Genomic DNA, 60,948 nt, shown 5'->3' with positions numbered 1-60,948 from the left:
GAGCGTTTTTTCAGCTTAGGAATGATAGAGGAAATAGAGGAAGAGGAGGGACATGTGATGGAGAAGAGTAGAAAGTAAAAGATAATAACAAGAAAATACTGTTTTTGTTTTCATTATTGGTTGTGTCATAGTGATGGGTAATCTAGAAAGGTACAGAGTTTTTGGTTGTGGGGTGGGGAGGAGGTACTGGTGCCCACTGAGCTTTGCATATTTCGGACAGTGCGGTGGAGGGTGTGGGAGGAGGAGAACAAAACGCAGATAGGGGACTGGCGTTGTTAATGATTTCCAGTACTCACCAAAAGGACTGAAGAGCAGAGCAGACAAGCGCATAGCTAGAAGCTGCAATTAAATGAATCGAGTTGTCAGCGGATAGGGGTGGCAACACTGCTCTCACATCCAACAGAACATGCTCACCCCAAAAACACACGAAACTAGGCTTTTTCCATCCGGCTTTACAATATGCATCCTATCCTCCTCTGGCTGATAAGCGCCTCTGTAATCGACAACTCTGCTCACTTGAAACTGTCAGCATGCCTCCTGAATAACATCGATGCTCACCACTCAACGCCCCTTGTGCGTTGGTTTGCCACTAGTTTTCATTTTGTTGATGATCATTTGTTGTCACATGACGTCGTAGCAACCAAGTCATGTGATTATGTAGCATCTGATATCACAGAATGCATGTATGAACGTGGCAAATCGTGATAATAGAAATAATCGTCGGAATGGTGTGAAGAGATTATCAGAGTTACAATTTTTAGTTATAGATTTCAGTGTTGCAGAGTTTTCATAGATTATAGTTGCAGATTCATATAATATTATCAAAGATGATCAGATTGACTATCCACATATAATAATAATACTGAGGGTGATGCCCACATAAGCTCCTAGGCTTGTGCGTGGGTAATAAGTGAGAGGGATGATGATGAGATATGACTACTTTTAGGTAGTCGGGACCGACGAGTTATCGTGTCCTCCGAATGACGGCCGGAGATCTATGTGATTGTGCTGTGGTCAAAAACTTTTGCCCGGGTCGAGATTCGAACTCGGGTTTTCTTGATTATTAGACCGGCGCGGCGTGTTATCATTTACTCCAACGAGCCACCCACTTTATATGGGTACACCTTCATACCTACATCTTTTGACACCTATTATCTTCAAAATTTCCCTGGTTAGAAACTAAATTCCAATATTTTTGATTCGAGGATATTGGAATATTAAGAAGTTCATCAGAAGTCAAAATTATTATAACGTTCCTTCCAAAATTTGAACAATATTCATTACAGTGAGGAAATATTATTCAGTAATTTAATTACAGTGAGATCCAAATTATAATGGTAGTGGAGAGGGATCGGAGAACAGTGTTGACAAGTCTCTGCTTTGCCACTGTCTTCCACAGAGGGTAGCTCATACTAGTAGGCCTATATCTGATATAAATTATCGGTTCATTCTTGTTTAAAATAACGAATAGTAGATATAAAAGGGGGAGTCTGGTGCACAAGTGCACCAGACTCCCCCTTTACCTCAAGGTCATCCAGGTTAACCACCCTAACCTCAAGGTCATCCAGGTCAACCACCTTAACCTCAAGGTCATCCGGGTCAACCAACTTAACCTCAAGGTCATCCAGGTCAACCACCTTAACCTCAAGGTCATCCAGGTCAACCACCTTAACCTCAAGGTCAAAATAACGACAAAATTATTTTGTTGGTTATATTATAAATTCACATTGTTAAGGAATGATCTGGAAACGTTGCAGAGGTGGGAAAGGCGCTATCTGCCTTGTCGAATGGAAGACAAGGTTAGCAACACAACTATGAATGAAATACTGCAATATAACGTGGACCTCACTATAAAACCATTCATTATGTGTTTCTAGACTCTCGAGTTCCGAATAAGGAAAACACTTCAGTGCTTATGTTTTAGTGCTTTTTAGTTCAATAACTTTTTCATTTGATGTATAAAATAGAAAAAGTGAGTTCATTTTGATGTCATCTATGTATGTTGCTTTGTTATATTATTTTTATTAATTATTATTATTAATTCATACAAAAAGTACATCATAAAAATTATAGGGAGAGAAAAAATAAGGTAGCCTTGTGCTATTCCTCTCCCAAATTTATAAAAGGTTACACATAGTCCTAAATACGTTAAGTCTTGTAGTTGTTCACTTCACAAAATTTCCACAATGTAAATTTTCAAATTTAGATGTTATAAAACAATAGATTCCATGACAAAAAGTGCTATACATGAATTTCCTCTTTGAAGGCTCTGCAATCTCAATTGAAACGTTAGTACCTGATAAAATAGCTATTTATGTATTAAGAGCGTAATGCGTGACTTCATCGCTCGCGCAAAACAGTTATCACGCGTCGCGTGATAATTTTGCAAGAGCGATAAAGAAGCATTACGCGCAAATTACATATAAAATTTTTTCTATAACTGCCCAAACCTGTTAAATTACTTATATCGGCGGAGTTAATAATGATTAGTCTTCACTGATATCCATCATGGCTGCATAGTGCAGAACCGGTACAATTTATTAACAACTTTTTAGGTTAAGATCTGACCTACTTTTGGCGAGCTGCTTACCATCAGCTGATTAGCGAGCGTAAAGAAAATCTACTGCGCATGCTCAGATGGTTAGCGAGCGAAAAAGTAAATTCTCCTCAGAAATAAGCTGTTTTACGAGGAGAATTGAGTATGTAAATTTTTTTCCTCCACCTACTGTCAAAAGTACTTACTTTACTCCCTGAAACATGATACTAAAGTGTCACTTTTTCGCTCTCGGTACTAAAAAACAGAAAAACTCCCTAGGGAGTAAAAGTGACTCCATTTAAATAACATGGGAAGCATCTCTATTTTAAAAACGTACATTTGGAATAGGTCAGAAGGTCTAAGCTCAGATGAGGAAGCATATAGAGTAGTCGTTAAACCAACTAAATTCAATACCTCAACCAGACATTTGATCGATTTATAAAATTCATGTTTGTATGCTGAAATTATTATTACAAACTTCATATCACTATAATAAAAAAAATGTATATATTTTTTTTTTATTCCATGTTATTCAAAATATCAGCCAACGAATATTACTTATTAACTAATCAAATTTGAAACGGGAACTTCATCATAGCTGTAGTTTTGGCTGTCATTGTTGTTACAACTTTAGCCGACAGATAGTGCTGTCGGAGGAGAACTGTGATTACAAGCCAGCTGTTTCTGTTTACTTTTTAGATTATGTTGTAACACATTGTTTGGTCACATACGTTTTTAAAAATTATTTTATTAGCAGTTTTTATAAAAATGTAGGTGGAGGAAAAATGTTTTGTATATCACGAGTGAAAAATGTTTTTTCTCCCTCAGGAAAATTGTTGCCCTCGGCTTCGCCTCGGGCTTCAAACTTTTCCCTCAGGGAGAAAAAACAGCACTTTTCACTCTAGATATACAAATAACTATTTACGCGCAGTTGAAGGAAAATAAATATATACATTGAATGATAGATTTTCCTAATTGGTACCGGTATTGAATATTTTGTTAATGATTCATAATTCAAAATTGTTGAAAAACGATTTAGCAACGTTGCGGTGCTAGAAAAGGATAGCACTACCTGCTTTGTCGAATGATAGACGAGGCTGCAGTAATGTTGATCAAATACTTTGTAGTTTGCCATTGTAACGTGGACCTCACTGTAGACAATCATGTAGGCCTACATTGAAAGCAATTGATTTCCCACTGAAATTCTAATTTGAATTTGAATGCCACTGTTATATAGGCTATTAGTATCTGATAAATGCCTCCCTAATAGAGAAATGTGGTAGATATTTATTATGCTATAAATACAATAATATGTGGGATAGGATATGCTTAATTCCTATTATGTATACATTTGCCCATCACTAGAACTGTGGGCGTGAGTTCCGGGTATCGTAGTTAAATAGGGTGGGGGGTCTATATGACCTCCCCTAAGTGGTTATCTAGCTCGTTTGAAGTCGGAAATGTAGGGGAAATACCCCGCTACCAGTAACCATCATGAGCACAAAAGTGACCGACGTTGCCATTATGATAAGATAATTTAAAATTGATACCAGCATGATTGAAGTGCATGAATGACGCCTTCCCGAATATAATTATGGGCTCCATTATTGACTGCTAATTTAATCTTATGCGGTTTCGTAACTAACTAATGTACCCTGAAAATGAGGATTGTTTATCTGTCATTTTCCATAAATCCAACTTTATTCGAACTTTCTTTCTTATTTGTTAGTTCTATGTTTCTTTCATTTTTATTCTGGCAAATCCGTTAGGCTAGGAGGCTGCATGTTAGTGGGTACGTGTGCAAACAAGCATACTTAATTATTAGCCTTTAAACTACTGCGACACCATACCTATATAATAAGAGAGACTTAGCCTACATGTGTTTGTTCGTTTGTTCGTGTGTTCGTTTGTTCGCATCAAAACATGTCAACTTGTGGATTGCATACCGGAAAAACGGAAATGACTTAGATCTCCTAATTTTGAACATAGATTCTAAAAATATCAATCTCGTGTATCTGGAAGCCCAAATTTAAATTTTCCTTCTGCATAGGATTTCATAAAAAAAATCACCAAATCATATGGTCGGAATTAAAAAATTTTATTATATTAAAGAACTGGATTATACACGTATACAGGTGTAAAGTAGTATAGAAAATTATGTTTGACGCATCATCACGTCTGAACTACTGGACTGATTAACTTGAAATTTTGCATATAGATTCTTGCTTAACCGAGGATGGTTATAAACCTATTTTAAATTCTTCAATATTTGATTACATCAAGTTTTCAGTTTGTCAAGTTTTCAATTACGGTATTTATTTTATAAGGAAGCAGCAGAACATTTCTCTTAAAAGGGAAATTAGAAGATAGGTATGATTGGGGATCCTTTTCAAATGATAACAACAGGTTTTCCGTCGCACCCAAATTTTTTCCGCCATTTTGAATACAACTTCTTTTTTCAATTGAAAGGTGGTCATATGATACATGATTCCGATACAGGATTTCCAGAGAAAAGGTATGGTGAAAACCGCACATCGATATCTCAAACCTTTCAAAATTTATTCTCATTCATTCCCTTTATTATAGTACTAGCAAGAACCCGTGCTTCGCAAGGATCTATTTTAAAACTTGACAAAATGAAAACTTGATGTAATGAAATTTTGAAGAATTGAGAATAGGCCTATAACCATCCTTGGTTATTTAATAATCTATAAGCAAAATTTCAAGTTAATTAGTCCAGTAGTTCAGACGTGATGATGCGTCAAACATAATTTTCCTATCCCGTACGTGCATAAGCCAGCTCTTTACTTTATATAATTATTATAGATATAGTTAATGACTGCAAGAGATAGGACTGTGGAACAGAATAGTGGTGAAACTATGATAGCGCCAGAAGTGTCTCAAACACAATAGTACATAATACATGAACTTTTTGAAAGTGATTTGAAAAAATGTTAAAACAAAAAACTGAATCCTTATCATTCTACCTTCATTTAGAGAGGCTTTTGTTTGAGCCGAATGGAAATCTATTTATAAAAAAATGAATGTCTGTTTGTGTGTTTGTTTGTTCCCTGTAGACTTGAAAACTACTTGACATAACGGCATGAAACTTTGGGAATATGTTGTGGGATGGTTTCTGAACAGAAATTTTAATAGGGGGGCTAATAATAATTATTTATTAATCCATTTTACAGACATATGTTTTCGAAATTTTCGGCCGAGCGGCTACTGAAGAACGAAAAGATGATCATGATTCAAGATCATACTGTGATAATATGATTTAGCATCTAAAGTTACCAGCTGTAATAAACATATCACCCTGTGATAAATTATTGTGTACTGGTATTAAAACGGTAGTTTGGAGTTGAAGTGTAGTTGATTGGTACCAGCTGTTGATAATGGTTCCTTAGAAGACCTATACAAATAATTATCACTCCCCTATCATTGAGAAACTGGAAAATGTTGAACAAAATTATCACCTAATGAAAGAGAGTATATATATAAATATAAATATATATATATATATATATATATATATATATATATATATATATATTATATATATATATATTGTATAGTATATATGTATAGTATTCATATTGCATTCATTAATTACTGAAGAATGAAAGAATAATTTACATTTTTTTGAATTTAGCTTAGCTTATATTCATCCTAAAATGGAAAGAATAATTATGGAATTCTGTGTGATTCATCGTACATCGCATATTTCCTGGACCATATATCGACAATCTACAGCTATGAAAACATTGAATATTTTTCTTTGTAACACTGATATCACCTTTTTTTTAATTGAAAACTTTACTGATAGATATTACTACCAATTGATTGAGAAGAATAATATGTTTTCGGAATAATGAATGCTGCATGACTAAGCACATAGGAAGTCCGTATTGAGATGAACATGTTGATTGTCAGATAAATTTCATGATTCACCAAATAAAGTCAAGTGTAACATGATATACATTGGCGGTGCGAAGTTCGCTGGGTAAGCTAGTTGTAAATTAAGCTTTATTATTAATAGACAACGCTGAAAAAGACAGGCTCAATCACCAGGAATACTATAAATCTGTAGAACGTTTACCACGTAAAACACGTGGTAAGCTCGCGCTCTCAATCAACGCAAAATCAATTCGATCAGCTAATTGATGAAATTGTTTTAACCTTTCCAATGATTACAACATATGTTAGAATATCATGTGTCAATTATCTCAGTTCCATAATGGAGTTCACCTTACCATAAGCTTACTTAATAGGATCCTTTTTCATCCTTTGAAACCCTTAGAGGCAAAATATCTCAAAATCCGTTCTTAGTGCGCGTCTAGCATGTTTGAAGAATATTTGTGCAAAGTTATAAGCCTGTAGGGCAATTAGTTTGAGCTGTAGTGTGATTTTACATCAAAATTTTCGAAAAGTGTCCTCTCCTAAACCTCCCTGGGCTCCTGATTGGAATTTTTCTGCATAGATCTGATTTTTTTCGTACCTGAACGAAAAAGTTCCTCATGACTTTGCTGTGCAATGAACGGTTGAAAAGTGAAAATTTTGGGGGCCCAGCTCCCTCAGGAGGGGGGCAGATTTCTGAAAATCCTTTTGTAGTGGATGTTTTGAGGCTACAATAAACAATTGTGCGAAATTTCAAGTTTTTAGGCTTAGTAGTTTGGGCTGCTGTGTGATTTCAGTTTGTCGGGGCTTAGCCTTTTAGATATAGGTAGAAGATGAGAAAGAAGAGAAAGAAGAAGAAGAAGAAGAAAAAGAAGAAGAAGAAGAAGAAGAAGAAGAAGAAGAAGAAGAGAAGAAGAAGAAGAAGAAGAAGAAGAGAAGAAGAAGAAGAAGAAGAGAAGAAGAAGAAGAAGAAGAAGAAGAAGAAAAAGAAAAAGAAGAAGAAAAAGAAGAAGAAGATAGATTATTATGTTGCTTTGGCCTGTGATCTGTACAAATGTCCTGTAACAACTAAAGGTGCGTCCACACATGCCGAACCGAAACTCGAACCACGCAGCAAACCGTGCATTCCTCCGAACATCTTGCCTTTCAACGAACATGAGCATATGTTTCATAATGTTAAAAATCAGCTGTCAATCATTCGCCGTACCGTACTCCGAACCATTCGCCGTGCCGCTTGTTCTAACTGCTCGCCTCACCTCACTCCGAACGCTGAACTTTTCAGCCAATCAGAGCCCTCGATTACAATTCGCCGTGCAGCTCGCTCCACAATATTTTGGCTATCCATCACAAGTGGAAAACATGCGAACATGAATACAACATGGGCAATTTTTTATTTGATTAAATTCATGTTTTGAAGAATTCATTGTTACGAATGATAAATTAATAGGAGCTTACAAATATTTTCTAATTCAAATAAAATAACTTCTGGAAAAATGATGATTGGATAAATACCAATATTGAATTATTTTTGTCCAAGAACTCAGTACATCGACAATTCATTCAACTAATTCTGTATTGATGAAATTATAATCATTTTCTCTATTGATAATCAATTTCATCAACTAACTGAAAAAAGTACTTCAATTTCCATGAATTTATTAATAGATCTATATAAATCTAAAGTGTAGGTCATATCTAAATTCACAAAGAGTTCGATTCTTGTTGGCAAGATAGATGTTATTCAATGCAGAAATCATTGTTATTTTACTAAAAGATAGGATAAAATGAATAGTTCTCTTCCAGGGGGAGTTTTGACAACCAACAAAACTAATTTTTCATTTGAAGAAATAATATCAAAAAGGTGCATAGGACCTTACTTTTTTGTTCAGCTTGCCAAAATACCCCTCATTTCAATATTAAAATTTTCGACTGACTGTACAGTGAGTCAATCATTCTATCAAGGCTTGAATAATTTTGAAATTTTAATTAAATAAAAATGGTAGAGAATAATTATCATGTAGATATCAAAACCTTTATTTAAATACATATTAACTGCATGCGTTTTCATATTGCCGATACAGCATTGATGAAACTGTAGACGTTTATTTAGCAGTCTCAAAAAACTGTTCTAGCTGAAAAATTAATAATACATGCCACGTGTAGGCTTATACATTCCATCAGGAAAACGAAGTTCAAAACTATGGTTCTCCTGAACATATATGTTTTTGAGATAATTTCTTTGATGCAGCTGTTTCACATTAACCATTACAAATTATACAGAGTTTGTGAAAATAAAAATATTTATTGATTACCAAAACAATACTATTATTATATCAATGATAATAATTAATTATTAAAACAATACTTTTATTATATCAATAATAATAATAATATTATTAAACATATTATCAATTATCAGACCAATATTATTGAGGTTGAGTGGAATCAGGTAGAAAGCAATAATAGAACAGATGTTCTTTTTTGAATTTCTATCATATTATTTTGTTATTTCCAATGATTGCAACATATGTTAGAATATCACATGTCAATAAATAAATATTATCTCACATATGGCACTCACCTTACCATGTTCATAACCTTACTTAAGCTTACTTAATAGGATCCTTTTTCATCCTTTTTTTTTAAGATTACGTCCTAAAGACTCCAGTCATGGAGTATAAGACAAGTCATGTTATTACATAATAATTCTAACACTAAGTAGTTCAACCTAGTTTAGGTTTGAAAGGAATTCTTGTACACTATAAAAAGCTCTATCAACTAAATATTTTTTAATTTGTTTTTTGAAAATCTTCAAATCATCATTACTTTTCAAGATTTGAGGTAGCTTGTTATAAAATTTCCTACCAATATAATCTGGTTTTTGTTCAAATAACCTACTATTGTGACCCATTATATGATAATCTGCTCTGTTTCGCGTATTATACTCATGAACATCTGAATTCTGGATCACACCACTCGTTTTCACATGCATTACAACTTCATATACATACAAAGATGGCACAGTTAATAGACCAAGCTTTTTAAATAAAGGCCTACAAGAGTCTAACCTATTCACTTTCTCTATACATCTGAGTGCCTTCTTTTGAATCTTAAACACCCTGTCCATATTTTGTTGAGATGAATTACCCCATACTAAAATAGCATACCTAATATGAGATAGTATAAGTCCATGGTAAGCAGTTAACAGTAGTTTTTTATCATTCAGCCTAGCAAGCTGCCGCAGGACAAATACCCCAGATGATATCTTATTACATATCCTCTCAATGTAAGGATGCCATGTTAATTTCCTGTCCAATAAAATTCCCAAGAATGCTACTTTCTCTCTTGGTCTAATTCATTTTCCTCTACAAACACATTTATTTCTCTATCCTCTACTGAATTATATTTACTTTTGAATTGTAGGAATTGACATTTCTTACTATTTATTGTTAATTGCCTTTGCTTCAAGAATTGGACAATTGACTGTACTCCAGTAAAAGCATTTATTTCTAGACTATCTAATAAATAATTGTTAAAGATAAGCGATGTGTCATCAGCAAACAACAGAGCTCTGTGATCTTTTAACTCTTTTGGTAATTGGTTCACATACAACAGAAACAGTAAGGGACCCAGAATTGAGCCTTGAGGTACTCCAGCCTGGACCTCCAGTTTTTGAGATTTAATTTTTACTATTTCATTCCCATCCACCTTGGTAAGCTCAACACACTGGTTTCTACCTATGAGATATGATTCAAACCATTTTAGTTCTATACCATTCACACCTACAGTTTTTAGTATTTCCAATAATAAACCCTTAGAGGCAAAATATCTCAAAATATCTTTGAAACCCTTAGAGGCAAAATATCTCAAAACCCGTTCTTAGTGCGCGTCTAGCATGTTTGAAGAATATTTTTGCAAAGTTTCAAGTCTGTAGGACAATTAGTTTAAGCGGTAGTGTGATTTTACATCAAAATTTTCGAAAAATGCCGTCTCCTGGACCCCCCTGTGCTCCTGATCGAAATTTTTCTGCATAGATCTAATGTTTTTTTGTAGCTGAACAAAAAAGTTCCTTATGACTTTGCTGTGCAATGAGCGGTTAAAAAGTACAAAATTTTGGGGGGGCCCCAGCTCCCTCAGGGGGGCAAATTTCTGAAAATCCTTTCTTAGTGGATGTTTTCAGGCTACCATAAACAATCGCGCAAAATCTCAAGTTTTTAGGCTCAGTAGTTTGGGCTGTGGTGTGATTTCAGTCTGTAGGGGCTTAGCCTTTTATAAGTATAGAGATAGAAGATGATAATAAATGAATAATTATATCCATTTATCTATCATCTTCTATATACTATAATATCTTCTAATACTATAATAGAGGAAAGAACTGGCTTAAAGACGTATACACACGTGTAGAGGATAGGGAAATTATGTTTGACGCATCATCACGTCTGAACTACTGGACTGATTTACTTGAAATGCTGCTTATAAATTCTTAATGAACCGAGGATTCTTATAGGCCTATTTTCAATTCTTCTGGATTTCATTACGTCAAGTTTTAAAATAGACCCTTGCGAAGCACGGGTTACCTGCTTGTTTATATATATATATATATATATTACATTTGAGTGTTTCGCGGATGGATATATTATATGTAAAAGAATTAACCGGGTACATCCGTTTGTTTTGACTTACTTGAGTCTGACGTTTCGTCGCCATCGCAGACGACATCTTCTGAGGGTGGCGTCGAGATCCACACTGAGTCCTAGGTATTCTTTCTGGGTCGAAGAGCATATCTCCTACCCCCTCCCTCCACTTGCTTGTGCTGGCGCTGTTGGGTGAGTGAAATTCCAGGAAAGTTGTCTTGTTTTGGTGACAATGGTGCTGTAGCGGGTTTCATTGTACCAGGTACTGGGCGTTTGGTATTCAAAATTAACTTCCATAAGGGAGACACGTTGAGGCTGTCGTCTCTTTTATTTAGAGAGCCTTGCTTTTCGATTTCCAACGCCTCTCTCACAATCCTGATTTGAAAATCTCGAATGCTGGCTATTTGTTTGGAATTCACGAAATTTATTGTATGACCAGTATTTTTCACATGGTTATATAGGGCTGAGGTTGATTGTTGATTTTTTATGCTTAATTTATGTTCATCTATTCTAGCAGAGATTCTCCTATTTGTTTGGCCTACATATTGCTTGTCACAGTTCAGGCAGGGGATACTGTAGACTCCTTGGTTTTCTAGCTCCAGTCTGTTGATGGGTTTTTTTAAGATTTGGGAATGAGTAGGTGGGGTTTGAATAATGGTTTGATTTTGTGGGTTTTTAATACTCTTCCAATTCTGTCTGTGGTGCCCTTGATGTATGGGAGGAGTACTGTTTTTTCAAAATATTCTTCTTTTTCTTGTTGATTCCCTTTTTTAAGTGGAGACAGATTTTTTACTATTGATTTTTGAATGATTGTAGTTGGGTAGCCATTGGATTTGAGAATGTTAGTCACTGTCTTTATTTCTTCTTCTCTCCTTTTTTCATTGGTGAGATGAAAAGATCTGAAGATTAAGCTGTTTATAACTGAGGAGGATTGAGCCGGGTGGTGATGTGATTGGAAATGTAAGTACCTGTTAGTGTGGGTGGGCTTTCTGTATACTGAATAGTTCAAACTTCCATCGGTTTGTCTCATCAATAGAACGTCTAAAAAGGGTAAAGATGACTCTTTTTCTATTTCTAGTGTGAATTGGATTTTGGGGTGTATTTCATTTAGCTGCTGTAGAAATTCCAATAGTTTTTCTTCACCATGAGGCCAAATTATGAAAATATCATCAACATATCTTTTCCAGATGCTCGGTTTGAAAAAAGCTTTGTTCAAGGCGTCTTCTTCAAAATGTGTCATGAAAAGGTTTGCTATGGCTGGAGAGAGAGATGATCCCATTGGTGCTCCTTCAATTTGCCTGTAATATTGATTTTTGTGTATGAAATATGTGTTTTTCAAGCAGTGGCTAGTCAACTCTACTGTTGATCTAGAGAAGTGTTTGTTCTGTTTCATGATGGAGAGGGCTTCGTCGACTGGGATGTTGGGGTATAGAGAGATAACGTCCAAGCTGGCTAGTATATCCCCCGAGTTGAGAGTTATATTTTCCACCTGGCTGATAAAATCGTATGAATTCTTCACATAGGACTGGGATTTTTCTATTATGGGCTGGATAAGGCCGGCTAAGTATCTTTCTAATTTTTGAGTGGGAGAGTGGGAAAACACACCCGACCGATCGTCAGTGCAATTAACTCTCCCACTCAAAAATTAGAAAGATACTTAGCCGGCCTTATCCAGCCCATAATAGAAAAATCCCAGTCCTATGTGAAGAATTCATACGATTTTATCAGCCAGGTGGAAAATATAACTCTCAACTCGGGGGATATACTAGCCAGCTTGGACGTTATCTCTCTATACCCCAACATCCCAGTCGACGAAGCCCTCTCCATCATGAAACAGAACAAACACTTCTCTAGATCAACAGTAGAGTTGACTAGCCACTGCTTGAAAAACACATATTTCATACACAAAAATCAATATTACAGGCAAATTGAAGGAGCACCAATGGGATCATCTCTCTCTCTCCAGCCATAGCAAACCTTTTCATGACACATTTTGAAGAAGAAGCCTTGAACAAAGCTTTTTTCAAACCGAGCATCTGGAAAAGATATGTTGATGATATTTTCATAATTTGGCCTCATGGTGAAGAAAAACTATTGGAATTTCTACAGCAGCTAAATGAAATACACCCCAAAATCCAATTCACACTAGAAATAGAAAAAGAGTCATCTTTACCCTTTTTAGACGTTCTATTGATGAGACAAACCGATGGAAGTTTGAACTATTCAGTATACAGAAAGCCCACCCACACTAACAGGTACTTACATTTCCAATCACATCACCACCCGGCTCAATCCTCCTCAGTTATAAACAGCTTAATCTTCAGATCTCTTCATCTCACCAATGAAAAAAGGAGAGAAGAAGAAATAAAGACAGTGACTAACATTCTCAAATCCAATGGCTACCCAACTACAATCATTCAAAAATCAATAGTAAAAAATCTGTCTCCACTTAAAAAAGGGAATCAACAAGAAAAAGAAGAATATTTTGAAAAAACAGTACTCCTCCCATACATCAAGGGCACCACAGACAGAATTGGAAGAGTATTAAAAACCCACAAAATCAAACCATTATTCAAACCCCACCTACTCATTTCCAAATCTTAAAAAAACCCATCAACAGACTGGAGCTAGAAAACCAAGGAGTCTACAGTATCCCCTGCCTGAACTGTGACAAGCAATATGTAGGCCAAACAAATAGGAGAATCTCTGCTAGAATAGATGAACATAAATTAAGCATAAAAAATCAACAATCAACCTCAGCCCTATATAACCATGTGAAAAATACTGGTCATACAATAAATTTCGTGAATTCCAAACAAATAGCCAGCATTCGAGATTTTCAAGTCAGGATTGTGAGAGAGGCGTTGGAAATCGAAAAGCAAGGCTCTCTAAATAAAAGAGACGACAGCCTCAACGTGTCTCCCTTATGGAAGTTAATTTTGAATACCAAACGCCCAGTACCTGGTACAATGAAACCCGCTACAGCACCATTGTCACCAAAACAAGACAACTTTCCTGGAATTTCACTCACCCAACAGCGCCAGCACAAGCAAGTGGAGGGAGGGGGTAGGAGATATGCTCTTCGACCCAGAAAGAATACCTAGGACTCAGTGTGGATCTCGACGCCACCCTCAGAAGATGTCGTCTGCGATGGCGACGAAACGTCAGACTCAAGTAAGTCAAAACAAACGGATGTACCCGGTTAATTCTTTTACATATAATATATATATATATATAATATATATATATATATAATATATATATATATATATATATATATATATATATATATAAGATATATCCGGGACCGTCATTCTTTATACTAGAGCCTACACTGTGTGCGGTGTGCACCCTTGGGTAATACGAGGCCCAGGAAAGAGCTATAAGCTGGTTATTTCTTGATAGAGATCCCACCTCAGTGTCCTCAGAAGGAGGGCTACTTTGTTACGAATAAAGTTTTTTGTTCAATTTTGTTTTGATCAAACTGTCACTCTGAAGTATGGAATCACTCCATACTGGAAATCAATTCCTTCTACATGTATTGGTTCTTCTTCTTGACAGTCCTATTATATATCTTCCCATATATTGACTTGCATTTTCAATTTCTACAGTTGAAATTGAAAAAAATTGAACTTGGAATTCATCTGCGAAAAGATAATTACTTGGAAACACGATGAATAATAAAATAAACTGTATAAACAATTCTGGAGTAGCTCTGCTCTTTGATAAAAGCTGATCAAGGTAATCAACTTTGGGCAATATTACTGTCAACGTTTCCTATTTGCATACAATGATACAGTATTGTATGGTTATTAATAAGTGTATTTAGTTTAAATTATAACTTATCTTACATAGAGAATAGAGTACTCTCCTTCTCTTTCTTTCTCAATCCGGTCGTGTTTTGATGGGAAGGATAATATATCATTCTCAGAGTCGACAATTATTTGTTGAGACACCGCCGACTTATGTAGTCAGAGAAAGAGGAAGAAATTAGATTAGATTAAATTAGATTTTTTTATTTATGTATGTTACAATATTTACTGGTTTATACACTAATTCAAATTAAATGACGGTAATGCTAGTTATTCAACGAATTATACAAATAAAAAATTAATCAATGAGAATGAAGATTAAATGCAATTAGAATAACGATAGTATAAACTTGTAATGTAACTTCATAAATCGGCGGTGTTTCAACAAATAATTGTCGATTCTCTAAGGAAGGATATAAAATGATATCCTTCCCATCAACACACGACCGGGTTGTGATGGAATAGAGCTGTTGGGAGTATTATAACATGTGAATATGTGATTTGAATCTTAGAAATGGGATGAATGGATAAGATGGATGATATTAGAATGAGTAATAGAGAATACAATATTGCATTAATGATTCAAAATATATAAATGGAACAAACGTTGAATATGTTTCATACATGAATATGTATTATGTAAGATGGATGAATGAATGGAATGAAGAATGGAAAGGAAGGGAGATTAGAAATATTTGTCATGCAACATCTAGGGTTGGACAGACTCAGTCATTTTCTCTAGAAGATATTTTTTCAAAGACAAGATAAAGCCGTTTTTGATTGTGATTGATTGATTGATTGAGTACTTTATTCATGTAGATTACAATATATACTGGCTTATACACCTATATACAATAGCTTACAATACAGCAAAATTATAGATGAATTTACATGATATAGACTAAGAAAATGATTATTGAACTGTATATGATATGAAAAAGCAATTTGTAATATAATAACTATAGATAATAATTATATTGTTATGCATCTACATAAATTGGCGGAGCTTTGGACATATCAATGTCCATTCTTCGGAAAGAATATTAAAAATATCCTCCCCACTAACTCTCTACCAAACCGTTGAGAGAGAGATAGAGAAGGAGAGAACTCTCTCCTTCTGCCACATCGACGAAATTCTTGTGATCATTTGAAATATATTAATTAATTTTATAATGATCGATAATGGGACAAATACCTAGCAGAAAAATTATGATGATCAAAAGAGAGCATTGACATCATAATAATTATCAACTATACCAGAATGAAGCTACGTAAAATCCACATTTTCGACCATATTTTCATGCAATAATTGCTGTTCGTGCACGTCAGTTTCAGTTTTTGCTTTGAAATTGGCAATTCATTTTCACCGTTCAAAGCCACCGCAACAGTTGAAGTTGATGATGATTAAAACTAATAAAACGAAAATGAAAGTAAGGATCCTCGATACAGACGCAGTTAAATAATTACTTTCTAAGCCTTTGTGATTGGGTGGCCACGTTTGAAAGGGTTTTCAGTTATATTCGGCTATGATAGCGGATTAATTAACAAATGAATAGCTTCACCAGTCTCTCTCTCACACACACACTTTCTCCACAAATAAATGAGATGGAAAATTCACTTTGCAAGTTTTTATTGAAGCTCGCAGAAATTGGAAACAATTCTACATTGATTATTGTTTATCAATGATGTACCGTAATTGATTATTAGAATTCTCATTATAATGAATCCTAATAATGCAAGCTTGGTTTGAATCAAATCAAATCAAATCAAATCAAAATTTTTATTCACCATACAAACAGTTGAGGGTCCTGCCAAACCCAAAGGTTTTTCGGCGGGTGCCCAGTTACAGGAAAAAAATGAGTTACAAAAGATAAATAAACTTAGACAAAATAAATATTACACTTCAAAGATTTTAAGTAGAAATTGAAAGAAAACAAAATGAAAAAATAAAATAAGAAATATACATCAGATTTTGATACAGAATTAATTAAAAAAAGGGAAAAATGAAAATTTATTAGAGCAGAATGAAATAATAAGGAAAAGGGAAAAAAATTTTACACAAGTAATAGTACATTTTTATCGTTGAGGCAGGCGGCAGTGACAATAAAAGGAAAATTTCAAAACTTCTGCCAGCAAAAATTGAAAAATTCTAATAATGTAAGCATATAGCTGTCATTTTTTTAAATTGACGTTTCTTAAAATTATGTGTACGTTTGTAATATTATTAGTTTTATAAATTGATTGTGCTGTTATTATTGAGATACAACATTACATCCTTCTTAGAGTAATCACGAATATTTGGAGGTAGTCTGTTAAATAAGTAGGGAATTACATGATGTAGGGATCTTCTACCATAAATATTATTGAATCTGGGTACTACATATATTGATGGAGAAATAAGATGAAATGATAAGATGAAATGCCATAATCCAACCTGAGATCCACAATTCACCGTTATCTTAAATGCCAATTGAGTATTTTTTGCAACAGTTTCTTATTGCCAATCTTAATCGCAGACTATTTCATAAATTCATAAACTTTTTTTGATATAGTAAGGTTCACGTTATAATGGCAGTGGAGAAAGATAGGAGAACAACGTTGCCGATCCTCTGTCTTGTAAATGCCTTCTATGGAGGGTAGCTGTTACCGGTTTAGGCTATTGATATATTATTAACTGTTCATTCTCCTCTAAAATAATCAATTATATTTTCATCAAGCAAGAAATTATATTTTTCAATGATTTCATAATGCATTTTCATAGTTGAGATTAAATATTTTGTCAATTGATTATATTTCTACATTGTTGAATAAAAACGATCTGACTACAGAGCAAAGCGAGGAAACGATATAGCGCCAATCAAATACTACCATTATAACGTGGACCTCACTATGGTGGTTAGGTTTCTAAAGTGAGTTGTATATACTTCATCAAAAGAGTTGAATGGAGGCGGCTTGATATTGTCAGAACAACTAATTTATCAAAAGTTTGAGACACTAGATTCGATTCTTAAATCATTATTATTGAATGAGGGAAGCGAATTTTATGTTTCAAATCAATCGGCTTTTGTCTGTTTGTTTGTACCGCAGTTACAGTTGCAGTTATGGACCGATTTGAATAAAATTTGGTATTTAAGTACTTTTCTCCATCTTCTTTCTCTCCTTCTTCTTCTTCTTCTTCTTCTTCTTCTTCTTCTTCTTCTTCTTCTTCTTCTTCTTCTTCTTCTTCTTCTTCTTCTTCTTCTTCTTTTTCCATGTTATATACTATTGATGGACTAGTATAGACAAAAAAAAAAATAACACTATCACTCTTTTCAACAATACGATTTGTTGGAGAAAGTAACGTGTACTCCCTCACAAGAGCGATAAGAAAGTTAGTTATCTGGAGTTGGCTTTTTAGAAGAAAAATAACAAATAGCTGCCCAAACCATCTGTTCTTTACGGGGTCTATTTTTGTCGGTTAGGGATAGACTGGAGACCCTGTTATGTTAGTGCCACATCGGTGAATCCTTTTCCGTTCCAGTTGTTATTCTCCTGTCCTTCTTCCTCCTCAATTTACGAACCTCCATCTCCGCCCAGCTCTCAAAATGTGTAAGGCTACTACTCACGTACAAAGTGAACGTTAGTGACGTCTTCACTCGCTTGTCTCTATCTTGATAATCCAAGGGGATGCCCGATTCTACCGACTGTCAGAGCTGGAAAAACCCTGTATTAATGGAAGAATCTCAGTTACTCGATATTTCAGTTAATCCAATCGATTAGCTGAACATAACCTGAGAAGTTCTGCTTGATTATGTTTCAAAGGAAGTAGGTTGAGTTAGGGAGGTTAGGTTTTTGCTTTCAAATTGGAATATGTTGGTATTATTCGAAACGTTCCGATGAAATAATTATTCCTTGTTGTTCCTTTTCCAATCATGTATAGTATTGAGAATGATATTGTGTCTATCAATGTATAAACAACCCATCTCAGCTGTTATATAGCTATGGTGAATGTGATATTTTCGAGCTCAAAATTTAAGTGTTTTTATTCTTTATTTTGTGAATTTATAGTTTGTTTCATGTTTTTAAGAAACTTTTATTATTAATCCATCCAAATTTAAAATTGTTTGTTTTATTCTAATTTATATTTTAGATTGTGATTTGGTGTAGAAATTTGAATGGACATAACCTAGAATATTTTGGAAAATTTAAAACAAAGTTAGGAAATTGAAGAAGTTTTAGGCAATAGCCTGTTTTTTCTTTCCCGATTCTTGTATTTTTTGCTAACCTTATAAATAAATAAATAAATGAATGAATGATACTAAATAATAAACACAAATAACGAAACGTTTACCAAACAGCTGATCATAGATGAACTGGAATTTGGATAAATTAAGAAGTGGAACAAGAAGAAAATGAAGAAGAAGAAGAAGAAGAAGAAGAAGAAGAAGAAGAAGAAGGAGAAGAAAAAGAAGAAGAAGAAGAAGAAGAAGAAGAAAAAGAAGAAGAAGAGATAATTGACCAAGGGAAGTGAGGTCTAAGATTCAAGTAGATGGTTTTGCATTTCTCTTTATGTTTATTATGTTCCATATTCACGCCAAAACGCGGCAATAGATTTTTCTGAAATTTGACAGGTATGTTCCTTTTAAATTGCGGTTCGACGTATTTACAAGGTGTTTGGAAATTTTGCAATTTTAAGGATAATATAAAAGGAAAAGGAGCTTCCTTCATACGCCAATAAAAATTATACTTTTGAATTATTCATCATAAATCAGTTGTCGAGTGGATTTTAAATTGCATGCAATAATTGATAACTCGAAGAAGCATATTATTTTCTGTTGACTTTTCACTGCTTTCAACACGGTAAGCTATTGATGATAGTAGTGGTCCACAACAAATTATTAGCATTGTCGTTACAACAACCCAAACAGCCATTAGTCGTTTACACACCGATATCTCGCCAACACGACAGGACATGACAGAATTCACTCTGACGGTATTAGAGGAGGCTGTGGTTCATAACTGCGCGAGGTCTACTGCTCAAAGAACTACTAGTGATAAGAATATGAATGTTAATAATAACGGAAATGGTTATCGGAGAGGGTAATGTAGTTATTACTTTCGCAGAGCGAGAGCGGGTGACATTGATGACGTCACAACGTTCAAACTGTACGAGTGTGTAGGAGCCATGATCCACTCCCATTTGATCGCGGGGCGGAGTTTGTGTATGACCCTTCACTCCTTCTGTCTTTCTTTCTCCTCCATTCCCCAATTTCACACAGAGACTAACAGGCCACAATATTTTGGTTCAACATCAATGGTTTCAACTAAATTTTTGGGGATTTGTAGATAAAGCGAACCTAGTGAAAGATCATTAATTTGATGGATTGCTTTGCGTGTATTGATTATTATTTTCTAATATAAATAACTAGCCGTCAGGCTCGCTTCGCTTGCCATATCCGTCTAGCATGGGGGCTCCGCCCCCTGGACCCCCGACTGGATCGTCCAAAAATGAGATCAGCGGGCTCGCTTCGCTCGCCTGCATGTAGACCTCAGCTGAGCCTCTGTACCGAATTCTAGACCCCCGACTGGATTGTCCAAAAATGAGATCGCTTCGCTCGCCTGCATGTAGACCTCAGCGGAACCTCTGTACCGAATTTGAACGCATTATGTCAATTTTAGCTCGAAAAACACCTGTTACTATATTGGCGTATCTTTGGCGAACAAAATTCTTCCACCTCAGCTCAACCTGTGTACTGAATTTTTTTAATATATCTCCATCAATTATTGAAAAAGGTGAGGAAACGCAGGAAAGCTGAGAAACGCTAATTTTGGGCGTATCTTTGGCGTTATTTCAAATTCCTTCTAACACAACATTATTGCACCCCGAACATCTGGCTAAACGGATATGGCGAGCGAAGCGAGCGTGATGGCTAGTAATATAAATGGATTTCAATCTTGTTCAACTTGGTGCCAACCTAACAAAGTCAACTCAACTTAATGCCAACCTGACAAAACTTTTAATTTAGTTACGAGAACAAATGTTTCGAAGAGGTACTCTCTCTAGATTATAGTTCTATATTAACATATGGTATGGACATTTCAATTATAATTTTAAGATATTGGAATAAGAAGAATATACATGCTAAAAGACGAACTTTAAACCCTTAAAAACCACCCTTAGAGTTAAAATATCGCCAAAAGATTTCTTAGAGCGCCTCTAAAGGGCCAACTGAACATACCTACTAAATTTGAACGTTTTTGGTCCGGTAGATTTTTAGTTCTGCGAGTGAGTGAGTCAGTCAGTGAGTGAATGCCATTTTCGCTTTTATATAGATGATTCTAACTGCTTTTTGTATATACCTTAGTTTAAGAAATTAAGTGAAATTCCATCTAGTACTTTGAATAATATATTATTAAACGAAAATCCTAATTAAATGCTGTAAATTGTAAAATTTACAGATTTTAAAATCATTATTCTATTTTTCTCGGTGTTAACCGAGTTAATTTGTTCAATTGTTCACCATTGTTCAATTTAAAAACTGTTATTTTGAAATTTACAGCATTTGATTAGGATAATCGTTTTTATTGACCTAGCGAAGTGAGGTCTAAGATTTAAGTCAATGGTTTGGCATTTCTCTTAATGTTTAAATGTTTGGATGTTTGAATGTTTGAATGTTTGAATGTTTGAATGTCTGAATGTTTTAATATGTTTGAATGTTTGAATGTTTGAATGTTTGAATGTTTGAATGTTTGAATGTTTGAATGTTTGAATGTTTGAATGTTTGAATGTTTGAATGTTGAATGTTTGAATGTTTGAATGTTTGAATGTTTGAATGTTTGAATGTTTGAATGTTTGAATGTTTGAATGTTTGAATGTTTGAATGTTTGAATGTTTGAATGTTTGAATGTTTGAATGTTTGAATGTTTATATTTTCATATGTTGCGCATTTACGGCGAAACGCGGTAATAGATTTTCATGAAATTTGACAGGTATGTTCCTTTTTTAATTGCGCGTCGACGTATATACAAGGTTTTTTGGAAATTTTGCATTTCAAGGATAATATAAAAGGAAAAAGGAGCCTCCTTCATACGCCAATATTACCGTAAAAATCATACTATAGAATATTATTCATAAATCAGCTGTCGAGTGGATTAAAAAACGCATGCCATGACGCATGCAATTCAATATCTCAATGTAACTTGGTAAAAAATCAGCAACTGTGTAGACTATAAATTGCATGCCTCATTGAATGCTATTTTTATGCACTATTGAATAGGATGTGAAGGACTTATAACAGCTTGTCTGGGCGCCTAGATGTCTCCTGGTTTTCTCGCGCTAAATTCCAGAAAGCGTTATATGATAATTAAATCTTGTGTAAGCTTGATCTGATCAAATAAATAGTTTGTGTATCAGTGTGGATGTGCATATGGTTTGAGACGTCGTTCAGTTATTAATGTTATCCATTCTATTGATAAAATTTTTGTTCATTATTTATTATATTCTTTAATTTTTTTATAAGTTTTGGAATTTTGAATTCTCAAGTTGTTTAATTTTTACTTTTTTCATGAGTACCGTATTGAAATCTTTGTAATTTTCATTTTTGAATTAGGTAGTATTTTTGTTGTTTGTATTATTTATTATTGCATAAGTTCGTATTATTTTTATCATTATTTTCTTTTTTCATTTGTATCTGTACAATTTTTATTGTTAAGGAGACATATTTGGGGAAACCCGTTGTCTCCCTTGTGAATAAATAAATGAACTATTGATAGCGTGCAATAACGCATGCAATTAATAACTAAAATAATATAGCATTGTCTCTCGAACTTTCTCTGCTTTGAACTCGGGCTGTCCTGTTGAAAGTATGTCTTGAAGGACAGTCGTAGTTCAGCGCTCGAGGCGAAAGGTTCGTTTATCGGTTGTGGCTTATCAGCTTTCGTTTTCATTGAATCACGTTTATTACTGAATTACGATGTTTCTAAGCTTTTAGGGAATCTTAGTGCATGGCCGCAACTCGGTTAGTTATTTTAAATATTGAGACTTTATTTTTTGGTTGTGAGTAATTTGCAGTGTGATCATTTGTTTAACATTTCCTACTAGACATACAAAAATGAGTTGCGGAGTGTGTAACCAGCAGATGAATCGTGCATTAAAATCAAAAATAAAATGTTCGAGCTGCAATATTGTGTTCCATGGTGTATGTGTTGAGCTCACCGACAATGATCTGGAATTATTTCAAGACACAGGAAAGTCATGGACTTGTAAAAAATGTTCAAGTGATTTACGTCGCCAACGTGCCAATTCGGACTCTACTCCAGTAAAATCTATCTCAGGTGTAAACAAGCTCAGTGCTCCGGCAAAAACAAACACTAATTCAAGTACCGACAATAATCCACTAACGGTCGATCAATTAAATAGTATATTAACACGGGTTAAGGATGAGTTGCTGGAAAAGTTGGGATCTGATATAGCCGCTTGTAGGAAGACCTTGGATGAAAATGCTGCTGAAATTGCTAAACTAAGAGGAACTGTTAGGGAACTACAAAATGAAAATTCAGTTCTGAACGGAAAAATTAGGGAATTGGAGATGAAAGATGACGATCGGGAGCAATATGGTCGGAGAAATACCCTTGAAGTATACGGTGTTCCGGAGTTGCAGAACGAGGATGTGCAGAGTCGAATACTGGAGATCGGGAAAGCATTGGATGTGAAGCTGGACCGCAGATCGATCGATGCATGTCATCGCCTCCCCAGAAGAAGAGACAACACCGCGCCCGGCATCATTGTTCGTTTTGTCTGTCGAGGAGATAAGGATGCCTTGCTCAAAAAGAGGAAAGAATGTAGAGACTTTTCAACTCAACATATCAACATGCAGGGAAATAGTCCAATCTACATAAACCAATCTATAACGGCGGAGAGACGTAAGCTGTTCGGCAGAGCCAAGATGATACAACGGGAGAATGGGTTTCGACATGTGTGGATCGACCGAGTGGGCCGAATCAAAGTCAGGTACGAGGACGGCGGTCCTGTTAATATTATCAGGTGTGAGGAGGACCTCAACAAGCTCACAAATAGAAATAAGGACAATGTCGGTGTAAGTAAGAAATAATATAGATCAATTTCTGTATGAAGAAAATACCAATTATGACACATAAAACCATGATTTGTTTGTCCAGATTAAGTTAACATTTTAACGTTCAATGAAATAGTTAATTAGAGAGAAGGAGGAGTATTATCATTATAAATTATTTTATTTGAATTTCAGTTGCAAAGTATGGCTCTTTCTTATCACTTTGCTCAAGGTAAATTATTGTTTATTTTGATGAGCTCAAATAGACTATTTATTATTGCGTATGATTGTTGAAATAAATTTAGGAATAATTTCCATTCCGCTATCTTCCAATTATGATAATTATATTATATTCTATACGATAATTATTAATTATATTCTATCAATTGAGAATAATGTATCAATTAAGTGGAAAAGGTTTCAATTGATTTTTTTTTTGTTTTTTTTTGCCAATATGCTAGGCCTATTACTTGTAGTAACGTAATTACTATTCTTTGCTTTTCAATTTGCTGTAGCCTAGTTAAGAGAGAATAATAACTCCTAATAATAAATCATTATAATTTGAAAATATTTTATCATTATGAGAAAAATGATGAATTCTCCTATCTTATCTACAAGGTATATTTAGTACGCTAGTTGATGAGGATTATTGACACGATTACCTCTGTTGCTACTACTTTCTGAATCTCAAGAATTGAAGGCCTTTAATATTGATAAAATAATACTTGGATTGAAAATAGATTTCCTGTTTAACATTATCCGATTAATACGCATTGATAAAAATCAAGATAATGTATTTTTGAAACAATTTTGGTTAGCAAAATCATTTTAAAAATCTTTCACATGGCAATCCGTATATTAAGTATGTAGGCCTGAATCTGAAAAAAATCTGATCTTTCAGGAAATATTTTCTAACAATTGATTCAATTAAATTAATGCTGATTTCCACTTCTCTGTTTGTCCTTATTATCTCAGTAATATTATTTTATTTTATTCAAATGGAATTGATCACAGGTTTCTGTGCATGAACTAAATTGGTAGGTTTCAAGTCGATGTACATACATTCATTTTGTCTGGACCGGTGGGCTGGCCATGTCTTGATTCTCTCTGATTTTTATTTTTTTTTCTTTTCATCGGAAAACCGATACTTTTTTCTCTATATTTTTTCATTTTACTTTAATTTCTTAACCACTCTGAAATTTTATTTTACAAAATATACGTTTATTCACTTTTCTTACGTTTATGTCTGATTGGAATATTGACGACCTTATAGGGTTTCACGATACAATCGAAGTAAATGATGTTTTCAGTTTTTTACCTCACCAGTCTGAGAGTGTTGGCATGGAATTAAATATTCTACACACCAACATCAGAAGCATTAATAAAAATTTTGAGGAATTGGTGCACTACATAGGTAATATAAAGTTTCGCTTCAATGTGATTGCATTAACCGAGACGTGGATCACAGACGATGCTTGCTTCAATTATAACTTAGATGGTTACAATGTTTTTCATGCTAATAGTAAACACTCGAAATGTGATGGATTATGCTTGTTCATTGAAAATAATATCAAAACTGAGCTTATTAATGTCCATATTGAGGAAGCTAACTGTATTGGTATGGCTTGCTGGATTAATGACGTGAAATATTTAATAATTACAATATATCGTTCACCATCCCTCAACTTAAAAACTTTTATCGAAAGTCTAGACGAATTTCTGAAAAGTATGAAAGATATTTACAACATAATAGTATTGGGTGATATGAATTTAAATATTCTTGCTAATAATAGCCTTTCAAATGAATATTTGAGCACAATGCATATTAATGGTTTCAAATCTTTTATCAATAAACCAACTAGGTCTGTAAATGGCATCAGTACTTGTATCGATCACATATTTTACAAGGGAGGAGAGAATAATAACAATAATAATGTTGTTAGAGGGACTATTCTGAAAACAAATATTACGGACCATTTCAGTGTTTCGCTGCATTTCAATAGGAATATTAATGAGGAACCAGCACATATCGATGTAGGATCAAAAAGCATAATTGATTATGTAAATCTAATCTCTGATTTACAAAAAGAATCATGGAAAGAGATATATGATTCAATGGATATTGACGAGATGGTGGACTACTTTGTTAAAAAACTAACAGACCTAACTCATGCTAGAACTAAAACCATAAAAATAAGTAACAAGAAAAAACCTATAAAAAAATGGATTACTCCAGCCTTAGTCGCGTCAATACGGGAGAGAGATAAATTACATAGAAAATTATTAAAAAACCCCAATAACTTAGAATTGATAAATCAATATAAGAGATACAGAAATACACTCAATACCCTGATAAAAAAAAGCAAGATTAATTATTTTAACTGTAAATTCGAGGAACACAAAAACGATTCTAAAAAACCTGGAAATACATTAATGAACTACTCGACTTGAAAAAAAATTCAAAATCAATAAATCTAGATGCTACTACTCTTAATAAATATTTCGCTGGTGTTGGAGAATCGTTCGCTAGAAAGATAACCGATAATACAGACAATATAGAGATTCCCAAGTCAATAGCAAATCCTAATGTAAAAAGTATCTTCCTCATTCCCACAAACGATTATGAAATAGAGTTATTAATAGATCAACTCAAGAATAAATTTACACCAGGTGTTGATAACTTTACAGGACCTTTCCTCAAAAAAATATCACCCTCTATAACCTCACCTTTAGTTCATATATTTAACAAATGTTTGAGCGAAGGATATTTCCCTAAAAAATTCAAAGAAGCTAAAATTATACCATTACCAAAAACTGGAGACCTTGGAAACCCGGATAGTTACAGACCGATTAGTTTAATGAGTAATATTTCTAAAATACTAGAAAAAATTTTGAAAATCAGATTAATGAGTTTCCTAGATAAACATAAAATCATTGACAACAATCAATATGGTTTCCAAGCAAATAGTTCAACCAAAGATGCGGTAATCCATCTCAACAATATAATTTTTGATAACTTTAATAGAAACAAAAAAACACTGGCTATTTTTATGGACTTATCCAAGGCCTTTGATACAGTTCCTCACAACATACTCCTCTATAAACTGGACAGGGTGGTGTAAGAGGTTCTGTGAATAAGTTATTCTCAAGTTACTTGTCGAATAGGAAACAGTATCTCACTTTAAATGGACAGACAGACATCAGTTACACCTCTCAGTTCGGTACTCCTCAAGGGACAGTACTATCCCCGATTTTGTTTCTCATCTATGTAAACGACCTGTTAAAATTAAACCTTGAAAATTGTACTATTTTATCTTTCGCCGACGATACAACTTTGATTTTTAGCGGAGACACATGGGAAGAAACGTTCAAAGTTGCAAATAATGGTTTGAAAATAGTTCAACAATGGCTTGAAGATCATATACTAACCCTAAATGCAAAGAAAACTAAATATATAACTTTCTCACCCACCGTAATTGGTCAACCATCAATAGATCTTGAACTTTCTATAAAAAAATCAAAGAAAAATAACAATGGCACCCAAATAATGAATGAGGTCGCCCACGAAAATATACCTTTGGAAAGAGTGCAATCTATAAAATATCTTGGTATTTTTGTAGATCGCCATATCAAATGGAACATTCACCTAGAGTACCTCTGCTCAAAATTGAAATATCTCATCTATATTTTCTATAAAATAAATAAAATTAAAAACAGGGAGATAATAAGAAAAATTTATTTTGCATATGCACATTCCTTATTCCAATATATCATTGAGGTGTGGGGTGGAGCTTTTGATACGCACTTGAGAAAACTGTTTGTCCTCCAAAAACATATTATAAGAGCAGCTCTAGGGAGACCACGTTTGTACCCAAGCCGAGATATTTTTATTGAACTTGATGTACCAACATTGAGGCAAACGTTCATGAAAACCGTAATACTCTACATAAACAAGAATCACTCTCTATTTTCAGCTCGCACTACCCCTTACAATATGCGAGTAAATCATTTCAATAGATACAATATGCATTTGATCAAGCTCACTACATGTAGGCATCAATTCTTTTATTACTGTAATCTTTTCATCAACTTAGTTCCGTCAAATTTCATTATAGAAAAACCAACTGGTAAATATCACAAAACTGTGGAAGAGTGGATAAACAGGAATTTCTTTTTTAAATTAACGCTACAATAGATTTAGTTACTCTTAAGTATTCTTTAGTTATTCGTAAGTTTTTGATGATGTTCAATCATATATATATATATATATATATAATTATTTAAAAAGCCAAATAGAATAAGTATTCTACAAATTTTAGTTAAGCGCTAAACTTGTTAAATCTAATAATGTAGACTCACTGCTGGCTCTCAAGTTCTTACTTATGCCAGCAGTCGCCAAAATAAAGATAAATTAAGTTTTGATCTAATAATTAAGTTTGAGTTTTGCTTATTTGTTTAACACTTTGTAACTTAATATATTATAATACTGTAATTTTGTTTTGGCAATAAATTTCAATTTCAATTTCAAATTTCAATTTCAAGGAGATTAGCTTTTGATGTTAAATTTTTGATACACCAACCCCAACAGCTATTAGGCGTTTTCACACCGATATCTCGCTGACACGACATACAGACAGGATTTACTATGATGAACAGTTTAAGTGGAGGCTGCGGTTTATAACTGCGCGAGGTCTACTGTTCATAGAACTACTAGTAGTAGCTTGATTATTAGCATTTGAACAAATGCAATTCTAATAACTTCTATCTATAGACTGGCTGGCCGCTATGGCTTCGTATAAAATGAGCGCTGCTATCCAGAGATTGTCAGTTTGGTGTAAGGGTAAGCATTCCTGACTAGCAATCAGGAGGTACCGGGTTCGATTCCCAGGCTGACAAATAATTTTTAGATAGTAGCTCTCATCGAATTTTCATCTAGCTGTTAACCCCGTTGTCAATATTTGCAGTAGCAGTTGTCTTCAGGGTGATTTACAGCATTTAATCAGGATTTTCGTTTAATTATATAGTTTGGCGGGACCTATATCTGACGTCATATTCGTGTTGATGCTACGATAGAAGCCGCAATAACCAAATTACACTGTATGTGTTAATTGGTTAGATGATAGAGTGGACAGAAGCCGCAATAACCAAATTACACTGTATGTGTTAATTGGTTAGATGGTAGAGTGCAAATTACTGTCCAAACTTCACCACGTCATAAAATAAACAAGTCATTCTATTTTCTATTCTATTCAACTTTAAGGCTGTTCGGTTTATTTAAATTGAATAATCTTTTTCAATATAATTGTTAAGATCATTATAAGAGTGAGAAAAAGTGGCAACTGAAATTTTCTAGTTTTCGTGCAAAATTATTCAGAAGCAAACCATTCTCTCCAATACTTTCCATTGTAAGTGTGCAACATCCATTATGCCCCGTTCGTCTAATCACAAACCGGCCAAATGAATAAGTAGGCTGATAGGTTGTGGCGGATTGAGGCTTGGGGCGAAATAGCCGCTGGAATCACTATTGACGGTCACGTTGAGTTGAGGGATGGTTGCTAAACTAGAGAGATGTTGACTGAGAAGAAATTGGGGAAAGTGGTGTTGTTTTGGATGGTTGAACAGACGTTGCAATTGTTGTGGCAGTGATAGCAGTGTCCGTTTGTACAAGTCCAAGTCGAGTGGTCTCCCCCAAGGGTCTACCCCTTCCCTCCCCCCTTGACAGGGCCGCTATAATTACCGTTGTAGTATTGAAAGGAGAGAGGCTGGCAGTAATCATAGCTCTTTGTGCCTATTGTCTGGCGCAATCACTGCAGACAATGGGAGAGCATAATGAGAACTCAGACCGCACAATACTTGGCTGATACTTTCATGTCATAGCTGGAGAACGAACGTTCGAAAACAGTTGGAGCACCGTCTTTCCCAGTCAGGCTACAATTCAAACTATTTTCATATCGAGATTACTCCCAAGCAATCACGATAAAATAATAACCTAGTAATATCAAATCAAGTGAAATTTTATTGTTTCATTTCCATAAAATATACAACATGATATTATCTGATATATCAGAAGAAAAACTATATACGTGAACAGTAAAATCTTTACTATAATAAAGGAAAGAACTGGCTTATACACGTACGGGATAGGAAAATTATGTTTGACGCATCATCACGTCTCAACTACTCAACTGATTAACTTGAAATTTTGCATATAAATTCTTAATTAACCGTGGATGGTTATAAGCCTGTTTTCAATTACGTCAAGATTACAAGATTTCATTACGTCAAGTTTTCAGTTGTAAAATAGACCCTTGCGGAGCACGGGTTACCTGCTTGTAAAGATATTCATAGTCACATCACAAGAATTAGGTATCAGCTGCAGGTAACGCAGGCTAGATTGACTAAGACTCAAATGAACTTTGATTATATGTGTATAAAATTATTCAATAAGTTACCATTAGATGCTAGAAATGTTAGTTTTAGAAAATTTAAAACTATAATGTACAAGTTCCTGAAATCCAAACCACTATATTCACTCCAAGAATGGCATGATTTGAATATGGAGAGCCTTTCTTTTTTATAATTTATTCCAATGTTTAAATATATTCATAGGCTATATCTATTCATGTATCATTTATGTATAGAACTAATTCTTTGTTGATGTTTATTGTTTGTGATGTGTGTTCCAACTCCATATTGACTGTGCCAAACATCTAAAAGAGTAAAACAGGATATTTACACTTGGGTTAAGAGCAATTACTTTTTATATGTATGAGATGCTATTACTAAGAGAACACTTCGTACCAGTAAAAGATGTTTCCGCCACACTGCACAGAAACTCAGAAAGCAGCTGTTTTCCAGTCCCTACGTAGATCTGAAAGACATTGTTTGCAGACGACTCTCGTCTGACGTCAGAACAGGTTTCTTTCCGGCCTAGGCCGGAAAGAGTACCCTTTCCAGCCACTAACATGGAACTAAGAAAGGTGATCAAAAAAACAGCTGATCAAAAAACTTTTCATTATTTGTGTTCATTAATCAATAATTACAACATTTATAATTATATCATCCAATTGTCATTTGAAAGAATAAAAAAGTATAAACACAACCTCCCACATAATTGAACATCATCTTTTAGGTTATTTAGACAAATCAGAATAAAAATAAAAATACTTGGACAATTTCCTGATATTCAGATTACCTCAGATTTGCTAGAGCTATCACCTTCCACTTCTGCTTTCGGAAGTGCTTAGTAAACAACTATTCTCATATATATATATATATATATATATATATATATATATATATATATATATTTATTTATTTATTTATTGTTTATTTTTGTGTGTAAAAATAACTGACTGACTGACTCACTCACTCGCAGAACTAAAAATCTACCAAACCAAAAACGTTCAAATTTGGTAGGTATGTTCAGTTGGCCCTTTAGAGGCGCACTAAGAAATCTTTTAACTCTAAGGGTGGTTTTTAAGGGTTTGAATTTCGTCTTTTAGCATGTATATTCTTCTTACTCTCTTAATTATAATTGTAAAATGTCCATACCATATGTTAATATAGAACTATAATCTAGAGAGAGTACCTCTTCGAAACAGTTGTTAACTGGTAACTAAATTAATAATTTTGTCAGGTTGGCATTAAGATGAGTTGACTTTGTAGTCGAAGATTGAAATGCATTTATCGCGGAAAAATTTATTGGGCACTGCTACTTCAATCAGAGCTATTCCTGGGAGTATTATATCGCCTGATATGGCGTGCGAAGCGAGCCCGCCGATCTCATTTTTCTACGGGGGTCCAGAGCTATTCCTGGGAATATTATATCGCCTGATATGGCGAGCGAAGCGAGCCTGACGGCTAGTGAAAATATATTATGAAATATTGAAAAATATAATTTCTTGCTCAATAAAATATAACTGATTATTTTGAACGAAAATAACAATTAATATTACATCAATAAACCTGTATCAGCTACCGTCAAGAAGGCATTGTCAAGACAGTGAGGATCGGCAACGTTGTTCTCCTATCTTTCTACACTGCCATTATAACGTGGACCACACTATACAAAGCTAAATTCGATCTACAGATGGAAATAAATTGGAAGTTTAATTTGGTAAAATGCTAATTAATGATTAATAAGCATTTAATTGGGATTTTCGTTCAATAATAATTATTCATTCAATTCGATGTATTTGTGCTTTAAACTGACTTTCGCGGAGTAGGCTACAGCTTACCTGCTAGTGTATCAAATAATGAAAGAAAGAATTGGCTTATACAAGTGCAGGATAGGAAATTCACGTCTGAACTATTCAACTGATTAACTTGGAATTTTGCATATCCTATTATATTAAGCGAGCAATTTCTGTATACATTTTTATATTTATCTGGTTATTTTTACTTTCCTTGCCCTATTACTATAGGTAAGGAAAGTATTGCTTTCCAAAAAAATTTAAGGTACCCTAATTTCATGTTTTCTATACGTTTCAAGGTCCCCTGAGTTCAAAAACATGATTTTTGGGTGTTGGTCTCTGTGTGTGTATGTCTGTGAACACGATTACTCCATTCCCAATTAACCGATTGACTTGAAATCTTAAACTTAAGGTCTTTATACCATGAGAATCCGACAATAAGAAATTCAAAAAAATTCAATTCAAGATGGCGAAAAAAATGGCGGATGATTACTGAAAAACCATGTTTTTCGCGGTTTTCTCGAAAACGGCTCTAACGATTTTCTTCAAATTTATACTATTGATAGCTACTTATAAGCCCTATCAACTGACATTAGTCTCATTTCTGGGAAAATGTCAGGAGCTCCGTAATATTCTTTAGAAAAATGGCGGATAATGACTAAAAAACCATGTTTTTCACGGTTTTCTCGATAACGGCTCTAACGATTTTCTCCAAATTTATACCATGGATAGCTATTCATAAGCCCTATCAACTGACATGAGTCTCATTTTTGGGAAAATTGCAGGAGCTCCGTAATATTCTTGAGAATATGACAGTTACTAAAAAAGCATGTTTTTCACGATTTTCTCAAAATCGTTTTTTTCGATTTTTTTCAAATTCATACCCTGTATAGTTATTTATCAGCTCTATCAACCGGCATGAGTCTTTTTCCTGGGAAACTGATGGGGGTCCACCCCATCCTCGAAAAATGGACTTTGTAACCTCCTTCTCGTGCATGAGGTAGGTAGGTAGAGCAGTTTATAAAAAGAACACAGTCATAGTCAAGATATTTCATCTGTAGAACAGTTGTTTTGACAACTTTTAAAAAAATCATCGAATTTGAAAATTCACACAAAGGAAAAAGTACTATGAAAACAATTATACATACACATATACAGTAGTCGCAAAGTCGCCTAGTTGCAAATATGTTGTTATAATATATGCCGCCAATCGTTATCATGTTATTCCGCTAAATTATTCTCGTTTGAGAATGAGGCTCACTGTTGAATGAGCAAGGAAAGTTGTGTGAGTGTACCACACCACATTTTTATATCTGGTTATTTATTTATGTCCAAAGGATATCGAAAACGGCTCTAACGATTTTTACGATATTTGGAACATATTAGATTTATGATATAAAAATTCGATTGCACTAGGTCTCATCCCTTGGAAAACTCGCTGAAGGACATGAAAAGGATAATAATTATTCATCCTTGGAAAAACATATGATAATTTTGTCGTCCGTCGATAACAGAAGATGCGAGTGCAGTGTGGAAGAGAGACAGAATTCGTTTCATCTGTTCAACTATTTGCAATCAATCAGCTTTTCTCACAAGAAAAAATATTAATCTAGAAATTTTAATCGACTTGATCAAAATAATCTGATTTGTTGACATTACATGGTATTTCTTTCCTTTACATGATATTACCATTATAACTTTCCTTTAAGTAGAGCTCAAATAATTTTCAATACTTATTCAGAGCACTTGGACATCTTCTGGTTCTCCCCTTCCAAATTCAGAAGGATTTCATATGATTTAGTGTTGTAGTATGTGGTCCATCATTTCGTGATTTGCGCTTGCATTTCTTTTATTCAATTATCCTCATGAAGGCTAGTGGTAGTACATTACACAGACACTTTTTTCCTCTTGTCTATATACTAGTAATGATTATAGTTTACTGAGGTATGTGTGCATTTTTTTCTTATTGAGTTCAGTTAATGTATTTTTATTATTCTATATACGACTGTATATTTCTTCTATTTTTCGTCTTATTTCATTCTCATAATTTTATAATTAGCTATTTCTATAATTTATTATTTTCTCATATTTTCTATCTTCTTTTCATTGAAAATTGTATTATGTTGGAAATTATTGTATAGTGTGGAGGAGGCAAAATGGGGTTTTACCTGTTGTCTCCATGAATAAATAAATAAATAGTTTATATCATTCTAAATTAGAGTATATCATAGTTTTTATAGTTAATCACTATTTTACAGTTTTAAATGATTGATGAGTGTTATTTTATCATTGAATTTGGTTTGTAAACAATCTAAATTAGAACTTTTCTGTTTTCAAATGTTTGAACTGATCTCAGAAGGTCAGGTTTTCAGTTTGTCAAGTTTCAATTGGACCGTTGCAGAGCACGGGTTACCTGCTAGTTGTATAATATAATGATTTGTGACTGTGAATAAATGAAATAAATGAACACGGGTGAGGCGAAACTCATATCTCGGAAGAATATAAAAAAACACAGTAGCTATTTTATGATTTAGTGGGCCCATGTATGTGAGGCAACGAATCTGTTATACGTCGCTTGTGATAGGCTCGAAGCCTGAACAAGGCATAAAAAGTAGATGAGGTGTATAAAAACAAAATGATAGATTAATCTGGTAGCGTGAGAGGGAAATTGAATCCGAAACTAATGTGGCTATGATAGGACTGCAGATCGAAAGACTAGGATCTCTGTTTATGAGTTTGACATTGCAATGAATCCAAGGAAATCCTGAGAAGCCTGCCATTGGGGCCTTTGGGGGCGAAGCGCCCTAATCCCAAGCACAAGGGGGGGTGCCTTTGGCTCGTAAACCCCCTTCAACCCCCCCAACCATAGCCTTGTTTACGGGTTCGATGTAAATGGCACCTGTGTGGATTTGCCCCTTCGCATTTTGTTTTCTTCGCCTTCAGAAATATATTGCCGTCTACACAATGCGTAGGCTGCTACTACCTCCTCTTCTTTTTCTTCTTCATCATCATCCTCTTTTTCTGCTTATTCTTCATCTTTTTTTTTCCATTTCTACTTCTTCATCTAGTCTCCCTTCTCCTAATTCTTCTCTTCTTTTCTTCATCACCTCTTTTTCCGCCTTCTTCTTTGTAGTCTTTGTTGTGTTTTTCCTCTTTTACTTCTTCTTCTCCTTTTTATTGTTCTTCTTTTTCTTCTTCTTCTTCTCTTCTTCTCTTCTTCTCTTCTTCTTTTTTTTCTTCTTCTCTTCTTCTTCTTCTTCTTCTCTTCTTCTTCTTCTTCTTTTTCTTCTTATTCTTCTTCTTCTTCCTTCTTCTTCTTCTTCTTCTTCTTCTTCTTCTTCTTCTTCTTCTTCTTCTTCTTCTTCTTCTCTTCTTCTTCTTCTTCTTCTTCTTCTTCTTCTTCTTCTTCTTCTCTTCTTCTTCTTCTTCTTCTTCTTCTTCTTCTTCTTCTTCTTCTTCTCTTCTTTCTTCTTCTTCTCTCTTCTTCTTCTTCTTCTTCTTCTTCTTCTTCCCCATCATCATCATCCTCTTCTCCGCATCCTATTCTCACAGCTCCAATTTCTTTTTTTATCTTCTTCTTCGTCTCCTCATCCCTATCCTCTTCCTCCTTCTGCTCTTCCTCTCTCTCCTCCTCGTCCTCTCACTGCTCCTCATTCCTCTTAACCTCTTCCTCATTCCTCCTCCCCTGATACTTCTGTTCCACCTCCTCCTCATCCTTTTTCTCATTCTTCTCCTCCACCTTCTCCTACTCCTCCACCACCTCTTCTACTCCTTCCCCTCTGCTGTTTCTTTTTCCACTTTACTTTTTAACAATTCCTCTTTTTTCTTCTCCTTCACCACATCCTCCTACTCCATTCACCTCCCACGAGTCTCTCACACTCTCTTACTCTCTCTTCTCATCTCTCTAACTCACACACTCTCTCTTTAACTATCTCTACGTCTCTCACTCTCTCTTCTCACACACTCTCTTTCACTATCTCTAAGTCTGTCACTCTCTCGACATCTGTCTAAAACACTCTCACACTCTCTCTCTCTGTTCGTCTGCAAACCCGTACCTCACTCCTCTTGTCATCCTTTTCTCCTATTTTCATCCTACTCCTTCCCCTCCTTTCTACCTTACATCTGGATACAAATAAATAAATTGAATATGTTGAAGCGATATCAGTTTTTCGACTACCAAAACACACACGCATATATGAGCATATACACATATCCTCATATGCACATAAGAACATGTATTTAGCCAGTTTTCCTCACACCTACAAGAGCTTTGTTTTGATAGCGACCCCATCAAATTAGTATCTTATTATTCTGTATGAAATTGAACTGCTGGAAATGTCACTTTCCCAATCTATTATCAATGCTACTTTATCACATGGATTCAAACTGTAGTGATGTCCACGTTATAATGGCAGTGGAGAAAGATAGGAGAGGAGCGTTGCCGATTCTCTGCTTCGCCACAGTCTTCTATGGAGGATAGCTGGTACCGGTATATCTGATATAATATTATTAACTTATTATAAATAATGATTTATATTTTGATCGTTAAGAAAGTATATTTTTCAATGATTAAATTACAAATTTTCATAATTGAGATAAAATATTTTGTTAATAAATTATTCTTCGACATTGTTGAATATGGAGTGCCACAGGGCTCAGTTTTGGGTCCTGTGCTATTTTTAATTTTCATAATTGACCTTTTTCAGGGCAACTTCAATGGATCCCCCGTTTCATTTGCTGATGATACGGCTTTCTTAGTTACAAAGCCAAGATAGTGAAAATCTTTATATTAAGATTCAGGAAGATTTAAATAGATTGCTTTGTGGTTCAATTTCACGGGCTCTCTCAATGTATCAAAAACTAATATTTGCTTTTCTCCATGTCTAACGCCTGGCAGTTACAATCACAATTGAAATTTCATAATGGTGCTTGTGATAAGAGAAGAAACTGTGATTGCGACATTGTAATACAGTCCGACTCCATAAAATATCTTGGTGTTGTGCTTCATGATAGGCTGGCTTGGTCTAATCATATTAAAAATCTGAGAACATATCTTTTCATCCTCCTGAGAAAATTCTATTTTCTTAGAAAAATGCTCCCTCAGCCAGTCTTGAAGGAATTGTATTTTGCTTTGGTTGCTCTAAAATTAACTCTGGTATAACTTGTTGGGGCTCTACATATAAAACCAATTTGAGGCCTCTAGTCACCTTACAAAAATCAATAATCCGAGTGATGAAAGGTGTTAGTAGAACAGAACACTCGTTTACAATCTTCCAATTTTACAAATGTCTACCACTGCGGTATATTTTTGTTTTTAAGGTTCTGTCTTCTTTCTTTTTGTTATCAGGTGGTCGCAGTAGGCAGGTAGGTGGATCACCTATATATCACAAGAAGTGCAACTAATATCATTTTAAGGCTTCCTAGACCACATACAACCTTTTTTCAAAAATCATTGTTTTCCTTGGACCCAAATTTTTCAACCTGTGCCCATTCAATTGAAAAGACTAATAATTTTTTTCATTTAAAATACAGATTTCAAATGGCTTATTAGTATTTCACCAGATCTTATTAAAGTTTATTCATTGTAACTAATTAATTAAGTTGTAAAATAATAGCACTTGTACAAATGTAATTTCTATTCTTCAATTGCATGAATGGTGTGTGGATCTGCGAGTGAATGTAGTAGCATTAAATAAATTGTTCTCACAAGAGACTCCTACTTGCAAACACATTTTTTATAATTTAGCAAGTAGTATTTTTGTTTTGACTAATAAATTATAGTGATTTTGTATGATAGTAACAAAATTCATTTTGTTTTGTTAAATCCTAGTTGGATAAGTTTATTAATCTACAAAAATGTTATATAATGTAAAGTGTCATTTATGATGTCAAAATAAAAAAGTGATTTGATTTTGATTAGTTGAAAAACGATCTGGCAACGGAGCTGGGAAAGGATATTGCTATCGGCTTTGTCGAATGATAGACAAGGATAGCAACACCTATGCTAATAATATACTGTCATTATAACGTGGACCTCACTTTAGTTTTCATCATAAAGAAAACATGTTCTCTCATTCCTGCAATAATTATTTTGAATCATATAACCATGAAAAATTATTATTAAGCTGGGATAACACAAATTACAAAGGTTGTGGAGACTATTATTAAGGCTGTGAAATGGCTAAAAATAAACTTTCTACTGGTGATATTTTTCAAAGTGTTCCGATTTGTATATCATCAAGCTATCAAAATGAAAAAGTTTTCTTAGGAAAACATTTCTTTTCCGATCTTTACTTTTTGAGATATGAGCGCCTTAAGTTCAATTTTTTGGTACAGAACAATTCGAATTCGGTAAGAGATAAATCCAAGAGATTAAGTGGATAAATTCTTCATGGTATTGATGATTGAATAAAACAAAAAATTCCCTGAGAATATCAATTTTTGATAACGTTATTCAATTTACTAAAAATTACCAAAAATAACTAAAGAAAAGCTATTTTTGGTAAATTGAATAACTTTATCAAAAATTGATATTTTTAGGAATTTTTTGTTTTATTCAATCATCAATACCATGAAGAATTTATCCACCAAATCTCATGGATTTAACTCTTACCGAATTAGAAATGTTCTGTCCCAAAAATTTGAACTTTAGGCGCTCATATCTCAAAAAGTAATGATCGGAAAAAAATGTTTTCCCGTGAAAACTTTTCCATTTTAAATGGCTTCATGATATACAAATCGAAAAACTTTGAAAAATATCACTAGTAGAAATTTTATTTTTAGCCTTTGCACAGCCTTAAAATTGTTGATGACGAACAGGGGAGAAAGAGGATACAAGTGTGGATATATCCTACTCGCATTTATCTATGATAGCGAAGAGAGACGGAGGTATCCAAAAATCTATTTAAGTCTTCCAAACCCACGTTCCAGAAACTTTCAAGCCAGTTACACACACATCGATTTTTGGTCTTCTATTTTTTTGCCGTCCTCATGGATTCAATCAGATTAAGAGGAACTATCAAGGACAAACATCATCTGTTTCACATCATATTTTCAATCTGATTCATGAGGACGGCAAAAAAACAAACGTCCAAAACTCGATCTGTGTGTAACTAGCCTTAGATAACTAGGAAAACTGAACACAAAATAAATATTAGTTCCCCATGTACCCTACCCCCTCCAGCGTTCGCCACTGGTAGAGAACACTAGGGGCCGGTTTCCGAGCTCAGGATTCATCTAAAGTTCTAGACTTTAAACAGCTGGAGTCAGAAAATTGGCTTTCCAAAACGGGGCGTAGTCACAGTTTTTATGATAGTCTTTATTTTCTCATTTCTATCATTGGAAACGTTTTTCTTTGACGAAATGAAACATAATTCCTGAATAATTCTAAATAGCTGAAACTTCACACTAATCTGTGTTTAATTTTATAGTTTTTTCGCCACACTGCACAGAAAGCAGCTGTTTTCCAGTCCCTACGTAGATCTGAAAGACATTGTTTGCAGAAGACTCTCGTCTGACGTCAGAACAGGTTTCTTTCCGGCCTAGGCCAAAGTACCCTTTCCAGCCGCTAACATGGAACTAAGAAAGGTGATCAAAAAACAGCTGATCAAAAAACTTTTCATTATTTGTGTTCATTATTCAATAATTGAAACATTTATGATAATATCATCTTATTGTCATTTGAGAGAATAAAAAAGTATTAACTCAACCTCCCCCATAATTGAACATCATCTTTAAGGTTATTTAGACAAATCAGAATAAAAAATAAAAATACTTGGACAATTTCCTGATATTCAGATTACCTCAGATTTGCTAGAGCTATCACCTTCCACTTCTGCTTTCGGAAGTGCTTAGAAAACAACTATTCTCATATATATATTTTTTATTTTTGTGTGTGGCGAAAAATAGCGTTCGAACCTCGGCCTACGGCCTCGGACTTGAAAACCGATTTCGAGCCGGAAAAATCTCATTTTCTGCTCTAGGTGCGAAATATACTATTTCGAAATATTTAAACGTGGACTGCGACTACGCCCCGTTTTGGAAAGCCAATTTTCTGACTCCAACTGTTTAAAGTTTAGAACTCAGCTAAATCCCGAGCTCGGAAACCGGCCCCTGCTATGAAAATGTGAATGATTCAACTGATGATTGTAAACTTAATGGATTATAGCAGATTAAAATAAATTCTACCTCTCACCTTTTTGTAAAAAGTTTAATAATATTATGAAAGCAGAGATTACACACACCACAAACTCTATTCTTTCTTTTTCTTCTTTTTCTCTCCCTTGCTCCTACTCCAACATTGAAAAATTTACGAGGTATAATCGGATTAAATTGATTGGCTCCAAGAGTGTACATTTTATGAAATCGACTTTTGATTATTGTTTTGACCAGAGAGAGAGAGAGATAAACGAGAAATTTATCAGAGCTTCGAGCAAAGCTTACAGCTCAGAGTGGCTTTATAGTTAACAACTTTTGTGCATGCATTTGATTGCAGTTATTCCATTAGTTCCACGTAGTTTGATTGCAGATTTTCGGTTTGATCTTTGTTAATAGCTCCACTCCCATTCTTTCATGTTTTTGATTTGTTGTGGATGTAATAGTATATTTCGCACCTAGGGCCGAAAATGAGACTTTTCCGGCCCGAAATCGGTTTTCAAGTCCGAGGCCGTAGGCCGTGGACTAGAAAAGATGGGGTCGATGTCAAACGAGGCAAACGACAGAAGAGTCCTGCGACAGTCGAGACCAGCGACGGTAGAGACCGGCGACATTCGAGGCCAGCGACGGTAGAGGACTCCTGAAAAAGTGGCCTCAAATGTCGCCTGCGTTAGGCGACAGTTGAGGCCACTCTAATTTTTGTACAGCCCCGACAGTCGAGACCTGCGACGGCAGAGGACTCCTGAAAAAGAGGACTCCTCCAATTGAGTTTCGTCAACAAAGGTGGTCAAGTCATATACATTCCAGTACTTGGATGATGGTCCCTAAACATATTTTTAAGTAATGGGAATCCATTACTACTGCATTATGCCTCCTTCATTGACAAATCTAAATATTTATCTATCTTCTATCCATCTATAAGACAAGATGGTGTCTGTCTTTCTGTCTGTTTGTATGTGAGCTCATCACGCTTGAAATACTTGACTGATTAAGCTGTAATTCTTCACAAAGATGATCGTTCTGAAAATCCTTCAAGGATAAGCACTATCTACCTTCAAGTTCATATGCTTTTTTTATGAAGGAAGTTTCCATTGTTTAGTTTTCAACAAATCAGAAGTTATAATCATTATAAAATGTATTTGTCTGGAATCGCAGTAGGATGTGTCCTCAACTGTCGCCTGCTGCAAGCGAGTCTCTAATTTTTGTACAGGCCCGACAGTCGAGACCAGCGACATTCGAGGCCAGCGACGATAGAGGACTCCTGAAAAAGAGGCCTCAAATGTCGCCTGCGTTAGGCGACAGTTGAGGCCACTCTAATTTTCGTACACTCCCGACAGTCGAGGACTGTAAAACAGTCCTCTACGGTCGTAGGTCTCGAATGTCGTCGGTCTGGACTGTCGCGCCCCCGAAAAGATTGAGAGCCGGAAAAACATTTTTGCCCATGGTGAGAGCGTTTTTTTTCACCACACAGAACAATAAATAATATAAATATGAGAATAATTGTTTATTAGGCACTTCCGAAAGCAAAAAAGGAAGGTCATAGCTCTAGCAAATCTGAGGTAATCTGAATATCAGGAAATTGTACAAGTATTTTTATTTTTATTCTGATTTGTCTAAATAACCAAAAAGATTATGTTCAATTATGTAAGAGGTTGAGTTTATACTTTTTTATCCTTCCAAATGACATTAAGATGATAAATTATAAATGTTTTGATTCTTGAATAATAAAACACAAATAATGAAAAGTTCTTAGATCAGCTGTTTCAATACACTTGAAATTTGGCCAATCTGAATGTCAAAGTCAACAGTGCTTGGTGTCGTTGACTTTGGAAGTTTAGGTTAGAAGTGCTATCCTACTCTGAAAATTGAATTTGAATAGTTTATAATATATATCTTATCTGTATTTTATTCATCCAAATAAAATGATAGTATCTTATTGCAGAATACTTATTCAATTCTAGAAGCATAAACTGATTCCGTTTCATAAACCATTTCGTAAACACGTTCACATCAAATCAGAATCAGCTGATTTCAAGGTTATTTTACAGCCCTAGGGCCGTAAAACTTTTACCGGCCTGGTCAGAAAACAATCATTTTCGGCCTCCATATGACGCACGAAAACCAGCTCATTACATCCAAGTGGGGCGAAAATAATTGTACATAACAATCAACTCTTTTCATTTCCCAACTCTCTTTCCACTTCTTCTCCAGGGCTCTTCCTTTCCATTATAGGATATTCAAATATGATATTAGAAATATTGAAATGCAAATGCAATTGACCGTACGAAGTGCGGTCGAACATTCACGCCGACGGCTTCGAATTTCTCTATATGTTTTTATTTTGTTTTGTATGTAGGCCTAGTATGTATGTTGTAGATTTCTCATTAAATTTGACAGGAATGCTCCTTTTTGAATTGCGCGTCGATGAATATGTAAGGTTTTTTACTTTCCTTGCCCTATATTACCATAGGTAAGGAAAATATTGCTATCCGAAAAAAATTAAGGTACCCCAATTTCCAAATTTCTATACATTTCAAGGTCCCCTGAGTCAAAAAAAGTGATTTTTGGGTATTGGTCTGTATGTGTGTGTGTGTGTGTGTGTGTGTGTGTGTGGTGTGTGTGTGTGTGTGTGTGTGTGGTGTGTGTGTGTGTGTGTGTGGTGTGTGTGTGTGTGTGTTGTGTGTGTGTGTGTGTGTGTGTGGTTGTGTGTGTGTGTGTGTGTGTGTGTGTGGTGTGTGTGTGGTGTGTGGTGTGGTGTGTGTGTGTGTGTGGTGGTGTGTGTGTGTGTGTGTGTGTGTGTGTGTGTGTGTGTGTGTGTGTGTGTTGTGGTGTGTGTGTGTGTGTGTGTGTGTGTGTGGTGTGTGTGGTGTGTGTGTGTGTGTGTGTTGTGTGTGTGTGTGTGTGTGTGTGTGTGTGTGGTGTGTGTGTGTGTGTGTGTGGTGTGTGTGTGGTGTGTGTGTGTGTTGTGTGTGTGTGTGTGTGTGGTGTGTGTGTGTGTGTGTGTGTGTGTGTGTGTGTGTGTGTTGTGTGTGTGTTGTGTGTGTGTGTGTGTGTGTGTGTGTGTATTAGTGTATGTGTGTCTGTGTACACGATATCTCATCTCCCAATCAACGGAATGATTAGAAGTTTGGAGCCTGAGATCCTTACAATAAGGATCCGACACGAACAATTTCGATCAAATGAAAAACAAGATGGCGGCTAAAATGACAAAAATGTTGTCAAAAACGGGGTTTTTCGCGATTTTCTTGGAAACGGCTTCAACGATTTTGATCAAATTTATAACTAAAATAGTCATTGATAAGCTTCAACAACTGCCACAAGTCTTATATCTGTAAAAATTCCAGGAGCTCCGCCCCATCTATGCAAAGTTTGATTTTAGATTCCCAATTTTCAGGCTCCAGATACAATTTGATAAAAAAAAAAACATTTCAAGTGGAAAAGATTGAACATCAATAAATCTCTACAATAAATGTACAATAACATTTTTACCTAAAATTGAAAATAAGCTCGAAATTCGAGAAAATTTGATTATTCAATTGCAAACTGTTTGCAACTGTTGATTCTATTAAATCATTTACTATGAAGAGATAGCAGACCTCGTGTGTCTCCAGCGTTATTGTCCCGCCACCAGCTGGCTCAGATTTTTGAATAGTAGACTTGAGATGCGCGTGAAAACTAGCGTCAGGTGATCAATTTTTATAACGGCAAGGAAAGTTGTGTGAGTGCGCCACACCTGATTTTTGAAATTGCGTACGAATATGCCAATTCTCCTCTTTATAATATTATAGAATAAATTCCTTCAAAATATTACTATGAAAAGTCAGAAACCAAATCCAAATGATCTAGTGTAAGGAATTCTGTATCGTTATGATTATGACACATGCGTTAAATGATTACACGTTGATAAGAAATGGGAAAAGTGAAAGTGAGTGAGGAAGAGAGAGAGAGAGAGAAGATTTGAGAGCATTGTCAGCAGCAGATTATGAGTGTGTGGGTGCGTGTGTGTACCCTCTGAAAGCCGATGACGGTTTTGGCTCAGGGCATTTTTGGTCTTATTGCCATATATACGAAGCTGCATTTTCGCTATCGAGATGAAACACAGGCAAAGAGTTTTGTTGTGTTGTGCGTGGCACTCATTCTATGTTCTGAGGTGCAGACAAAGGCTCACCCCACACTCCCACTAAAAAATACTCATGCAAAATGAAAAACTTTGTGCGGTTTTCAGTCACAACGCTAGCTTTGAAGCTGATCTGTTGTTCTTGGCTGCGATACATGGTGTACAATTTTTCAACTGAACAGAATCTTTCTAAATAATATAATCCTTCCTGCCACAATTTTTAATCCTTCAAAGTCATTGAATTGGGCGTTCTTTGGTAGATTTTGAATTATCAGGTCTATTTTGAATATATATTCCATCTCAACCATTCAATTATTGAATTATATATTTTCCTGACGAATAGAATGTAACTGATCATTCTAAACAAGTTAATATTACATTAGATATACTTGTATCAGCTATCCTCTATAGAAGGCAGTGGCAGGGCAGAGAATCGGCAACATATTCTCCTATATTTGCCCACTTCCATAATAACATGGACCTCACTATAGTGTTAGAGCCTCCTTCACAGAGAATATCAGATGCTGAATTACAACAGAATGACGTTCTTTGAAAAGAGACATTTCCAGCTTATAAGAATATTCATATTCGGTGATTGTTGAAGAGCTCACAGATTATGTTGGAAAGAAGTGTTTCCAACAGTGCATAAGATGGCTAATGTGGAGATGGCTGAGGAGAGAGAGGGATAATCAATTAGTGAGGAACAAGTAGAGGAGTAGAAGAGGATGGAGGATGCTCGCCCATAGATTAATTCCCTAAGGCTGACAAATGAAGAATAGTGCTCGGGGATGATGTGGCAGATGAAGCGTTCGCATTCTAAAAAAGAAGGAAGCAAAACCACTCTTTATTCTCGAGAATAAAATAGCAAGAAGAAAGAAAAAAAAGAAAAAAACAGATAAGAGGGAGCCTCCGTTATTAAAATCAGAGAAAAATTGCAAAATACTTGCCGCAGAACGTAAGCTTCTTTTGTTTGCCATCAGAATGAACAAATTTCGACTTAATCCAAATTCTTTACAATGTCGCATTCCTTTCATAAAACTGCTGGCACAATGGAAACTCAAGTGTGTCAATACGTGGAGAGCCACAATACGGCAATATTCACAATAAAATCGCTGACTTTGTCATCCTGGAGATAAGCAGAATCTCCACAGAATCGTTGTCTATTCCAACGAATTTATCAATTTTTCATATTCTATAGAATTTATTTGGCATTGCTGATTCTAGTACCCTCTCATGGTCTAGTGGAGAACTGCAAGCTCTGCATTGGATACTTATGAATGTGATAAGAATAACTTGGGGATTGGATGATTGAGTACTTTATTCATTGCAATTGTGGCGAATCATATGATTGCCACCGCCACCTGTGATGTTTTCAAGTGGCATAGTCCGTTTATTACTTGTAACAGTTTTATTTTCAATATTATCCAGAGTTCAATTTTGTCATTCCAACATTAAAATTATTTCATCATTCATCTAGTTCCATTTAATCTATTTCAACCTAGGAAACCAACAAATTAAATTCCTCTATTGGTGACCCCGACGTGATTTTAACCCGACGTGATCAACAACAAGCATTTTTACGGGTATTTCATGTGAGTGAAAGTTACCTTAAAATTACTCAAGTTATCCACCACGATGGAATTGAACAAATTTCTGTTCAACGTGAACAGTTCACAATATTACAGCATCAATCGGTTAACTTTTACCGAGAATTTAAAATTCTAAAAAAATGAATTTTTAAAACTTTTATTAAATTATAAAAAGATAAGATTTTGCATTGAACACTTTCAAGTTTCAAATTTTTCAAAAATGAAAATTACACTTCTGAAGAATGAATCAAGTAGTGAGAAACATAATTATTAAAAGAAGACACTTTTTGAATACCGCCAAACATCTGGACTGAGAGAGCAATATTTATTGATGAAGCATGCATAAATGACAGTACTATGTAATTCAGGAATGTGGAAGAAGAAGAGTAAACATTCAAGAATGAAACACTTGGTTCTAAACACGCAGTTGGAGTATGCTTATAACTGGTTGAAGGCGTATGGCAACCTCTTGCTTTCTTTTCAAAAAATTACCTTTGAAAGAAAGTTGCTGGCCAGTATACTATGGCAACCTTTTGCTTTCTTTTCAAAAAAGTTATCTTTGAAAGAAAGTTGCTGGCCAGTATACTATCGCAAGCTACTTGCTGTTTATGAAGCGGTACAGCATTTTCGCCACCTCTTAGAAGGACATCCCTTCACTATCTGCACAGACCACAAGCCTCTAGTCTATGCTTCCCAACCAATCAACTCCACAAACTCAACCAATCAACAATCAACCAATCACCTTCTACCAATTCAACTCAACCAATTATCATTCGACACTGAGTTCTCCAGCATACATCCCTCAAGACGACTCACCTCAGCATTCCCACCATGTTCCAGAAAAAAAAGTGAGCTTCAAAATATTTCGGATGGCCAAATCCTCTGCCGGGGGGGGGGGGGTTAATGTGGCGAATCATAAGATTGCCACCTGTGATGTTTTCAACTGGTATAGTTTGTTTATCACTCTTGTAACAGTTTTATTTTCAATATTATCCTGAGTTCAATTTTGTCATTCCAACATTAAAATTATTTCATCATTCATCTAGTTCCATTGAATCAATTTCAACATAGGAAACCAACACAAATTAAATTCCTATATAATCTACATGAATGAAATAATCAATAAATCTCCAAGTTTATTCTTATCACATTCATCACAACTCAGAAGTTTTCAATGCTTCGCAGTTTTCTGTCGAGTGATTCTATGATACTGTACTTTCATCCAGGAATCCGCGAGTAGCCACGCTGAATAGATGAGTAAAAATAGTAGAAATACTCGAAACAGCAATATGCAACAACTGTTTCTTGTACGAAATGAGAACAATTAATTATAATGTGATACACCATTGTCAATTAATCAATCTCCAGTTAACAAAACTAAATTACATACTTTATGAAATGAAGAGATATCTACATACTCAAGTTTCCTTCAAGTAATCCAAAGTAAAATGAACGATTTTTGCAAACTTGAAGTCAAGTTTACTTGAATCCAAATGTCATAACATCAGAAGTATACAAATATGAAGTGGAAAATCCAATTAATTTCAAAGTTTTCTCTTTTATCTGCATCATACTTTTCTATTAATTTTCGGCTAATTTTTGGCTGACAACTGTTTTTATCTCATTTTCTCATTTGTAGGTTGGATTGTACCTTCAAGATTCAAGTTGAATCCAAAACTCAAACATGTTCAACATCTACTTGATTCAAGCAAATTTGGAGATTCAATTTGTAATGGACTAGGAAGAAAACGTAAGCTAATAATTATATTGGTGGGTGTGAATATTATTACTAAACAATTTATTGAAAAATTGAACAGTTGAACAATTATGATTTTTACAAACAAACATGATTGCCAGTTTAAAAATATTAATGAGATTGATATGAAATTATTAACAAACAATAATTAAGGCTAATCTGTGGTCAGATTTTAGGTTTTAGAAAAACAAAATTATTCAATTGATTTTTGGGACTGAAAAACTGTACAATAAAACTATAATCTAAAACTTTGTTGTCATTTGGCCTGCAGCTCAAGTTCCGGATAAAATCACTACCGACGTTAATTTAAAAATATAAGCTAAATTATGCGTTCAGTAATATTTCTTTTTAAAAAGAAATCTTTAATTTTACAAAACACAAAATTTGGAATAAAACAATTTAAACAAGTGAATTTTGATAAAGTGAGTACCTCTCGCTTCGATGTTGTAAGCAGGACTGACGCTAGATGCGTGAGAAAGCTGGCTCCAACAGTTCCAGGAGAGTTCTAAGAAGTTGTATTGAAACTGCTGACTGCTGTAGGTTCTCACAATGTAACTTATATATAAAAAAAAACTTCTACAAGATGATTGATCAAAACACCACCTTTCCCTACAAGAATCCAAATCCCAAAAATACAATTATGTAGGTTTAAACTGCCCGCACTGAGACAGCATATAATTGAAATTCTCAAGACATGATCTCTACAGGTAAGCAATGCTTCAATACAAGCACCTATAGCTCACAAAACGTTTGGAAGAATATGGGCCTCGAAAGAAAAATTCAAAATCTATTTATGTGATAGATACAATCCAGACCTTAACTCGAAAAGCCAACTCACTTTGGTTTGTACAGCATGGAGCTTAATATCATAATATTACCTTCAAGAATCGTGATAAAATGCACGTTTCATCTTTACACCTTGGATATCTAATTGCTTTATCAATTACATCTATATATATATATATATAGATATATATATATATATATATAAAAGAATCTTTGTTTGTGTGATTATTTGTTTGTTCCCTATAGACGTAAAAACTACTTGACAGAACGCATTGAAACTTTGTGGATATGTTGTGTGAATATTGAGGATGGTTTCTGACCAGAAATTTTGATAGGGGGGCTAATAATTATCAATTATTAATCCCTTTTACAGACCCATGTTTTCGAAATTGTCGGCCGAGCGGCTACCGAAGAACGGGAAGATGATCATGATTCAAGATCAAATTGTGATAATATAATTTAGCATCTAAAGTTACCAGCTGTAATAAACAGGTCACCCTGTAATCAATTGTGTACTGGTACACAAGGACAGTAGTTTGTCTATCTATTGACAATCAACAACTATGAAAACATTAAATTCATCTTTGAAACACTGATTTAAGCTATCTATTTTTTTAATTCAACACTTTACTGATAGATATTACTACCAATTGATTGAGAAGAATATGTTTTCGGAATAATAAATGCTGCATGACTAAGCACATTGGAATGTAAATGAAAATATCGATTGTCAGATAAATTTCATGATTCGCCAAATAAAGTCAAGTGTGACATGAGATAAATTGACTTTTTGGCGGTACTAAGTTCGCTGGGTAAGCTATTTTTCAATAATTAAATCTGATAATAGATTTCCAACTCGCAAAATGATATTTTAAATTTAATTCAATAAAATTAGATGGGTTTTGATGTCATGTATGAATCAACAAAACTTGATGAAGGGTCTACATTGTTATAGGGATTCAAGTTTCTGTTCTTGTCTACATTGAAATCAAGTTTTTGGTCTTGAATTCACGGACACTGAAAATCGATTTTTACTTGATTAATGTAAACGTTCCCATCAGAATTTTCCTGATGGAAATATCTTAAATATATGAATTCATACTAATAGCAACCAGTATAGATAGTAATTAGCAACCGATTTGATAGGAAAATGAATTTCGTAAGAAAAGGAAATTAGAAGGCTCCTCTCTTGAATTCTAAGTCTCTGTGTTTAGTTTACCAGAGATTTTTGCTGGGTTCGACATTTTATTCACAAATTTGAGATTTAGTTTACCAAACTTAGGTTTTGCTGGCAACGCCAATTGAATTTTAAGTTAAAAATTTTATTTTTATTCTGTATAAGTATGAAGTATTCGTTTTATTCATTATTGTAATCTTTATAATTGGCAAATAAATGATTTTGATTTTTGATTTAACCAATGGTGAAATAACCAAATCTAGTGTCTTGTTCTTTTATCTTTTCTTAATCTATTTCTTCATTGTTAGAAAACGATCCTGTGATGTTGCGGGACTAGAAAATGATAGCGCTATCTGCTTTGTCGAATGATACACAAGGACAGCAACACCAATGTTAATAGAATACTGCCATTATAATATCGACCTCACTAAACACGATAAATTGGAAGAAGAAGAACATTTGGAATATTCAAATCAGCGCTACTTTTTCGGTCGCACGTTCAACTATCGAGTTGAGATTTCTGCGATTTTCATCACCATTCAATCCAGATCCTTCTCAAAACCCACATGCGAGAGTTTTCGAAAAGTGGACGAAGAACCTCTTGAAGGACTTCTGGGATTTTGCGAGCTTACATGTTCGTACATACAACGTGCTCATGCATACATCTTACATACGGTCTCACATACTTTCAGAAGATCTCAGATCTAGCTGGCTATGATGTGAACACATACATTCTTCTCTGCATATTTGTAGATTCTGGATTTATAAGCGAATTCAATCACAGCCTTTGGAGTTTCATGTTTATCATGATATTGCCTTGAATAGAAATGCATATATGATCATATTCTTCTATACGATTCAACGGTAGTTATTGATATCCACTGATATTCGACGATATCCATTTTATAGGTCGTTTGCGTTACAAATTGAAATCCGATTTTTTATTAAAGCTCAAGCCGATTACTGTCTACTACTGTCTATTATTACTATGAGAGTTATAGAGAGTTCCCCAATTGCGAGTGTGGAGAGACTCAAACCATGGACCACATTGGGCCATATGAATAAAGTTGAGCATTTGCTTATACTTCCAAAATATGGAGCATTTGCTTCATTTTCTATGAATAAACGTGAGCAAAACCTTTTGCTCATGCTCATCAAAAAATAGTTTGAGCATTTGCTCAAAAGTAAAAGCTTTTTCTCAAAAATGTATGAATAAATTAGAGCATTTGCTCAACTTTTGAAGCAAATGCTTCAAAAAAGGTAAGTCTAGTCTAGAGCAGCTTATCACCTTTTGCTCATAGTAAAATGGCTCAACTAATTCGTATGAGGAAGAGGAAACTATACCAGATACGATCGCAACCAATAGTTGAGAACTATAAAACTCTTTTTAGATTCAACCATGATATATATCACCATTATCCCTACAAAAGAATAAATACAAGATAGCTGTTATAAAGATAGCCATCACAAAATAGGAAATAGGCATTTAAGAAGATGAGAGTGTAGACGATTATAAGAAGGCTATTGATATTATAAGAATATGCTGAAGATTATTATAGAGAGGACATTTTTTCACGCTATTATTTCAAAATTCTAAACTCAACTAACCTAAAACTCTATTCATAAATAGAAAACAGAGCAGACGACGCAAACACAAGCGGTGCACCCTACTTGCATATTTAGCGCTTCCGTGAGCTATAAAAACAAAGTAAGGCTACAAAAGCGACGAAACAGCTGATTAAAAATCTTCAAAATACGTGAGCATTTGCTCCAGAGTTCAGGAGCATAAGGTAAGAGTATAAGGTAAAGCTTATTCATATAAAAATGAGCAGATGCTTTTGCTTCTACCTTTTGCTCATGAGCAAAACCTTATGCTCCATGCTCTTGCTCATGAGCATTTGCTCTGGTTTTATTCATATGGGCCATTGTCTCGTCATGTCCATTGTATCAATTTCCTGGAGGGCTGCCTAGATTGCACCTGGCGGATGATGAGGCTGTGCTCTGGCTGAGGGAGTTGAACGGCATTTGATGTTAATCCAAAATAAAACTGATTGTTAGTTGTTAGTTTCATGTATATTAATTAATATTTTATGTTATGGCAAATCCAAATTAGTAGGCTATATTTTTTACTCTTGACTTTTGTTGCCCTAACCACTTCGACACCATACGCTTATATATATATATATAAATTAAAACAGGAGACACAAGATATGAATAGATTGAAAACACTTAAAAAGTTACATTAGAAATGGGGGAAATTTTCGGAGACTGAGTCTTTATATATTTATAAATAAAAGACACTTTAAAGTTTGTAGTATAAACAAATTTTTTGTATTGTGTGTCTCCTGTTTTAATTTATACTACAAACTTTAAAGTGTCTTATATATATAATATATATATATATATATATATATTATATATATATATATATATATATATTTAAATTAAAACAGGAGATATAGATTGAAAACACTTAAAAACTTACATTAGAAATGGGGAAATATTTGGGAACTGAGCTCCCTTCCTCAACCGAGCAGACTGCAGTTTTTCTTCTGTTATGTGCTATATATATATATATATATATATATATATATATTACTATTTTGGCCGGGTGAGAGTTTAAGGACGGCACAGTATGAGAGCATACCAGCGTCATATAGCTTCACGAAAAATAACTGCTAGGACTATCGGCTTCAGTTAACAGTGAAATTTTGAACATGAAGGCCCTATACCATGGGATATGTTCTTATGCTATTTTTTGTCTGTGTGGTATAATATAGTTACAACTTATAGGTAGAGCGTACGTACAAAGCGAGTAACCTCTTTGCTCATATAATTTGGTTGTAGCAAGTCTCCAATTGATGGAAGGCTTCTCTTCATATTGCGCTTATTAAGTCTCGTTATTATTTCATTCTACATACCTATCTCCCTCTTAGCTCTCCTTTACTCTCTTCTTCTCGACCATTTATACTTTCACTACCACCTTCAACGGTTCCTCGTCGTACTCTTTCTCACCTCCCACCTCTCTCCCATTCATTTTCATACATCACTATCAACTTCTTTCACCTTTTCTCACGGACATACACGGATTGCGCCCAGCGGTCAAATGGTAGTGATACATGGCACCTATACACACGAACACTGTTTACGTAGTGACGTCATCACTGCTAGTAACATTATATTTGTCCCGGTCGCTCTATCTCTCGCACTGTCTCTCTCTCTCTCTCTCTCTCTCGCTCTATCTCTCTCATAATATCCAATGGCATTTTATTTTCGTTTATTGTATGTATTATTATGCATCTTACATTCTTTGTTAATTTTTTTTAGAGTTATATAGAATTATTATCTATGTATTATCATATCTCTTATTATTATGAGAATGTAATAGAATAATTTATGTTATGTAGCTGTGTTATCATTTAAGAATTTGTAATTTTTTTTTTTTGTAAGAATTTGTAAAACTGTAATTTTGTAACCATGTTACCATAGGCGACAAGCCTAGTAACAATTGTAAAATAAAATCTATCTATCTATCTATCTATCTATCTATCTCTCTCTCTCTCTCTCTCTCTCTCTCTCTCTCTCTCTCTCTCTCTCTCTCTCTGTTGAAGTGATAACGGTATTTATATTCTTTCCGATAACCATCTGCTTTATGATTTCCTATTCCTTCCTATTCGACTCTAAGGGCCGTTTGCACAGTGTAAGTTTAAGCTAAAGCTTAAACCGAATCTGGATCTTTTTTGGTTGAAACTAAAACTCCGTTTGCACAGTATCAGTTTGAACTCTTCATTGAGTTTAAACTCTGAGAAAGTTCAAACCTCCAAAGCAGGAGGTTTAAACCAAATAATTTGGATTAACTTGACATCTGTAAAGATTAGATGGGGAAACAGCCGATAGTAAATTATTTTTTCGACGGTTGTTTTTAATGCTTCTGTAGACGATAATTATTATTAATTTAGGTTATAGTGAATCATTATTTGAATGTAGAAATAATTGTAATGGAGGAATTTATAGAAGTTTCTAATGCGATTGATAAAGATGACTGCGAAGAAATTTTGAAACTGAGAAAAATTGGGCAAAAAACAAATAATTTAAATTTCTGGCATAGAGAAGTTTTTAACGGTTTTGCTTGAGTACAGCAACTGCCAATTTAGTATTTTGATTGAATAAACCACTTGATAGAAATTAAGACAATTTTTAACAGTGGTCTACGATCAGATAACATGTTTTTAATAACACATAACAGATATATATTGCTTTCGAGAGATTTCTAATAAACGAGGAAGACCGTATGCTTGTAGATTCAAGCGTAACGAAATAACTTTTCTATCTTACATTCTAAAATATATTTTCTGGTTCCAACTAAACAAAAGTTTTCAAAGAATTTCTTGATCGCATATCACTTTTATAACCGTACAGCTTACAGCTCTGTGGATTTTGAACAAGAACAAGAAAATACTAAAATAGTAGCTACATAGCTACATAACCTCAATTTACTGATTGCTTGTAAACAAATAACAAATTTCCTGTAAAAATCAGCCTTCCGGATATTATAAACTGTGCCTTACCTTTTTAAAGATGATAAAGAAGATAATTTTGAATAAAATTTAGAATTTAGAAATAGGCCGACACATCTAGAAAATACCTGAGTCTATACCTAATTCATGCAGGTGAACGGGCTAGAGTCAAGAAAACTTCAATTAATCTTGCCATGCCTGATTTAATAGGTTTATACTGTAGAATAACACTACAATTTGAAATAATTGAAAAATACAAACAGCTTCAATAAACATTGGCAACTAAAATCGAACAACAGAAACAACAATTTCATGTTACTTTGTTGACATTCTTCATCTGATTCGGGGGCGCATTACTATCCCCTTTTAGATAGCAATACGTCACAAAACCAAACAATATCAGTCATCAAATAACAAGTTAATTTCAACATAAAATTACTCAAGAAAGAAAAGCCCGTTGAACCCAAGTTTCGTCGATAGTAACCCAAATAACCCATTTCATAATAATTTTGAATCCCCACTTTTGATTGACATTCTCGAATGAACCATTGTTTCACTACACTGCACTTTCGTTGGTCTGTACGTTGCTTCATCGTCGGGGTTACAGTACCTTGTTTTTGGCGGTGAACTTTTACCGGTTGAATTTGGCTTGACGGCGACGTCCTCTTACGTCCCTAGACCTGTCCTCTGAACGGGTGTCTTGAAGCGGTGTTACATAAAGTTGCGGAACCAAAGGGGTGGTACATGAAGTTGGTTTGGGGACACACATGAACCGCTGTAAATAAATGTATTACAGCATTAATTTCTAACTCTTCCTACAATTCATCAAAAGCTAAAACAGGAGTTTATTCTGTTATTTAATTTAGATTTTATCTTGACGTTCTGATTTCATTCTCAAAATTTAACAGATTTAAAACAAATTTACTTGCCAGAGTGTCATTAATATACAATGCAACATTTATGAAAACACCCGTAATAAATTAATATAATGCTTTTAGAAAATGAATACTTCATTAATTATGATGTTAACTTTTATATAAATTGATATAATACTCTTAGAAAAGGAATAATTCAGATTGAAATGATGGTAACTTATATGATATTTTTCGTTTGGTTTGCGAAATCAAATATAATTTTTCATATAGTAGCTCGGGTAGTATTGTTGGAAACTTGTGCGCCAGCCAACATTTATTTTATTTATTATTTATGAACTATAGGACGCAATCCAAGTGTAAATAACGGGCAATCGCCCAAAACTGCTCAGAACCTTAATTAAAAATGAACATTCCAGAGTTTATGATTTGAATTACCTACAAATACAAGTCCAAAAACGAGTATCAACTAGAATTATGAATTTATCACCAAATAAAACAAGACACTTTATAACACAATTAAAGAAAAAAATATTGAAAATTTCACTTTAAGGTAAAAATAATGTTTGCCTTATAGGATTCATCTTGTAGATAGTTTTTACCTTTAATTAAATAAAATTAGTAGACACATAGAAAATAATTTAAATTGTATTAAAATTTGAACATTCATTAATATTAATTTCATGGAAAAGAAAAACTTTCTTCTTCGTCTATTAAGATTTCTATCATAAAAAATTTACTAAATCATTCGAAAGCCTTAATGACATAAGAAAACAGAGTCTGAAAAATATAAATTATAAAATGTCATAAACTCAATATGAACATAATCTTAAAAATTTCATTCCAATTTAAAGGCTATCTTCCTGACTTTCAGCAATACTCTATGATAATATATCTCCAGAAACAATAACTCAAATGTAACGTAACTGAAAACTTTCTATACTTCTTTAGAAAAAATTTATAAGTATCTTCCATCACTAATAAAATCAAAAGGATTATTCTCAATCAATATTATTAACTTGAAAAATAACAGGCTTTGTTGCTAAAATACTCTTTGATTGAAGTTTCAATTAATTAAATTCCCTAAATTATATTTTAACCTTATTTTACGTACCTTAGCGGTTATTTGAAGAAACAATTATTCGTACATGAAGAAGAAACACAATTAAACTTTTCAGGACATGGCACTACTAGAAAATTTAAACTTTAATAAAAATAAAACTAGCTCCTACATTAACTAATTATATAAACTTATAAACTTGCCCAAAAAGGGCGAAACATAATGACTACATTTTTACTCTCGTAGTGCTCCTAGCAAAGTGTCCTCCGAAACGGAATCTGGTCTCGCGACTGGGGAATCCCCCCACTACTGTATTTAGAAACAGGTCTCCTATTGGGCGAAGGGAATCAATTTGACCAATCGTCGCGTGGCTTCTAGAGCCTTTGGACCAAATAGTAACTGCAAAATCGGTAGTTTGTTATAATTTCATTGCTTGCTGTTTTCCAACTTATCGCACTTTATTTCGCGACAGGAAGGCTAAGTTTTAGAGATAATTCCATAATCTACATTCCTCGACGACTCGGAGCCACAATTTTTAAATATCTATCATGGGAAACTCGAAGTCATGGCCGTTCATAATAGAGAGAGAAAATAATTTATTTCGCTAACTCACTTACAATAATGGCTCTAGTCTATTGCGTATTAAATTTACTATTATAACTTGGGAAAAGGCCTGAATTAAAAAGAGTGCCCGGCACAAAACGATGACATTCTATTACCAACTTAACGCTAAACTAGTTTAACTTAAACTGGATTAGTAAATGCACTGAGAAAACCGATTCAAGTTTAAACTTTCAGATTAACTTAATCGAGTTTAGCAATCTATACTGTACAAACGGCCCTAAAAGTGTTCCATTGATTTATCTCGACTTGTGGCAAATTTTGAAATTATGAATACATGGAATTTCCAGCTCTGGCCGTATGGAACCGGTTAACGCCGGGAATCCCCCGCTTAGTCAAAACCACACCATCACATCAACTTTTTGATGATTAGCATTAAATTGACCTTTTCAGTCTGTCACCATGAGAGAATAAGAACAGATATGTTTGCTATGCTGAGTAACATAGGTTCAAAGTTATTAGTGTTTGAGGGTTTTGAGTTTTCAAAAATTAACTATCTATATCTATCACCCACATTGTCTTTGTCATTAAGAAAAAATCAAAGAATGGAAAGCCAAAACATTAGAATGAATGATTGAGACGATGTGCTTGCTAGAACCAATTTGACAGAGATCATTCATTCAAGATGACTGTAGCCTATCTTAATGATCGTACAATCATGGTTCCAGCCCAATCTTTTAATATAAATCAGAATGGAATTATAGGATAGAAATCTGTATCTCATTAACTTGGCTAATATGTTGTCATAATACAGTAGTGTTTTGCTTGAAGCTTCCTCAGGATACTGGAGTGAATTTGAATTTCGCTCCTTCAGTCGGGGAACGTAATGTCGGCTGCTAGTGAGAGCGAAATGACGTCTCTCGTGATGACGTCACGGACGTTCACTTTGTTACGTTCAATCTGTGAGTAGCTGAACACATTCTGACCGCTGGGCGCAATCTGCAGATTCCCTTTCTCAAACTGTGAGTAGCTAAACACATTCTGACCGCTGGGCGCAATCTGCAGATTCCCTTTCTCAAACTGTGAGTAGCTTAACACATTCAGACCGCTGGGCGCAATCTGCAGATTCCCTTTCTCAAATCTTCTTTTTCGCTGCCGTTTGCCATCTCATCTTCTCACTCTCTCCCACCTCAACCCATTACGAAACAGACATCTGCATATTAGGGCTACAGACCCGAATAAAAAGGATGAACTGAACGTTTTATAACCGCAGTTAATTTCAGAATTAGTTTCTCCTCTTAGTGCACCATTCTTCGATACAATCTTCGCCGAATGATGAGAAACACCAGCCGGTGTCGCTATGATGAGATCTGTTTTCATCGCAGTAACTGGATTACTTTAAGCACACACTTATTGTTTATTATCTGAGCGAATTAGAAACGTATAAAAGATTAATAAGTTTTTTGTTAAGTTCCTAATCATTTGATTTGACACTTGAAAATGGCATAATTTTAAAAACATATTATGTTTTAGGAAAAACAAAATGGTACTAGTCTTCAGATACTGTTTTTGATGAGATATAGTGATATTTATTCATATAGCCAGAATATATTGTAACATACAATAATAAACTAACAACTTAGTGTTGTGTTCTGTATATTGAATTGAGTATTTTGTTTTACGCATCATGCCGGCTATACTGTATTTCTTAAGGTGCGTACAGATATACGCGCCGCGAACATGAGCAATTCACTTTTAGGGCCGTTTGCACAGTATAGATTGCTAAACTCGATTGAGTTAATCGAGTTTAAGTTAATCTGGAAGTTTAAACTTGAATCGGTTTTCTCAGTGCATTTATTTACTAATCCAGTTTAAGTAAAACTAGTTTAGCGTTAAGTTGGTAATAGAATGTCATCGTTCAAAATATCAAAAGTAATTTTTACAGGAAATTTGCTATTTGTTTACAAACCATCAGTAAATTGAGGTTATGTAACTACTATTTCCTGGCTCAAAATCCACAGAGCTGTAAGCTGTACGGGTCGGTAATAAAAGTGAAAAGCGATCAAGAAATTCTTCAAAAAATGATGAAATGCTATTATTACTATTAGAAACAAACTTATATTTAGTTGGCACCAAAGAATATAATCTAGAATTTAAGATAAAAACCTTATTTTGTTATGAAAATCTACTTTAATCTTCTACGGTCTTCCTCGTTTATTAGAAATCTCTCGAAAGCAAAATATCTCAGTTATGTGTTATTAAAAACATGTTTTCTAATCAAAGACCACTGATAAAAATGGTCTTATTTTCTATCAAGTGGTTTATTTAATCAAATACTAAATTGGCACTTGCTTTACTCAAGCAAAACAGTTAAAAAATTATCTATCATCCCAGAAATTTGAATGATTCGTTTGTTGTCCAATTTTTCTCAGTTCCAAAATTTCTTCGCAGTCATCTTTATCAATCGCATTAAAAATTCTATCAATTCCTATCAATTTTATCAATAATGATTCACTATAAACTAAATAATTATTATCGTCTACAGAAGCATTAAAAACAACCGTCGAAAAATAATTTATTATTAGCTGTTCCTCATCAAATCTTACAGATGTCTAGTTAATCCAAATTATTATTTTGGAGGTTTAAACTTTCTCAGAGTTCAAACTCAATACAGAGTTTAAACTGATACTGAGCAAACGGAATTTTAGTTTAAACCAAAAAAAATCCAGATTTGGTTTAAGCTTTAGCTTAAACTTACACTGTGCAAGCGGCCCTTAATCAGCTGATTATAAATGTATTTTTACAGATACGTTAAGATACAGATATAAAAAGCTTGGCATCGGCTGATTAAAAGTGAATTGCTCATGTTCGCGGCGTGTAAATCTGTACGCACCTTTATATTAAACTTGGTTATCCAAGTTCCGCAAAAGTCCAATTAGGAACTTGACCTATTGAAATCTTGAAGAATTGGAAATAGGCATATACCTCCTCGGTAAATTAGGAATCTATGTGCGAAATTTCAAGTTCATCACTCCAGTAGTTCAGACGTAATAACTGCAAAAGCCGATTCTTTCCTTTATTATGTAATTTATAGATGATAAGCTTATACATTTTGTAAAATGTTATGGCAAATGAAGTATTTTGAATTTTGAATTTTGAATTTTGAATTTTTTAAATACTCCAATATAATCTAATCTAAGACCGACAACTGCTTTGAATACCTTGAACAAACTTTGCGTGAGATGCAAATTATTATTATGAACAGAGATAACCACAAAAAATAGAGTAATGGCTCGTGGAGGGGAAGGAGGAGGAATATAGTGTGAGAGGGAGTAAGAGAAAGTGAGAGAGTGATTTTGCGGGCTCGTAGCAATATTTTCCAATAAAAGTATGGGATATGAAAGCAGGGTGAAGTATGGCGAGTGGGCTCAGGTGTGTGTGCCATGTAATAGCACGGCTTACATGGCTTAACCTACCTGTTTTCCTCCAATTAATGGCGAGCCTAACCACGACAAAAACCCACTTTCAATTATCTTCCCCCAGCGTTTCCTCTCCGCCATCTTTTCGCTGCTTGAAAGCTATTCAATAAACGAACTGCGATCATTGCTACACTTTCTTAGTCGAGAAAGCTGCACACCTCCTAAACAGACTTCATCCTTCTCTCAGCTTCTTAGCTTTTATCAACTCCCTCCTCACTTCACCAACCTCCTCCTCATCAAAACCTCCTTCACAAGCTTCTTAGCAACTGTGCTTCGGAGACTCTGTTCCAGCATTAGCGAAAACTTATTCGTTACCAACACCGCTACACTATCGCATTTTTAAAGGATTAAATAATTATGAGCCAAATTACGGCTGACATTAATGGAAAGAATTTCAAGCTGGATAGAGACAAGGATGGGGAAGATAAGATTTGATTAGATTTATTTTTTTATTTATGTATGTTACAATATTTACTGGCTTATACACTAATTTACATTAAATGACGGTAATGATAATTATTCAACTAATTTTACAAAGTATAAGTAATTGATCAATGAGAATAAAGATTAAATGCAATTAAAAGTTGAGCTTTCTAAGAAGACAGATCATGTATATGAGCACTAGATTTATAAATATTTTATCATTTGATTTTGAATTAAAAGTCCAAGATAGAATGATTGATACTTGGATTAAGAAGAGGTTCTTTTTTTCACCGGGAGCGGAATGGTGGTAGTGTCAATTTGATTTGTCTT

General features: G+C 34.4%; 1 protein-coding gene across 1 annotated transcript; it reads left to right on the top strand.

The window, feature by feature from the left end:
* Nucleotides 1–23,449: 23,449 nt before the first annotated feature.
* LOC111060300 lies at nucleotides 23,450–23,971 on the top strand. Its single transcript, XM_022347958.2, has one exon. It carries the CDS (start codon nucleotides 23,450–23,452, stop codon nucleotides 23,969–23,971), a length of 522 nt encoding a protein of 173 aa, XP_022203650.2.
* The last annotated feature ends 36,977 nt before the right edge of the window (nucleotides 23,972–60,948 follow it).

The sequence above is a fragment of the Nilaparvata lugens genome, chromosome X (assembly GCF_014356525.2).
Source record: "Nilaparvata lugens isolate BPH chromosome X, ASM1435652v1, whole genome shotgun sequence".
NCBI classification, from domain to species: domain Eukaryota; kingdom Metazoa; phylum Arthropoda; class Insecta; order Hemiptera; family Delphacidae; genus Nilaparvata; species Nilaparvata lugens.
The sequence above is the reverse complement of the archived record's forward strand: the minus strand, read 5'-3'. Positions and strand labels throughout refer to the sequence as shown.

Bases quoted from the DNA above. Each gene is read 5' to 3' on its own strand.
- LOC111060300 (XM_022347958.2), top strand. From the start codon at position 23,450: ATGAAAGATGACGATCGGGAGCAATATGGTCGGAGAAATACCCTTGAA.